Raw genomic sequence first — 71068 nt, 5'->3', positions numbered from 1 at the left:
GGAATAAACTTCCAGGGGTGGGTGGAGCCGGGACATATTAAAATCACAAAAGAAGGGCATCTTTAAAACTATCTGCAAGGGAGGTTTTGTAAACTCGTGGTTATCGGGCTTCCATCAGCATGCATAATCAGCCCTTTTATCTGGTTTTACGGCTGTACCTGGGCCTGCAGAACCGTGCCCCACCTCCACACCCCCAAATCCCCAGCCCAGAACTCCTCTGAGGATTTCAAACAAACTTTCTCCTCCCAAAGCGGAGGGAGGGGGAAGAGCAGGGTGGGGCGAGAGAAAAACACTGCCTGGGCCAGGGATTTACCCTAAAAAACAGCCAAGGATAGGGTAGGCACAGAGCTGAAACCACAAGGAACAGAAAGATTCAGACAACCCAACGGCCATCCGTAGAGGTTCAATGAACAATTGTTTAAAATATGAAGTTTAAAATATGAAGTGTGATGCAGTCATCACGCATGATGTCGAGGATTGTCTTTTTTTTTTTTTTTTTTTTGAGGATTGTCTTTTAACGTCACCGTGTGTTGTTAGGTTAGCAAGCAGCAGGACAAGTACGGTTCATTTCTGTAAAACAAGTGTGCAAATAGAAATAGATTTAGACCGTTGAGCTAATAATAGCTTAATTTTGGTTACACCCTATTACGATAAGTAATCCGCACAGGCACACACGTTATATATTGTTTTTTAAAATCTCACTACAATCAGGCTTTGTGATAGCAAATATCTTGCCCCAGGTCACCAAAAAAGGGTTAGAGCTTCTATTGATGTGTGTTATCTAAAAAAGTAAAAAACAAATTTGCACTTCCTAATATTTTAATGTTAAAAATTGCCAGGGGGTCGAGCCACGGGAAACTGTAGAGATTGGTCTGTCATGACCTACAAAAATGGCAGTTTCACATGGTTCATCCTAATACATGTATATGATTTATGAATAATTTATAACGTAACAAAATAATACAAATTATAAATGAAAATATGCATTGCTAAATTGTGCACATATATTGCGGTAAGCTGTCAAAAATACTGTCCCAATGGAGTGCACAATAAAAGCAACTTTAGACATACCGTGTTGGCTCTTGGGAAGGATCTGGAACACAGCCATCGGTAGGGAGGGGTGGAAGTTCCTCTTGCTGGCTCTATTTCTGAACCATTAAGATCCAGAATATTCAGGCAGACAGAATGGCTTGAGGGGTTCACATGGCATTTGGCAGACTTCAGCTTTGTAAATCCAGTTTTCTGTGGCTATCCTAACATGATGACCATCCTCATCATCGTGTCATAACAGCTGCAACCTTTGAGGGCCAACCGCAAACAAGGAGCTATCCTAAATATACATATTCTTTGAATCTTCCCAGTGACCCTATGGAGAGGGTAGTCTTGTTACACCCCCATCCCATAAATGAGGAACAAAGGATCACTGGATGGTCAATGGTGGAACCAAGACTAGAACCAAGTTCAAGCTTAATCATTGCACATATGGCCTGCACACTGCCTCCTCCTTCCAGAATCGGCCTTACAAAGGAGCTTGGCCTGATAACGAGTGAATGCCATCGTCGTCAACTCTGAACACACCACACAATTCAGCCCTAGACTCTCTGAAGCTAGGACCATGCAATGCTCATCCAGCTCAGGCACCTGCCATTTGGAGGCAGCTCAGGAACCATTTTGGCTCAGCCAAAAATGTTCAACAGTGTAGACAATAAATCCCTCCCTCCATCAATGAGCCATGCCCCAAATAAAATAAATCCACATCAAGCTTACAAACGAACTCAAACTCCAAAAGTCATGTAAAAAAAGCCTTGCATTATTACACAGGTAGGACGTTATCCAACACATCCGTAGACAGCTGTGCCGGAATGTTGATCGTAGAACTTTTGCTGGTACTAAGTAGATGGAAACAACCAAAACACTGTTGAATAAATTATGATGCATCCATGCAACTTTTTAAAAGAACGAGGTAGAACTTTCTGTTCATATCTGGCCCCTTCGACAAGATATACGATAAAGTGTGTGTGTTGGGTGAGGCCTGAGGACCAGAAGAGCAGAAGTGCACATAGTCTAGGATCGAGGGAGTGGCCTTGGAGCCAGAAGGCCTCAGTTTGAATTCCAGCTTGGCTGTTCACTATGTGACCTTGAGCAAATTAACCTCTTTATGCTTCAATAGCCTTAATCGTGGGACACCTGGGTAGCTCAGTGGTTGAGTGTCTGCCTTCGACTCAGGTGGTGATCCTGGGGTCCTGGGATCAAGTCCCACATTGGGCTCCCCGCGGGGAGCCTGCTTCTCCCTCTGCCTGTGTCTCTGCCTCTCTCTGTGTCTCTCATGAATAAATAAATACAATTGGGTGGGCGTCCTTGTGCCAATCAGCCTCTGCTTGGAGCTGTGGCGTCCTCATTCATAAAGTGTTGATAATCATGGTGCCAATAACTCCCAAACCCCATTAACCCCACAAGCTCTTAGCACAGTGCTGGGTCTGCTTCTGGTCTAAAAAATTGCCTGTTGTCATCACCACATCTCACATTCTCAACAACTTTGCAAGCTATGTCAGTTAACCTCTCACAGGCTCCTTTCCCTCATCCAGAAAATCATCTTTCCTTGAGATTTTGGGAACTCTGGCTCTGCCACTAAAAAGTTAGGTGACCTTGGATAGGTTCCTAAACCCCCCCTGAGACTCCATTTGCTTATCTATAAAATGGAGATGATGGTGCAACCTCTTCCTCACATGGTTGGGGGGCTAAGTGATGTAATGGTAGTAAAATGCTGAGCACAATACCAGGAATATAATACATGCCCAATAAATGGTGAGCATTATTACTATCTCTACTCTTCATGAACACCACAGAGGCGAATCCATTATAATGGGCCACATTACACAACCTGAGAAAGCTGAGATCAGAGAGGTTAATTGTGTGCCTTAGATCACACAGGCAACAAGCAGGAAATGTCTTGTTAACCTCTAATTATTTCCTGTGTTTTTGCCAGGTTTTCCCATCTATTATGTGGTTCCAAGATGTCTTGTGAACTCTGATGTTGGTAGCTGGTGGGTATGAATTAGTGAGATTCACTCTGGTTGTGCCAAACTGAAAATTCCCACCAGACTGTAAGTTCCAAACAGGCCTGGACCTTGTCTGTCTTCTTCCCGAATGGCTCCCCAGGAATCACCCAGTCTGGATTCGAAATCCGTGCATGTAAAAAGAATTGGGTGGGGTCAGAATTACTCTTAAAAATCCCATCAATCGTGCGCCAAATGCTGTAAACAGGATTTGTGTATACAAGCCCATGTGGGAAAAGGTAATGGGTGGGAAGGACATGGATTCCCCTTCATTAGGGATGAGCGGCTACCCTGAAGAGTATACATACATATGCAAAATATGCACCGAGGGATTTTTCTCCTCTTCAGAGCAGATATAGTTAAATCTGCTGAAGCAAATGCACACTTGACTGAATTTTCCAATAGCATTACAGTGTTGGTACAGACATGAAGCTAAGGGAGCAGAGGCAGTGACACAAGCACCATAATAGGGGTCATTTTATATGTGCATGTTTCTAAAATTGCCCAAGGATGATATGTCCTATGACACTGTGAACCTAGCAGTTCTCTCCTGAGATTCGCGCATTTTCTCCAGCCTTCGAGAAACCTTCCACAAGGTTTGTGCTGGGTCCGGGCATCAGGCCCGGTGCTGACAGGAAAGCCCCCAAGGCTCTTCTCTTGGGTGGACAGAACGGTTCTGAGCCAGAACAGCCAGGAGCAGCAGCCCAAGGAGAGTAGCAGACTGTGGCCACGGCCAGGCCCACGCCAGGCAGACCTCCTGAACGACTCAATTGGATGACAGCAGGGTCCGGGACTCTGTGGTGACTGGCATGCCCCGTCACCGACAACAGTCCAGCCCATCGTCATGCAGGAAGGCTGGCCACACAGCTCCGTCTCCTAATACCTATAGAAAAGATGGAAATCCAGATAAAGCTCTTTATCTCAAATGTTGGTAACTAACTTGGATTTATTTCATTTATTTTACCTTTTTTTCAGCTGCATGAGTCACACAGAATGCTTTTGGGCCAAATTTGCCCTGCAGCCCCCTAGCCTGCAATGTCTGGGCTAATATTTGGAAAGTGATTTGCTATACCAACCTGTTGGGGCCCTCCATTGTATGGTACCAAACAGCCAAATTTCCTGGTCATTTTTTTGTTTTTGTTTTTTTAATAGTCTCCATGCCCAGTGCCCAGCGTGGAACCCAAAGCAGGGCTTGAACTCATGACCCTGAGATCAAGACCTGAGCTGAGATCAAGAGTCCGAGGCTTCACCCACCGAGCCACCCAGGCACCCCTTCCTGGTTGTTTTCTTCTTTTTTTTTTTTTTAATTTTTTTTTTTTAATTTTTATTTATTTATGATAGTCACAGAGAGAGAGAGAGAGAGGCAGAGACAGGCAGAGGGAGAAGCAGGCTCCATGCACCGGGAGCCTGATGTGGGATTCGATCCGGGGTCTCCAGGATCGCGCCCTGGGCCAAAGGCAGGCGCCAAACCGCTGCGCCACCCAGGGATCCCTCCTGGTTGTTTTCAATGGTCTTTTTTGAGAACCCTAATCACCTCTCAAGATTCACCAAAATTGCATGGTGATGAATGTTAACTAGTTATTGTGGTGACCATTTAGCAATATACAAAATTGAATCATTATGTCGTACATCTGAAATTAATAGTATATGTCAATTATATCTCAGTTAAAAAATTTTAATTCACCAAAACCACCAAAACTGGAAAGCAAAGGCTAAAAAAAATTTTTTTTAAGAACTGTTCACCAAATTCCATGTCAATATAGCTGGCTAGCAAGGATATTCTAAGTCCTTTTGAAAGAAGCTCATGGATTTAGAGATTAGCTAAGAACCCAAAGGTCAGTCCAGCCAGAGAAGGAAGAGGGGAAGGCGATCCTGGAAGGAAAATCCACAGCCGGTTAACAGGCTGTAGGAGGCGGAACTATGGGAAGGGCTGCCTGGAATCTGTTATGCGTGGAACAGGATATTTCACTTTTCCCTCCAGGAAACAAACAGAAAACACCAGACACGGAATCAACTGGAACTTTCTAACCATCTGCTCATTACGGAGCTAATGGTGGGCCTTAACTGCTTTGTCTGCCCACCAGAGCTCTCCTTCTGTACACCCGGCCCCCTGCTCTGTCCCACCCCGCTGGGCCACGTGGTTCCGATGGGAGACGGTGGTTACCACATGGCCCAATTGCTTGGTCCAGGCGCAGTCACTTGGCCTGAGCTGAGCCAATGGGAGCCTTCCCCGGGCTTCACCAGTCATGGACCAGGCTGAGTGCTTTGGGGCTCTCCTTTCTCCAGCTGGGAAAGGGCCATCTTGCACCAGTTGTTGTCTATTATTTCCTGACTTGATAAGGTTGCGGACCCAACCATGGTTGCATGGCATTTCAGAGGCTCCGAGGCATCGCAGCCCTCAGTGATCTAGCCCTCTCCTTGCATTTGGGCAACCGATGAATGATCATTGAACTGGGCTGTTGATATTTGTCCTGTTTGTGTTTCACCAGAAGAGTTCTGACATGGGGATAACATGTGGAATATCATCATGTGAAGCTGTGATGTGGACAAGTGCATTGTGTCCACACCGCAGCCCGTAGCACATGCTAAGTTACCCAGGAACTGCCTAGATACCCAGAGAAGCTCATTAGCAAGGCACCAAATTCCTAGCAAAACCCACCCTTCCAGGCTTATCCAGCTACCCAGCAATGCACAATATTTCCCTTTCATAAACACACCCTTCAAAACACTGTTATCCTTCATCTACTTCTCCCCTTCCTTGTACCTCAAAGTGCCTTTTTAAGGCAAGGAATATCTGGCAGCTTTAGCAAAACAAAGAAAAAAAAGGCTGGCTGCCATAAATGAAGAATGTAAATTTTTTTATTTAGCTTCAAAATTGCTTGAAAAAAAAAAAAGGAAACAATGGTCAGGTTGTTAGGGGCACAGAGAGAGAAGGATATGGGGATGTTTGTTTAAAATGAAAGTTCCATTTATATTGTAGGAAGGCCTCAAGACCAGTTTCTGTGGGCAATAATTTCTTTTTTTTTTTTTTAAGATTTTATTTATTTATTCATGAGAGACACACACAGAGAGAAGCAGAGACACAGGTAGAGGGAGAAGCAAGCTCCCTGTGGGGAGCTCAATCCAAGACTCGATCCCAGGCTCACAACCTGAGCCAAAGGCAGATGTTCAGCCATTGAGCTACCCAGGTGCCCCAATAATTTATTTCTAAAGCATGCTTCATGTGTCCACAAAGAACTCAGGAGTCCCTCACCATCTGGATCAGGTACAGATAAGGTTATGAAGATGATCCAATAGGGTGGTGTTCTAGAGAGAAGTTAGAGGTGTCTGAGTATGCATTAGAGCCTGGTGTTGTTGCTGTAACGGGCTGTTCAGAAGGTCGGAATGATGAGAAGCTAGCCACTTACAGATCTAGGGAAGGAGCCATAGGTGCAAAGACCTCAAGACAGGAAAGAACCCAATCTGGGTGAGGGACAGACAGAGGTCCAGTGTGCCTGGAGAGTAGTGAACAAGTCAGTAAACTGGAAGGAAGTGAGTGCAAAGGGGCTCCATGAGCTGAACATGGAAGTCTTTGGGAGCCAAGGTAAGATGCTCAGATTCTGTTCTAAGTGAAACAGGAAGCCTTGGAGGCTCTTAAACAAGGGGAATGATTGGATCTGACTTAATGGACTGGAAAAGTTGGAGTGCGCAATGGAAAGGGCCAAGGCTACAAGACTAGTTCGGGCTGGCTGATAGACAGTCCAAGCAGCGGGTGATGGTGGCCAAAGCCAGAGGTTTAGGGATAGGAGTGGAGAGAAGTGGATGGATTTGGAAGTAATGCTGATAAGACTTACTGGGCAAATGTCCAGGAGATAGCAAGGGAATAAATCAAGGGCTAAATCTTTGACTTGAACTGGATGGATGGTGGCACAGTTGGCTGCCATGGGGCAGTTAAGTTGGAGGCAGGGTAGAAAAGAAGCCCCCCCCCACCACTGTGATTTAACTGTGCTAGATCTGATGCATCTTTAGATGTCCAAGTGGAAATGTCACATGGATCATTGGAGACACAAGTTCACAGTTCAGGGAAGAGATCCAGGCAAAAGATCTGCTGAGAAGCCATCCGAACTAGGTGAGACCCCCTAACTGGTGAATATGGCAAGAGCAGAGGGCTTAAGTCAGAGCTCTAAGGGTAGAGAAAGCACCAACAAAGGAGACTAAGAGGGAAAGGCCAGGAAGCTAGAAGGAAGGCAAGATGTGTGTAGGGACATAGGAATCTAGAAGATGTTTCAAGGAGGGGCTGTCAGTCATATTGTCTGCTCTGAGAGGCCAGGTACAATGAGGATGGAGAATTGACTAGTGGCTTTAATGAGGTGTGCCATCAATGACTTAGGGCTGTTCCAGCATAATGATGGGCACAAAATCCAAGGAGAAAAGGGTCGCCATTGAGAATCAGCCCCTCTAGAGATGCTTTGCTGTGAAAAGGAACAGAAAAGCCATTCGTATAGAAGTGGCCCCGGAGTCAAGGGTGGGGACTCCCTTAAAGGGTGATGTCAAGGCAAGTTTGAAGGTCTATGCCAGTGGTCCTCCACCAGGGACAATTTGGGTTGCCACACGTGAGTACTACAGGCGTCTATTGGGTAGGGACCTGGTACTGCTAAACACCCTACAATGCACTGGACAGCCTTTTCCCCCAAAAAAGAGAATTATCCAGTCCTACGTGTCAGTAGCACCCAGGCTGAGAAACCACAGTGTACAGGAATGTCACCCAGGGTGGGTGTGGAGGCACAAGGGTGCAAAACTGAAGATACAGAAAAAGAAGAGGGAAGTTGCAGGAGTGAAGTCCTTCAAAAAATGAGACACAAGCCAAACCCAGACACCAATTCAGGGGTTTATCTGAGAAAGGGACAAGCTGCCACCGCTCCCACTGCAGTAGGAAAATAGCCTTGCACCTTCTTCCAGAGAATTGGCTTCCATTGTTCCTATCAGGAGGAAAGACCTAGAGGGTGTAGGGCAGGCCACGTGTCCACCTCCTAGACACAGCTGATTGGACTTAGGGTAGACCCTCACCGGAGCCAGCCCAATCAGATTCTCTCTCCTGGAAACTGGAGGTAGAACATGGGTTTCCCATGACCTCTGAGAGACTGTGGGATCTGCCTGCAGTGGCCACGTCCTGCAGTGAGCAGAGCAAAAGCAAGCTATCAGACACAGCGAGAAGGGAAAGTGAAGGGCAATGCTCAAAGAGATCCAGAGATCATGGACAGAGAGGAATGTGGTGTTGCTTCTTAGTGGATCCCTAATTTCCTCTTCCTGCTCTCACTGTCTGCCCTTGGTTCTTCAAGCAATCCTTGTATCTTTTGAGATGATCTTTATGCTAAGCTAGTCTGAGTGGCGACTTGTTATTTACAACTAAATAACCCTAACTAGGGACGCCTGGGTGACTCCACAGTTCAGAGCCTGCCTTTGGCCCAGGGTATGCTTGGTCTTGGAGTCCCAGGATCGAATCCCACATCGGGCTCCCTGCAGGGAGCCTGCGTCTCCCTCTGCCTGTGTCTCTGCCTCTCTGTGTAGCTCTCATGAATAAATAAATAAAATCTTTAAAAATAATAATAATAACCCTAAGTAAACCCATGTTCTCGGTATAAAGTTTGGGAAGAACTGGAAAACATAAAGAGGAAACAGTTTTTTCAATGCAAGCGGTTGCGTGGACCTCTCTCAGCTGGGTAGTATCATGTTTTCTGTCCAAATGCTTAGTTTCTACCGCTTAGAAAGCAACGTTGATGGTGGGTGTTTCAGCCCCTGGAGGAAACCATCTGCCTCAGAATGGAGTCCAGCAAGGAAAAAAAAATTGGGAAAAAGGGAATGATTGCTGATGGCATTTTTTAAGCTCCTAGATCCAGCTGTGCCTGAAGCCACCAGCCTTTTCAACAATATGAGCCAAAAAATTCCCTTCTTTACTGGGGACGGTTCTCATTGGGTTTCTGTTCACCTGCAATTAGATAAGCTTCCAGAGCTTCTTGGTCAGGACCCTACAACGATGAATCATAAACCAGTGTTCCTTTTCAACCTCAAGGCAGGAAGAAGTGCTGGCTGGAAGGAAACCTTTGGCACCTGCCCCCCTTTTCTCCATTTATCTGGGGAGAAAAACACTCTCAGAGTTTTGTTCGGTCTCAGAGGATTAAGAGGAGGCCAAGTGGAGAGGTGAGGGGGAAAACAGAACCTTCCCTCTGAATAAGAACAGGGACATTGTTAGCACCGAAGGGCTGGGCCAAAAAGGGGGGGCCTCAGTGACAGCAGCTTAACCAGCACCGGGTCAAGAGCTGGAGAGGATGAGGGGCAGGCTGACAGGCAGCCCGCAGGTGGGCGTGGGGTTCAGTCTGGACTCGAACCCACCAGCTCTGAACTCACTTTCTCTTGGTCTCCTGCAGCTTCCTGTTTGCAAAGGGAAGGAGGCGTCGTAGAAAAGCCTCTCCTGGCTTCCTGGTCAGCAAATATTTCTCCCAACACTCTGTTTTTGCTGCATTCAGTATAGATGAATCACACACCAACGGATCCAATTTATTTTATACAAAACAGAGTTCTGTGATGATGAGAAGATCCTCACAAGGCCGGTGGGTTTTATTGAGAGCGGAAGAATAAATGAATCATTCCAAGATGTGAGACAAAACCCAAACACACCCAGCTTCCCCCGAGCACATGGGGCCAGGGCTTCATCTCTTGGCTTCATCCCCAGCCCAGCCCCACCCCGCCCACCTCTCCTCCAAGAGTGATTCCTTGTGACAAGGTCTTAGAAACACTGTCTCTTTATCCTCAAGGCCCTTTTGGGGGCTGGAAATGCCACTCCCCCAGAAGTTGTGCTTCCTGTTTTTCCCACCTAACTCATCTCAATCCAGGAGTGATGGCACTCTTACAAGTCAGCATATTCTTATTTCTAAAATTTCCAACCTGCTTTCCCGTTGGCCAGTTTTGAGCCAGGTCGGTGGAAAACAGCCAGCCTTCAAGCGATGGCCCCGTTTCAGTCTCACCGTGAGAACAACTAGGAGAAGCCATGGGAATGCCTTCTGGAGGTCCCCACTCGTCCAGGGGGCGCGCGGAGTGTTTCTGGCAGACTGGCAAGGCCACCTGAAGAGGGGGGCTCTGGGAGGGTGCAGCCTGGCTGTGCAAAATTTAAGAAACACAGCCTGGACAGAGACAAACAGGTGTGAAAGGCAAGAGGGATGCTCAGAGCTTTGGGAGGCAGTGTTCAAGTGAGATGAGCCCTCTCACCCTGTGGTTCTCAACAGGGAGTGATTCTGTCCACCGGGGACAGTTTTTGGTTATCACAACTTAAAGGGGGGACACTCCTGGCATCTCACAAGGAAAAGCCAGGGATGCTCTAAATATCCTACATTGCACAGGACGGCGCCCACAGCCAGGAATTACCCTGCCCAAGACGTCAGCATTGCCAAGGCTAAGAAACCCTGCTGTGGCTACGCGGTTGGATCTTCCGGAGAAGGCGCTTCTGGAATAAAATCCAAAGGGCTATTTCTCTCTGCCCTGCAGTATAACGAGAGCTAAGCAGCACTGCTCCTGCACCCAGCAAGAAACTGTAACACAAGGACTAGTGTTCTCACCTCTGGCTCGTGGCCTTGCACACTCAAAGACTTCAGTGAGAATATTTAGGGGACACTGGAGTATTAATTACGAGTACCCCCGGCTGCAGTTAAGAGAATATATACCAAGGAGCAGCCTGAATGATAAAGGTTTATTCTTCTCCCATAAAGGGAACTTCAGAGATAAGTGGCAGGTAGGGAAGTTGAAAAATCCAAGATGCCAGGCCTGCTTTGGGATTCTCTCCCGAACACGAGACGGCTGCCTTGTTTCTCTGAGTCCCTCAGTTTCTCAAGCAGGAAAGGACGGGGGAGCTCTTCTCATGTGCCGGAAGCAATGATGTGCCAAGCTGTTTCTCAAGAGGGTTTGTGCTCTTGTACTCCTTCTCTTGGGCCTCAGACGTCCATGAGGGCTGGCGGGTTGTTGGGTGGTTTGCAAGAGTTACCAGATGAACGAACGGAGTGACTCTTCCCATCTCTCAGCCTGTGCGTGATATCCAGGTGGGACCCGACCTTCAGGCCCCAGCATGTGATCATGGTTGGCCAATAGGAACAAAAGACAGGATATGAGCTGCAACTATCAAGAAAGAGATGCTAAAAAAAAAAAAAGAGAGAGAGAGAGAGAGAGAGAGAGATGCTAGTGTTTCAGAAGTCGTAGAATGCAAGCCCAGATCCCGAAAGACTAATGAAGGATGATTGGAAGAAAGGCAGGCAGGGACCAAGCCACCCCCCACCTCCCCACCCCACCCTAAGAGGAAACCACCCTTAAAAGGATTTTACACCACCCTGGAAGGAGCCCTCCACCCTTTTCCATGTGTAGGTAGATGACAAAAGCCCGATTGGGTGAGGGTTAATTGGATTAAAGCCCATAAAAATCCCTAGATCTAAACACCAAATTGACAACCCTCTCGGGGCCTCTCCCTCCTTGGGAGCTTTGTACTGTCACTCCATGTTCTTTGCTGTAACTTTACTATTGCTCAATAAACTTTGCCTTGCTGCCCACCACTCTTCATCTGGTCCTACCTCTCCATTCATCGAAGCGGTGTGACCGAGAACCGAGGGCACCAAAGGAAAAGAAGTCCTGGAACAAGACTACAGAAGCATATGGAAGAGCCTGTCTGAAAATGAAGCCACCACAGAGGAAAACAGCACTATGAAACAAAGCTAAGATTTCTGGTTTCATTTGAGGTCCCCAAACCAGCCGTCCATGAAGCCCGACCACCCTGGTCTTGTTGAAGACATTCTGTTGGGTTTCTGTCACGTGCAGTGGAAGTTTGCTGACACACACGGGCAAGGGATTCCAACCACCTGAGCCTAGTTTCTTCCTCTGTAAAGTAGGAATATAATAGAACCTACACCTCATAGGGTGGTCAGGACTGTTAAATGAGATGCAACATGGGCAACGCCTAGTGTGGCGTAAGCGCTCAATAAACTATTATCATTACAAACCAATATTATTATTTGGGTTGTTTTTTTTTTAAAGATTTTTATTTATTCAAGAGAGAGAGCAGGGCGAGGGAACAGAAGGAGAGAAACGAGCAGACTTGGAGCAGAGCACAGAGCTTGACTCGGGCTTTGATCTTGGGACCCTGACATCATGACCTGAGCCAAAACCAAGAGTCAGACACTCAACCGACTGAGCTACCCAGACGCCCCACAAACCATCATACTATTTATGGCCATCTGAATGTGGAAACACCAGAATCAAAAAGCATTGCTTCAATTTCAATGGAAGGACTTCACTCTGGAGTATTTTTGGGGCCATTCCTTGACAAACGACCCTCAGAGCAGAGATGGGACTGGTAGGTTGGACAGCCTCTCACCATCGAGCCCGACGCTCTGATATCTTAAGAGTTTAGGTTGTTAAAATGATTGTTGTAGGGGTGGGGTGAAAGAAAAAGAAATGATACCTGCAGCTAAGGTACCTGAGCCCTGAGTGGTAAAGGGTATGTTCTCTCCAGCCATACAGTCGCCCAACGACACCCTGATCCATGAGCACTCAAACGTTAAGACCTCAACAAAATCCATGACCTAGTGCCCGTGAACTAAAGGCTTTAACAAGCCACGTTTCCCTTATTGTGACAGACGTACTCTGACATTGATATTTTCTATCCTATTCCTTTTTTTTCAATTGCTTATCGCCACCAACTAAGTAGATATCATGAGTCATGATGAGTCATTATCTTCAGTTTGAAAACACTGCTCTCATCTCCAGGGATTCCATCTGTCTCAACGCACTGGATACAGAACCCACAGGAAGAAAAAAAATAAAAAATAAAAAAAAAAAAAAGAACCCACAGGAAGGACTGTCTTGAACTCTATAATGAAAAATGAGGTCCTTTGCTTATGAAACATGCTTCTGGTGGCAAAGAAGGCGATATATTGGGTAGAAAATATCAAGAATCAGCAGGAATACTTTTCTCTGTCAACGCAAGGTATTGCTTCTGATGTCAAAGAAAAACTTCTATTTATTAGGGCATGGAGAATTGGCTGGGGCAAAAAAGACTAATGTACTCTATGCACAAGAGCTTTCTAGACCCCAATTAGTGAGTCAAGACCCACAGTCTTTTGCCTGTAGATGGTGGGTATGCAGCAGATGCCAGTTCATTAAGGGAACCAGTGGAGAGGACTGGGTGAAAGCATGGGCTACATGGACAAGCGGATCATGGGCTTTAATGCCTTTGTGCCTGGTGCTACCTGTGTGGTAGCCTAACACAGGGGTAATAATTGTGCCTACCTCTAGAGCTGGTGAGAGCATTAATAATGGAGAGCTTAAGCTCCAGGCCTGGCATATAACAAGTATTCAGTAATTTAAAATACATACACACACTCGGGATGGTTTCCTCTCTGTAATTTCTCTATCTAGAGGTTTCATCACTTTGGAACAAGGCAAAGTATAAATAAATAAATGAGTGTGTGTCTTCCTTGAGATGGTGTCTATGAGCTAGCAGCGATAATCAGGAGATGGAAGCTTTGGCCGTGTTACTCCGATCCACCCCTCCGTGTGTCGGATGCACTCACAGCGGGGCTTTGTTTTACTTACCAGCAGGGAAACCCACTGAAGTCAGGGTTCTGTTGCCTTCTAGCGATGCTAACACGAGAGAAACTTGGTTTGCTGGAAAGAGGTGGTTACAGGCAGGGAAGAGCTGCCCAGCTGGGGCATCTCTCTTCAGGCACACTGTCCCCACCCGTGGAGCCCAAATGACTGATTCCCACCAACCTCTGGGCTCCCATTTTTGTCTTCCTATAAGCCATTTCAACACAGCAGCCCGAGAGGTCTTCTAAACCCTAAATCAGATCATGGCACTGCCTGTGCCTTTTAAACAGAATCTAATTCATTCCTGCAGATGACCCTGCCCAGCAAGTGGGGACTGGTCCTTGCGTCCCTCCCCAGGCTCATGTCCTCGGTCTCCCCCTGGATCACAGCCTTTGTGCAGTTCCCCTAAGGGGGCCAAGCTGTCCCTTCCTTGGGAACTCTGCTTCTGCTGTTCTGGCAGCCTGGAAGGCTCAGCCCAGGGATCTGAGCTCAGATGTCACCTCCTCAGAGAAGCCTCCCCTGATGACCCCACCTACACTGCCTCCCCACCCTCATGCCTGCCACACATTGCCCACTTTATTGTCCTGCGGCACTGATCAGGGTCTGTGCTTATTGTCTCTCTCTGCTATTAGAAAGTCCACAAAAACAGGGACCTGGAATCCCAGAGCCCAGAAGAGTTCTGGGCACATAGTAGGTGCTCAGCAATGAAAGATCTGAACTTGAACCTGACTTTTACCGAGTCTTAACGCCGGAATGGGCTGCAGTTTCAGTGGGTATCCCAGAATGTCACAAACCTGCATGTGACCTTTTGAAAAATGCGACAGAGATGCAATTTAATCTCTCCTAGAAGCTTAAAGTCTTGCTATAAGATTTTTTAATAAACTAAATTTGGGTGTTTGGACTAAAAAAATAATAATAATAGAATAAGAACCTCTTCTCTGTCCCCAAAGGGATTAGCTTACTTGCCTCTCCTTGAAAATTAACAAGTCGCTGAAGTAAGATGTCAAGGAGTCAGACAGGAACCTGAGAGAGAGAGAGAGAGAGAGAGAACAGTCAGATTGCTCCATTCATCTGCTCAGCCCGGAAGCCCACCCTCCAGCATCCATCGGCTGCCTGGGCCAGCTGAGCTCGCATTTCCAGCCAGGGTTCCAGAAGCGATCACGGAAAGCAAGTCTCATGGGCCCGTCGCCATGGTCGCAGCTAAGGAAGGACCCGTCACACACAGAAGGTTAAACCTTGACAGAAGTAGCTACAGCCGCCTGCCCAGTTCTTATCCAAACCCCACAACGTAAGCCCCTTAGTGGAAGTGAAAACACACACACAATGTCAAATACAGGCTAAAATCTGTTTCAACAACACCAGACTTTTACATTTAAGAAGAAAAAAAGAAGGGATGCCCGGGTGGCTCAGGAGTTGAGCGTCTGCCTCTGGTTCAGGTCATGACCCTGGGATCTGGGATCGAGTCCCACATCGGGCTCCCTGCAGGGAGCCTGCTTCTCCCTCTGCCTGTGTCTCTGCCTCTCTCTCTGCGTCTCTCATGAATAAATAAATAAAATCTTTGAAAAAACAACAAACAAACAAAAAAAACTCTGTCTTTCCAGAAACCATGAGGTGATCCACCAGCTATCCTGATCAGAAGCTTGGGTGTATCCTGGCCCCCGCGGTGGGGTAGGGGGTTTGCAGGAGCGAGGGTGTACCCCAACGTCACCTGGAGCTCACATTTGTTTGAATTTCATTCTTTCCAGAAGATGTGAGCCCCTCCGTTCACACTCAGATCATTCACCACGTCACTCGGGTGCCTGGAGCCCTATCTGTTCCACAGGTGTTTTCTGAGGCATGAGTGCGAGAGGCCGGGGCCCCGGCAGGTGAACAGCCCCGCGCGGGCAGCGGACAGAGGAAGGATTCTGGGCGGAAGGCCTGGGCTTGCAAGCAGTGGCTGGAGAGTGTCCAACCCAGCCCTGACCCCCCTTTACCTGCTGGATGACCTTGGGCAGAGCACAGGACAAAACCAGCCTCAGTTTCCTTATCTCCGTCTTAGTTTCCTTCTGTGCCCTCCGCAGGTTTGGGGATGAAATGACGAAATGAGATGATGTATGGCAAACACAATGCCGACCCCAGAACATGGTTTCACTCACAGGCCGCCGACGGAGGCGCGTTAGCGCTGGCCCTTCTCCAACTGTACACGCCTGCAGGTGCCTGGGACGTGGCGGGAAGGGAATCCTGTGAAAGGACAGACTGTGACTCAGTGGGTCTTGGGCGTTTCTCAGATTCTGCATTTGTATCGAGCTGCAGGTGACCCAGAAGCTGCCCGTCTGTCCTAGTGAAGAACACTGGCCGGGCGGAGTTAGCTGAGCAGAAACAGGCCCCGTCTGTCTGGAGAGTGGCTGTGGTCCTAGAACGACACGCCCCAGTGGGGTCTCGGTGTGGTTTCAGGACTTCCTCAGAGGCCCCCAGCCAGGGTCCCGGTAGGTTTTTTTTTTTTTGTGGTTACAAGCAACCCTGGGTGAGGGGATGTGCCTGACTCAGTTCAGAACCATCCAGGGGCACCTGGGTGGCTCAGTCGGTTAAGCATCTGCCTTGGGTTCTGGTCATGATCCCAGGGTCCTGGGATCGAGCCCCGCATCGGGCTCCCTGCTCAGGGGGGTCTGCTTCTCCCTCTCCCTCTGCCCCGCCCCCCAAACATGCTCTCTCTCTCTCTCTCTCTCTCCCAAATAAATAAATAAAATCTTAAAAAAAAAAAAGAAAAGCAACCATCCAAATGGTAAAACAAGTTAAGTCTTTCCAGCTTCTAAGCCGCATCATCCAACAGGAAGAATAACTCATTGTCCCTAAAAGCTCTCTGCAAAAGCATCCACCAGGTCTCCCGCCCACCTCCCCCTGGTTCCCCACGCCACCCCCTCTACTTCCAGGAGAGGCGGGGAGGAAGGGATGGTGACTCAGCAGGGTGGCAGCTCGCCCCGCAAGCGTGGCATCCTGGTGGGCAGGCTGGAACGGCATGCAAGGCCGCGGTAACGGGGCCTGCCCTCCGTCTCCCACACTGTCTTTGTGTCTCCGCTGAGTCTCCCCTGCCCGTTCCCTTCTGCACAGGGTGAGCTGCTTCGATTGTTTCCCTGCTAAGTCCGGTCCAAACCACAGTGCTTGGCACCACCTTCGAGCCTCCCATTTGCCAACCTCTGTTTATCAGGTCCAAGCGTGCTCTTAGGGGCCGATCGGCTGACAGGAGCCCTGTCTCCAGCCCAGAGGCAAGTCCAACTGTTACATAAGGCCACTCGGAGCCCCAGTCATTCCTCCAGCAGTAAAGTGCTTTTGGAAACGGCAAGGTGATTGGCAAGACGACGGTCACCGTGCGGGTCGCTGGCTCAAGTGAAGGACAGTCAGTTGCTGTGGTGGCCCGTCCCAGACTCCTTGCTTCGTGGGTCCAGGCCGTGGGTCCCAATGGGCAGGAGAAGAGGGGAGGGGGTCGGTGGGAATCTTTAGATGAATTCTGATCGGATCACAGGGCAGCCCGTGATCCCTTCAGGATGTAAATCTGATCAAGTCAGCTAAGCCTGTTACAGCCCATCGTGGCTAGCTGTACGGCACCCAGGACACGTTTCCCAGGCTAGTCCCCTGTCAGCTCATCTCCTGCCACCACCACCCCTTGGCTCACTATGCACCCGTCACATTGGCCTTTGCCTGTGCTTTTGCATACGCAGGGCCTTCTGCCTGGAACACCGGACCCTCTCTTTGCACCTGGTCTAAGGCCCCTGTGCTACGGAGCTCCACTCAGCGGAACTATCCCCAGACTCCCTCATTAGGTCAAAACTCTGTTTTAAAAGCAGCCAGACCACCTATCACCCCCTTTCCCGACAGCAATTAAGCTGTGTCTGCACATTTGTTCCTCGGATCTCAGCACCTGGCACAGATGAAGCACTCGATTGTTGAGTTCCACTAAAAGTTTCCTGCCCTGCAGAAAAGTGCCCTACAAAAATCCATTTTCGGGGCTCCTGGGTGGCTCAGCAGTTGAGCCCAAGGCAGGTCATGATCCTGGGATCCTGGGATCGAGTCCCACATCAGGCTCCCTGGAGGGAGCCTGCTTCTCCCTCTGCCCGTGTCTCTGCTTCTCTCCCTGTGTCTCTTCATGAATAAATAAATTAAATCTTAAACAAAACACAAAAATCCATTTTCAGGCAAATAATCCCAAACAAAGGTGTTTCTAGGCTAAGTCCCCAGCCTCACCCCAGCTTCTCGGGCCTTCCTTTCCAGCACGCATCCTCTCACTGCCCAGGTGCTAGTTTTATGCAGGCGGCAGATGGGGAAGGCTCCGAGATACAGACCTTGAGGCAAGGACTTGAACGCAGACGATTTCCTTGGAGGGGGTGAGCCCATGTGACATCTGGTGCCGGGGGAGTGAGAGAGGCGGGCACAGGGCGTGTCACCAGCTACCACCCAAGTGCCTTAGCAAGTGACGGATCTTAATGCTGCCGGGGAAACTGGCATTTGTCCCAGCGGAAGGGTTGGTGCTCGAGCCCTCTGTCATTGGCTGAGGGCTGCCCCCAGGGGCACTAACTCTCAGCACTCGACAAATCCGACACTATTACCACAGAAAGCCCTTGGGCAAAGAAACGCCAGCCAGGTGGCAGCCAGTCGGCTGGTGTGGGCTGGCATGAGAAGGGCGAGGGCATGTGCTGGGGCACCCCAGGCAGCCCTTCACCCCGTTTCATTTCCGAGGGAGAAAAAGGTCATTGTCCCCGAGTCATCACTGATGATAATTTCCTTCCTTGACCATTCTTGGTACACACCTCTGGTCCCCATCCCGCACTTCCCAGGAGTGACCTGCCTTCCCCATCGTGGGGCAGTGGGAGCTGACAGGATGGTGTCCCTGGGCCACACCAGGCCTCTGGCCAGCCAGGGTCCTTGTTGCTCAGTTGTACGGTAAGGGCCCCATCACATACCCCCTGGGGACAGTGTGGCTTCCAATTTGCCCTGTTCTTGCTTATGGCATAATGCCTCCTCCTAGGACACCACCTTCGGCAGGTGAGAACTCTACCTCTGAACCACCCGTGCACGGACAGGCTACATCACGTTTGGAAATGCACTCAGACTTAGCTCATTACGGTGATAGAACCATAAGGGATTTCCTTGTTTTCAGGTACCTTTAGAATCCTCCCACTTAGCTACAAGAAACATCACCAATGAATCGAAGAAAGGAAGGAAGGAAGGAAGGAAGGAAGGAAGGAAGGAAGGAAGGAAGGAAGGAAGGAAGGAAGGAGGAGGGAGGGAGGGAGGGAGGGAGGGAGGGAGGGAGGGAGGGAGGGAGTCATCACTGATGATAATTTCCTTCCTTGACCATTCTTGGATACACAAGGAGGGAGGGAGGGAGGGAGGGAGGGAGGGAGGGAGGGAAGGAGGGAAGGAGGGAAGGCAAGCAGGCATCTGCCATCATTAGTCTCTGACTCCAAGCACAGTGGTTTTGCCGATGTTTGGAGAAACGTGCTGGTAGAGATTGTTCTTGGGGGGGGGGTGGCTTCCTGCTGAGCCCCTCAGGCCTCCCAACCACACCCAGAAGAAGGCAGAAGGAAGGCGGATCTTCTTCCTTGTTGGAAAAGACCAGAACCCACCCACAAGCTCACCCTAGGACAATCTGTGCTTTACCCAAGTCACACCTCCTCGTCCTGGCTCCCGGTGTGACTCTGGGTCCCCACATGTCCTTCCGAAGGCAGGCATATTCTCTCTACGCCTCCCAGCCGGCTCTGTGTACCGCTGCTCCGGCCTAAGAATTTTTGCAGGAAAGAACCAGAACTGCCTACAAATGACTCTGTCTTTTCTTCTCCAATCCTGGAATCGTGGGGGGATTTGCCCTGGGTTATATACTATAAGTGAAAGATCAATTAATAAGAGAAATCTCCAGAATTAACACCAAGTCACCCCATGCTGCCTTTGCTTATTAGCACGTTTCTTTAGAAAGTAAAGCAAACATAAAGATGAGGGTGAAAACATTCCTTCTTTCTTTCTGTCCCAACCCAACTGGGTTTCCTCCGAAAACACACGCGACTCCTGGAGACACCCTTGGCCTTCCTTGTAAGTAAATCGATGCCCATACACCTACCGAGACCGGTGTCTTTCCATTTATTGCGGGTCCCCTGCGGGCCTTGCTCTACTCCCCTTCGTTGCCTCGTCACGTTTAACCTACAATCATCTTGCAAAAAAGGGATGATCGTGATGTGCATTTTCCCAGTGAGGACGCAGACCCCCAGCACTTCGGCACAGACTTGCCCCCGGTGTCAAGAGGGCTCAATGCCACGTGTGCATGCGTGCCCTCGAGCGTGAACACACAGCTGCCACTGCTGCGTGCCCACGGCTGAGCACCCGAGTTCTAGAAAACACAGAATGAGCACGGTCTGCCCCGAGCGCTCAACATCCACCGTGTCCCGTTGGTCCAAACTCAGATGCAAGACTGCACTGCAGCTGCTCCCCCGAGAGAGCTGCTGGGGTGTGGCGAGATCCACGCGCCCTGCCTCCAGCACGACAAGGAGCTCCCAGGGACACTCAGAACCATCCAGGTACCGGAACAAGCCGATCCTGCAGCGTCGTTCAGAAAATAACAGCAAGAAGCAAGTGTCCGGATTCACAACAAGCAGCAAAGCAGGAAAGAACCCGAGACTGGCACCTGTGCAAACACACGCGTGGGTCCGGCCTCGCTCGCCCTCCTGTTGGCCTCCGGGCCCTGCTCCCTCGCCCGCTCCCTCCCTCATCCTGTGGACGGTTCCTGAGGAGCTTCCAGGCACCCAGAGCTAAGCACCTGCCAAAGAGGAATCAAAGCAAAGACAGCACAGGCTGCCTGGGCGCCCCTCACGGTAGGCACCGTCCCTCTGGTAAGTGTCTTCATTCATTCATTCATTCATTCATTCATTCATTCATTCTTCACTTGTTCATTCATTCACTGCACAAATAGGTACTGAACATCTACTCCAAGCCAGACACAGGGGGGTTGGTTAGGGGCGTGCTGAGCAAACAGGCTGGTCCCTGCCCTCACTTCCCCGAAGAGCAACACAGCGCTGAGGGTAAGCATGTAGGACTGGGGGTGCCTGGGGGGCTCAGTCAGTTAGGTGTCTGCCTTCTGCTCAGGTCATGATCTCAGGGTCCTGGGATCGAGCCCTGCATCGGGCCCCCTGCTTAGCAGGGAGCCTGCTTCTCTCTCTCCCTCTGACTCTGCCTGCCGCTCCCCCTGCTTATGCTCTCTCTCTCTCTCTTTCTCCCAAATAAATAAATAAAATCTTAAAAAAAAAAAAATAGAGTGCCCGGCATATAGAAGCACCCAGTAAGGATTAGCTTGACCATTTCAAGCAAGTGGAGAAGACAGATGTTAGTGGGTAAATGCTTGTTTCCGAAAGTCTGTGAACGTGTGTCAGTGGGGCAAGCTTCCGCTGGTGCTGCACGATGTCTAACTGATTGGCAGTTGCTCCTTTCCCTCCGCTGTGCTGGAAAAGAAGAACAGCTACGGCTCCCACCCCACAGCCACTCGAAAGGCAAGTTCCCTCACCTGGAGCTGCCTTCGCCCGCTGAGCACATCCCCTCTCCGACATCTGGGAAAGGGACCCCAGGTTTGGGTGCCAATGACTTGGGCGCAGGGGCATAGCAAGGTCTCTGGCCAGAGAAGAGAGGAGACCACACGTCTGTGGCCACAGAGAGGCCAGGCTGGAGCCCGAGCAGGAGCAAGGCCAAGGCAGGTGGTCAGTGCCCAGGGCGCGGGGGTCCTGTAACCCCCAGCTTGCACCCACACTCACCTGCTTCCCCGTTCTCCGTCTGGCCACTCAATGAAGGAGCTGGAGCACTGACCCCTCACCTCTCGCTCATGCTGCGCCCGCAGCACCCAGGGGTTTCCTGTGCTGGGAAATCAGGCAGCAAGTAGAGGACTGGCAGGTGGCTGCCAGCACCAGGGGGCTGTGCCCAAGCCAAATGCATGGGAGATGCTGGGATACATGGCACGGTGGGGAGGGGGTGCCCCACGACACGTCCTTGAGCACTTTAGACCCCCCCTTCCCATGCTGGGCCCTGGCTCTTGCGATGCTGCAGGAGGACAACCATGCAGACGGGACCCTTTCCACGGGCAGGACCACTTTTCAATCCCAAGGCCCCCTCTCACTGCCCAGGGTGATTGGCTTGTTTTACTTCCAGAAGCTTCTTCTCCCCTCTCTTCCTAATCCCCCTCCCAATTGCCCAGAAGCCTCTTTAGCACCTTTCTTGAGTTTCAAACATCTGTGCATCTGATTACACGCAGCATCCGCGCTGATGAGCTCCTGCCGCCTAGCTAAATCACAACCTCCCCCCCCCCCCCCCCGCAGCCGAGGAGCTCAGTCTAGGCCTAACAAAGGTGGGACCCCCTCGTGTGGCCCCCAGAGACCAACTGTGGGGGGAGTCAGAAGCCCTTCCCTGAGAAAGGGCTCCACATGGGGTCTGCACTCAGGACATGGTGGGGAAGGGCTTCACCCTAAATGCTTGACCTCTCCCCTGCCTGTCCCCAGTCCTGTCTGCCCAGCCCTCTGCGCTGGTGGCTGGGCAAGTTCCTGGTCCCAGGGACTCAGCCAGAGCTCGGTGCTCCGCTCTCGGGGATGGCGACTAACTGTTGTAAGCCTTTATGGGGCTTGCAAACTGGTGGCCCTGGGAGCACCCAGCTCATAAAAGTGTCACTTTGGCCCCAGCAGTGGGTTTGTTGCTGTTAATGACGTTGTAAATGCGTGGCAACCATTTCAGTTGGGAGGGATTATGTATTAGGTTGGAATTACATGGAATTGCCACTTCCGTGGGCCAAAAAAATGGCCCAATATCAGCAACTCTACTTGGTTATGGTCATGTATATTGAGAGTTTTCCCCCAATCCTGAAAAACTAAAAGCAGCAATGGGCTGAGTGAGACACCGGGTGCCTCCCCACCCGCTTATGCAGCAACACGTCAACTTACCCCAGACCCCACCGGTCCCTTTTGCTCACCAGTCCAGAAATGCGCCAGCTGCCAGATGCCAGGCCGCAGCATGACATGCCTTATATGGGAGTAAGTGACTTTTTCTCTTTCTTCTTTTCACTCATCCTTTTTGTTTTGTCTTCCACTCATTCACTCATTCATTCAACAAGACGTTTTGAGTGCTTACCAAGAGTCAGGCAGGGCGCCTGGGTGGCTCAGTCGGTTAAGCACCTGCCTTGGGCTCAGGTCATGATCCCAGGGTCCTGGGATGGAGCCCTGCATCAAACTCCCTGCTCAGTGAGGAGTCCGCTTCTCCCTCTCCTTCGGCCCCTATCCCACCCCAGACGTACTCACATTCTCTCTCTCTCTCTCTAAAATAAATAAATAAAATCTTATAAAACAACAACAACCATGAGTCAAGCAGTGTCTCAGCAGCAAGGATACAGCATGGAACAAGACAGCAGAAATGTGGAGAAAAACAGACAAAACATATGTAAGTCCATAACATGTGGAGTACGTGGGTGGTGATAAATGCTAATGGAAAGTCAAGCAGAGAAAGCTGGCCGGGATTCCGGGGGTGGCAGGAGGGAGAGGGGAGGCTCATGCATGTCTCCCTGAGAAGGTGACACGGGGAGTCCTGCGGGAGGTGAGGAGTGAACCCGGAATTTCGGGGGCAAGAGCATGTCAGGTGGAGGCAGCAAAGGCCCCAAGTCCAGAGCATGTCTGGTTGGTGCCAAATAAAAGATAAAGGGGGTATTTCCTGTATACTTAGGTCTGTTAAAGCGTCGGGAGGGAGGAAGATCCCTAAAGCATAGAGTCGATGGTGTTGGGGAAAAAGGAGAGAGGTTGTTTTCCTTGCATCACCGTTTCTCTAACCCACATGGCCCCTCAAGAGCCCGTGTCTGCGAGCCCTGCATGCTGCTGATTGTCTTCAGATGTAAAACCAGCAGCAAGACGCTGGGTGGGCTCAAGGACTAGAAGGGTCCCCCCTTCCCGTGTCCTTTCAGTAGAGTGGACACAGAATGTATCAAACTGGGACACAGAGCCCGAGCCCCATCCCCTCTCCCTTTGACCACAGGCCCCTTGCTCATACTCCGGCTGTTTCTCTGCGCTCGTTTGTCCTCTCCTGTTCACACCTACAACCCCAGGCCTTGGATGAGCTGAAAGGAACAGGAGCTTTCTCCTTCAGGGAGCCAGGGCGTAGGGACCCGAACAGTCTTCTACATCAGGTGGAGGGGTAAAAATTGGGACATGGCTGCTGGGCAATTAAGCAAGATGCTTCTTAAAACATGCATTGCTCGACAGGTCCAATGCAAGTACCTGTCTTCAGAAATAAATCTTTAGAGCAGTACATACTCGGCTTCAAGGCTACTGGCCATAGCGTAGCTCTAAATAATTTTTAAGTAGAAATCAGCTAAGTAGCAGGAGAGGGCTTATTGAATACTTATGATGTGTCCATCAATTTGTATAACATCCTCATGTCATAGGATGCAAAATGGCATGGAGAATATTCAAGGGCATTCTACTGAGCGGAAAAAAAAAACTCTTAAAAGTGATATACCACGTTATTCCATTTATTTTTTTTAAAAAAGATTTTATTAATTTATTCATGAGAATACACAGAGAGGAGAGAGAGGGGCAGAGACCCAGGCAGAGGGAGAAGCAGGCTCCATGCAGGGAGCCCGACGTGGGACTCGATCCCGGGTCTCCAGGATCAAGCCCTGGGCTAAGGTGGCACTAAACCACTGAGCCACCCGGGCTGCCCCTATAATTCCATTTATATGACAAATCTTGAAATGACAGAGTCATAGAAATGGAGAACAGACTAGCAGCTTCTGGTGTGGGGCTGTCACAATAAAATGGTAGCATGAGGGGTCCTTGAGTAGAACCTGTTATGGGCTGGTAGAACCCAAAATTCATGTTCAAATCCTATCCATCAATGTGACAGCTTAGCAGGTGGGGTCATGGGGAGGCGCTTAGGTCACAAAGGTGGAGCCCTTGTGGATGGAATTAGAGCCCTTATAAAAGATGCCCCAAAGGGCTCCCTCTTCCCTCCCACCACGTGAGGACACAGCGAGCAGGTGCCTGGCATTGGGAAGGGCTCGTAAGGGTGAGCCACGGATGCTAATAAACTGCCAGCGTTGAACGCTGAGGTGGAGAGGTAGGTTCTGTGGTTTTCCATATATTCTAGATTTTGTCTCAATAAATTAATGCTGTGTTGGTATTTAAACTCATTTCTTGGAGGAGAAAGAAAGAAACATAGATCTCTGATTGAAAGGAAGAAAGTTTATTTTGCCCCAGACTTATAACCCTCCCCCGTGCCCAGGACAAACCCTCCACTTCCTGATTCCCCAACACACCCAACTCCCACTACCCTAAGGCTCACCCATGGTCTCTGTCGGTACACACCCAGCCTCTTCATGACTCAGTTCGCATCTGACCTTCTCCAAGGAACCATTGCAGGGGCTGACCCCACGCGGCCCCTGTGCTAGCATACCCTCCACATTAGGAGTTCCTCGGACTGGGACTGACCCTTTTAATCGTAGCCTCCCTTAGAGTTATTAACCCAGGGCCAGTCCCCTGTTGGGGCTCCATAAACCACCACAGAAGAGCAGAAGGGCGGGTTGACTCCTGACTCTGTCCCCAGGAGTGGTGGAACTGTGAGGCTTCTTCGCCCATAGCACCGGGGACAGCAGGTAGGACTTTCACAAAGATAACATGATCTTTTCCATAATGATAATTTCCCAAAATAATTGCTATAAAATTGCTGTAAATTTGGAAACAGGGTACGTCAGGTGCCCAGCGCGGTGGCTTGCTTACTCACTCATGATTTTTATTAATAATTGAGAATGACTAAAAAAAAAAAAACAAGCTGTGGGCGTATATGGACATGCCACTCAAAGATCTCAGCACTCAGAACTCCGTGACCGAGGACACCTGTGAGTTCAGGAACCTCAGGACCAAAATAGCATCAGCAGGACAAGGAGGAGGACAAGGCTGGGGAGGGGCTGAGGAGGAGGAAGAAATATCCTCGGAGCAGCTTTCTACGCCAGGCCCTCTTGTCGACGTTCCTCAGTCTTCCTAAGGGCCTCCAAGATAGTGGCCTCCACTCCCAAATTCACCTCGTGGTCCAAGACGGCTATCCCAGGCCTCCAGCCATCACATCCAACTTCCAATGGCCAAAAAAGAAAAGAGGAGGAGGAAGACACTGCCCAGAAACTATACACACCACTGGCTGATATCCCACTGGCTAGGACTCAGGCTCACAGTCTCAGCGAGCTGCAGAAGAGCCTAGGAAATTAAGTCTGTATCCTAATGACCTTGTGGCCAGCTAAAGGTCAGAAGTTCTTCTATGAAAAGTAAAGTCTCAGCTATTTACATATAAGGAAACCGAGACACAGACAGGGAAGTGACTTATCCACGCCAACTGTAGGTGAAGGAGTCTGTGCTTGGTGAATAGTAGCCCCTCCAAAGGTATCAGGTCCTAATCCCGGGAACCCGTAAGGTGAGCAGATAAGGGAAAAGGGTCTTTGCAGACGTGATCAAGTTAGAGCTCTTGGGATGGGGAGATTATCCTGGGTTACTCAGTGGGACCTAAATGCAATCCATGTATCGTAGCCCCGTTAGCGGGAGGCAGAGGGAATATTGAACGCCCCGTCCTTGAACTCTGGAGGCGTGGACAGTCAAGGAACACTCGCAGCCCCAGAGGCTGGAGGAAGCGAGGAAGGGTCCTCCCCCAGAGCCTCGGGAGGGAGCACGGCCCTGCGGACGCCTTGATTCCAGCCCAGTGACACTGACTTCAGACCTCTGGCTTCCAGAGAAAATAAGTATCTCCCACTTGAGGCTACCCCCACGGTGTTCATTTGTTTTTTGTTTTTCTTTTTTTTCTTTTTTTTTTTTTTAATGTTATGTTCAGTGTTCATTTGTTACAGCAGCTTCGGAAACTGATACAGACTCTACGGCCAAACCTAAAGCCTGGTTCCAGAGACAATGGGGGGGAAATGCAAGGGACCCTTCCCAGCACTGCTGGTCGGAGATCCAGACTCAACTCCTCCCCTGCCCGCGTGCCAGGCCGTGTGCCCCAGACAGTGGGGAAAGGGGGAGGCGAGCTCACCGCCCAGGGCTCCTGGCCCGCCCCGGGGCCACAGGATGCTGCATTAGGTTAGGTGGCGTCACCAGCAATTTTCCCTCCCAGGGCCCCGCGTGAGCAAGGGGGAGGGACCTAATTGAAGAATGAGCTCACTGGGAGGGTTATTTATTCTACTTATTTTATTTATTCTGGGCCACCGGCCGCTTCCAGGTGGTGCCCACGCGCTGAGCCAGGCTTTGCTGCCCCTGGAGAACCCCTGCAGCTTGTGCGCAGATCTTGTGGGCATGTGTGCCCGAGCCTCCTTCTCTTTCTCATAAATGTTTTTTCGGGTTTCCCTTCTGCGTGTCCATTTTAATCCTACCCTAAGCCTCACCATGTTGGGCTGACGGATGACTCGGCTGACAAGCCCCCAAAGCTTGGGGATGTTCTTAATACCCCCCTTCCTCCAGCACCCGGGTGGCTCAGTCGGTGAAGCATCTGCCTTCAGCTCAGGTCATGATCCCAGGGTCCTGGGATCAAGTCCTGCATCAGGCTTCCTGCTCAATGGGGAGCCTGCTGGACCCTCTCCCTCTGCCTGCTGTTCGCCCTGCTTGTTCTCTCTCTGTGTGTGTCAAATAAATAAGTAAAATCTTTTTAAAAAACAAAAAAAGGGATCCCTGGGTGGCTCAGCGGTTTAGCGCCTTCCTTCCACCCAGGGCATGATCCTGGAGTCCCGGGATCGAGTCCCACATCGGGCTCCCTGCATGGAGCCTGCTTCTCCCTCTGCTTGTGTCTCTGCCTCTCTCTCTTTCTATGACTCTCATGAATAAATAAATAAAATCTTTAAAAAAATAAAAATAAAAATAAATTAAAAAAAAAAAACTTTCTCTCTGCCCCACATGGTGTCCATCACCCGGTCCTGCTGCTGCTGCTTCGGAGCTTCTAGAGCGCCATCCCCACCCTCCATCCCCACCATCCCCACCCTCAGGCGTGTCTGCTCCCTCTCTCTCCCGACCCCAGCCGCCCCCCTCACAATCCACTCCTCGCACTGCCGGGGTCCTCCGCGCCAAGGTCAGATCACACCAGGCCACCGTGGGGAATGATTAGTGTCCCCCCAAATCCAGGTCTGCTCAGAACCCCTAACATGACCTTTCTTGCAAATAGGGTCTTTGCTGCTGTAAGTTAGCTAAGATGAGCTCTCACTGGAGCAGCAAGGGGACCATAAACCCGGTGGCTGGTGCTGACGAGAAGATAGAGCACGGAGAAGGCCCTGTGAAGGCGAGGGCAGAGGCCCGAGTGATGCAGCAGCAGCCAAGGAATGTCAAGCTGGAAGGCGCAGGGAAGCATCCTTCCATAGAGCATCAGAGGGACCCCGGCCCTGAGGACACCCTGATCCCAGACTCCTGTCCCCAGGAACGCGGGAGAAAACGTCTCTTGCCCGTCTCCTTGGTCCCCCATCTCCTTCCGGGTCTGACCCAGCTCATACCCCGTCTGCAGCTCTCACCCTATCTCGCTCTGCTCCAGCCTTCCGCTACTTCATGCTACTCCCCCAGCATGTCCGTGTCCTCTCCTTCCATGTCTTGTCACCTGCTGTTCTGTCTGCCTGGAACCCTCCACTGAAAGCGCTCTGGAGGTCCAAGCAGAGGAAGGAGGCCTGGGGTCCAATTCCTGGAGCCTCAGTCTCTCCCCCCTGCCCACCACCCACCACCCACCACCCACCGTTGATCCCACAGCACATCTAGCCCAAGCGAGGATGAAACCTGGAGGAGAACGTGGCTCCCTTTGTTACTGACTTTTCCAGAACCTTCTATGGGTTTTCAGTTTCTGAGAATCCAGCTCAGTGTCCTTCACTCCAAAAGGTATACCTGAAATGCTAGCCATATATGGATTTTTTTTTTTTTTAAGAGCATGCCTATTTTAGCTCCAAACTCTGAACATGACCTGTTGGGTATTTTCCATCTGGCACCTCAACAACTAAATTCTGTGACTTCCAGGTCATCTCGCATGTACTTGCTTCGTTTTCTCGCTGTGAAAAGCCCTTTGTTGCTCCCAGGAAGTGTCACAATAACGAGGGACAGTTAATTTCACTCTTCTCCCTGGGCTGGACTCAGGCCAGGAGGGAGGGCAGGCAAAGGGCCATGGGGACAGAGTCAGACCTCCCGCTAGAAGGTAAGCTCTGTGAGGGCGAGGCCTGCGATCTCCTGCACCCCAGAGCCAGCCCCAGGGTGTCGAGTGAATTAGCCACGGCAGACATCTCTTGCTGCACGCCCAGAGTCGGCTCAGCTCTCTCTGCAGCCCTCGCTCCCTTGATTTACTTTGTTTCTTACATTTTTCTCGCTCAGCGCTCGGATACCGGGGGAGCACCCAGGCCCATCAGACCTTTCTGTTCTATGGGTTCAGAGATGAGCACACGACCCAGTAGAACCAACGACTCACAAGGAGATTGTCACTGGGCTTTGGTCGAGTTCTCCATGGTCCTCTCATTCCGGAATCAAGGAGTTCATGTCGTCCTGGGGGAACCAATGAAAGGGAGAGAGAAGTCGTTCCTCTTTCTATTCTTAGAGCCCCGGATCTAGCTTTCCCTAAAGACAGGCTTGATTTGCTGCCACCTGGCAAAATCACACATAAATCATTTATCCTTTTTTCTCTTTTCCTTAAATTAGTTTGGATTGAGTTTTTGGATGCATGTAACCGAAAAAGGCCTGCCCAATATGTGAATGAATGATTGAATGAGAGGAATGAATGAACTAACCTCCAGTTCTGGCCAATGGCTTTTTTCGGCACCGTGCTCACGTACCCAGAACACAGGGCTTTGCACAGAGACAAGGGAGGTTAGGACCCTGTCCTGAGACTTCAGAGTACAATGTGACCCAGGTGTCCCCTGAGGCCACTGAGCCCTTGAAATGAACCCCCCTCCTTCCACTCTTGTGATCGCCCTCCCCAAAGATCCTGCCATCCCAAAGCTCTCCCCAAGATTTCCGTGAATTTCAATGCATCTGACCCTCCGACTCAGCTCTTCTTCACTGAATTAACATGGTGGCCACCTCTGTGGCCCTTCTCTCTTGCACACCACATGAGCCAGATTTGAGAAGTGGCCCTCCCTCAACTTCCACATACCACCCTCTTCTCCAGTCTCCTGAGACATTCCTGGGGAACAGAGGGAAGGAGAAGACATGTGCTCAGGACGTGGGCCTACAGCTCAGCATGCAAAGAGCTTCTCATCCATCTTTACACATCCTTGGTCTGGAAAGACCTTCAGTCACACCAGCCACTGGGGTCGTCACCGATCGGTGCACCACACGCGGTTCCCAGCTTGGTGCTCATTCTCAGCCTCCCCCCTGCTACCACACACAGGTCCCTACTCCGTCCCATGCAGACCCAGCAAACTCTCCCTGCAGAGCTTCCCTCTACAGCAACCTAGTGCTTTGTTTGCACACGGTTTCCTTCCTCATAGGAGTTCTGGGGCTACTGTGAAGGTTTTTAAATATTTTCCACTATCTTGCAAAGTCAAAATTATTATAGTTGCCATTTAGAGGGAATACCTACAGCATGCCAAGCACTATTCTGGGCCTGTTTTGCTGATGGTGAAATCGAGACTCAGAGAAATAAACTTGCCCCAAATGGCACAGCTTATGAATGGAAGAGCCCAAATCCTAAAGCCCAGACTATTTTTCCAGTTGAAAAATCAGTCCTCACATGGCGACTTCTGCCCTTAGGCCAGTGGTGCCCGGGGACCTCTGCGGTGACGGAGATGTTCTACGTCTGCACTGCCCTCTACATCCGCCGCATGACGCTCTCAAGCACGCTATGGCTGCTGCGACCAAGGATCTGAACAGTTAAAATTTTATTTTAATTCGCTTAAACTGAAATCTAAATTGCCACATGTGGGTACTGGCTACCAAATCGGACACCACCACCTTAGAAGAATCTGCTCATTGTTCTGAATTTAGACTGAGGTTTGTACAAGGACGAAGGGAACCTTTGGTGTCTTATAAAAGGAGGGACACTGCCCTGTCTCACACCTCCCCATTGTGGGGGCTGATAGCCCGTGGGCAGCTGTCGCTTCCCAGGCCGCCCATCTCTCATGTGTCTCCCCCGGGGACCTCATTCCTTTCCTGGAGGGAACCGTGCTCTGGCCTGGCGTGTCCCTCTGCCCAGAGCCTCTCCATCCTCTCCCCACAAGCCCACTGACCTGGTTAACCCCCCGCTTCCCTGAACTGTCAAGGTCTCAGGGGACATGTTGCTCCTCCCAGGGAAACGGCCTTGACCCCTGAGCGGGGTCCACAGAGCACACTGCCCTTTCCTTTAGACACTCAGCATCGTCCCAACTGTGTCACAGTGCTGGCACAGGGGCGGTCTCCCTGCTTCCCTGGAGGTTGGGCAGCGGGTGGGCCTTAACCTGTTCTGTAGCCTTGGCAGCCAGGCCGGAGCTCGGTGCATAGGACATGCTCAGGAGCTACTTGTCAAACAAATGAATCGGTCAGTTGAGTTAGAGACTGAAAGACGGCCAGCATTATGTCCCCTAGAGCTCCCTTTGGACCCAGACCACGAGTGGGCAGTTTTTCTTTAAAGGACCAGGCAGTAAAAACGTTAGGCTTTGTAGAACAAGTCCCTTGCACAGCCATAAACAACATGTGGAGGCCGGGCATGGCTGTGTGCCAATAAAACTTTATGTGGAAGAGCAGCTGGTGGGCCAGATTCGGCCCCCAGGGGGAAGTGCCCGTCTGTGCCCTGGGCTGGAGGGGGAACAGCCAGCGGGAAGCAGGGAGGGATGAGCAGCGCCGGGGACTCCAGGCTCCGAGCCCCGAAGGAGGCAGCCAGGGCACTTGGTCCAGGTCTCCGTCCCTCCGCCCATGGGGACAAGAGGAAACCCTGGGCCGAGCACCTGGGCCCAGGACATGGGGAGGCTTCCGGACGCTGGGGAAGCGGATAGGGGAGCCCAGGTCCAGGGCACAAAACCAAGTCCTGGAGCCGGGGAATTCGCGCCCACAATGGGACCCATTGACGGGGAACAAGAGTGGCGTTGAAAAGCCGGTGCGCGGCTTGTCCTCGCGCGCCAAGGGGATGTGGTGAGCCGGGCTTCCTCCACATCCTGCTCTTGCTGCAAACCTGGCGCGGAGGGGCCTTCCCATCTGCAGGGGAGCCCCCCAGGCCCGCCCCCAGGTGGGGAGCTCTGCTCAGGGGCCTGAGCAGCTCCTCCGCCCTGGCCACCCCCTCCACGCTGGGCCCCGATTGCCGGGATTGCGGCCTCCGGCCTCTCCCTCTGCCCCAGCCTCCCTGCCCACGCGAGAGATGGAGGGCTTTTGCCCTCCGCTACCTTGGAATGGGTGTGTTTTGAGCTGTTTGTTTAACTGGTGCGCTTGGTTTGCTGTGGAGCAAAGGGACTTTCTCTTTGGTGAAGGCCCGTCTTTGTTTGAGGGGTATCCCTGAGAGTAGCTTCCATTGTGGGCTCCCCGCATCTGCCCGGGGGGTGGGCGGAGGGGGAAGGGAAGCATCCGAGCCCTTGGCACCCGGTCCTCTGCTCGCTCCACCTCAGCCAGGCGTGCGCCCACCCTTGCCCACCGTGATGGCCTGCACGCCCTCTGCTCCCGAAGGCATGGAGCTCCCCAAGAGGGAAGCAGGCACGCAACCCACGGGCAACCCACGGGCCAGTGCAGAGGCCTCAGGCTTGGGGGGCCGAGCCCACTGTGTCAGACCCTTGGCTTCACTATTTGGAAATCTTAGGCAAGCGCCTGAACCTCGGAGGGGCTCGTCATCCCCAGTTACTTGTCCTGTCCTGATGCTGGTGGATGATGCTCTAGGAAAACTGTGTGCAGGGGGCCCGGCATATACGAGGTATCCAGTAAATGGGGTCACTGCTATTCTAAAGGCCTTCGATTCTATCATCTTTGCTTCTCTGGCGGGAGAGCTTTATTCTCGCAGACTGGCCGCCCCTGGAGGCTGGAATCGTGGCCACGCTGGGTCCAGCCTCACGATCATCTGACATCACTAGCAGAGATGCCAGAAATCCCAGGGAAGGGCTCCCATTGGCTTAGCGTGGTCATGTGCCGGACCAACCCTCCAGCCCAGGTGACAGGTGCAGCTCAGTCACCTGACCACAACTAGGCTCCCGGACAGCCTGACCTAAGTGCCAACTCCTCCAGAATCACCTAGCTCAGTTTCCCAGAAGGATAGCAGAGAGGTTCATGGAAGGCCTAGTAAAATGTAGCCACCTCAGCCCCTACTTCATGTGACAGCGCTGCCCAGGAGCCCAGGAGGGACACGGCCTCCCCTGGAGAAATGCTAGGAAGAGCTCAGAAGCATGCCCAGAGCTCCGGCTGCTAGGAAGCTCCTAGCGCCTTGCCTTCACCAGGCAGGTGGCACCACCTCCAACTGAGCAGAAGCCCCTGCAGCTGCTAGAACTAGAAGCGTGGCCTCCTCAAGGGAGTCATCACCTGTGGAATATTCGCAGAGGGGGAAGACAATGGAACACCACCGCAGTATGTTCTAGAACACCTTAGAATAAGACTGACTCAGGTCTTCTCACTTGGATCTGAAGACACTGCCAGACGCGTCATGGTTAGCAGCCTGAGCCCCTGAACCCCTGGATCAAGGAAGTGAGGATTCGAATTCAAGCTCTGTGAGTCATTCATTTGTTCATTCATTCATTTATCCAAAAAAATATGTATTGATCACTCACTGTGTCCAGCACTGAAGAGACTCTGTGGTAAGATAGACATGGCCCTGCCATCAAGCGGTGACACAGAGTCAAGAAGGCAGTTGTTAAACAAATACAGGCCCAGTTAATATATAATCACCAAGTGAAGGGACGCCCGGGTGGCTCAGCAGTTGAGTGTCTGCCTTTGGCTCAGGGCTCAGGGCCTGATCCTGGAGTCCCGGGATCGAGTCCCACGTCGGGCTCCCGGTGGAGCCTGCTTCTCCCTCTGCCTATGTCTCTGCCTCTCTCTCTCTCTCTCTCTCTCTCTGTGTCTCTCATGAATAAATAAATAAAATCTTTTAAAAACAACAACAGCAAAGTGAAATAGATTCTGCGGGATCGGGTGGGAATTTGAAGGAAGATACTTAGGCAGTGGTCTCTTCAGAGGTGTGTCTGTGAGGCCAAGAATCACATGGTAGGAAGAACATTCCAGCAGAGAGAACAGGATGTGCACCGGCTCTTCTAATCACTCTAAGGAAGGGAAACGATGGGCGTTCTGATAAGGGACGCGAGAGGTAAGTCTGCCGTGAGACACTCAGACATGTCACTGGCAGCGTGGACTCAGCCCAGTGAGAGGCCCAGAGATAACGTGAGTGCCCACCCCACCTGAGGTGTTCTGTGCTTGGACCAGGACTCCCCTGGAGCTAGGAACGCCAAGTGAAGGATTGTCTAGCCGCAGCCGGTTTATAATTGATACGGTGGGCATCGGCTGCTTGAGTCTGCCCCACACTGCTCTTGAGGGGTCATCGTTCCCCTGGATCAAGGCAGGGCTGTGAGAGTGACTCAAACTAAGCCAATTCTGGGGCCCCATCCCCTCCACTGCCTGAGGCAGGAATGGGAATGGAGCCCAAGCTCCAAATAAAGCAGAGATACTCAGAGCCAGCTAATGAGAGGAAATAAATAGCCATCATCTGAACCCCTGGATCCAGCCGTACCTGAAGACAGCATATCCCTAGCTTTTCTTCCTTCCTTCCTTCCTTCCTTCCTTCCTTCCTTCCTTCCTTCCTTCCTTCCTTCCTTCCTTCCCTCCCTCCCTCCCTCCCTCCTTCCTTCCTTCTTTCCTTTCTTTCTTTTTTTAAGGTCCATGAGATGATACTTTTTTTTTCAAGCAAATCTGAATTTTGTTTCTGACAGTTGAAACCCAGATGGACATCAGAATTCAGGATGTTAAAAAAAAAAAAAAGAATTCAGGATGTTCCAGATCATAAAAAGATAATACATTGCATATGTCGTATAGTAAATGACACCTCTTTGGAGCCTGGGGAGACACCTCAGTGTAAATATGTTAATTCTAGAGCAATACGTACAAATGCTCACCCGGGCTGGGATCAATAAAGAAAGACTATAGAATAGCCTCATGTCAGGTTTTGCTGCCAAATGAATTGCACCAAACATAAGAAAAGCATTTCCTGTTTTCACAATGTTTTGTGTTTTGTGTTTGTGGTTAAGGGATTGTGGATCTAAAGATATCATAGAAATTCATTCAACAAACACTGATGGGAGCCCTACTGTGGGCTGGGCACCGTGTGGGGTGTTTCCAGAAACTGGGCCCTAGAAAGATGGTGACTCTGCCAAAGTCACACAACCCTGAGTACCAGGTTTGGGACACAAACCCAAGCTGGGCACCAAAGTGTGTACCTCTCTGTCACCCAGGCAGTTTGCAAAATCAGTCTGCCCTGAATTTCACACTATTCCTGAATCACTACTAGATTCACTATTAGTGATTATTAGTGAATCACTAATAGATTCACTATTCCTGAATCTTCACACTATTCCTCAGCAAGATGAGAAAAATAAGGGCAAGATGTTGACTTTTTTTATAGGTAACATGTTTTAAAACCTGATGATTCACTTTTATTCTGCTCATCTACCTACTTTCTAACATTCAAATGTCCTCTCTTCAAGAAGTGGCGAGGAAGGGCACCTGGTGGCTCAGTGGTTGGGCATCTGCCTTTGGCTCAGGGCGTGATCCCGGGGTCCTGGGATCGAGTCCCGCATAGGGCTTCCCGCGGGGAGCCTGCTTCTCCCTCTGCGGGTGTCTCTGCCTCTCTCTCTGTGCCTCTCATGAATAAATAAATAAAAATCTTTTTTTAAAAAACAGTGAGAATGATTTTAGACTCCTTTAAAAATGCAAAATAACCTTCACCTCTACAGCCTTGACCAAAAATTGGTGAGAAAATGTTCCGGGTCTGTGAAACCCAGCCATCCGAGAGGCCCAGCGTCCACGGGCTGATGCGCATCCATCTGCTGAGAGGCAGGTCCTTGAGGCCAACTGCAGGCAAAGCCCCTGCTGCCCACTCCTGCAACCCATGGTCCTGGCGCAGAGACTCTCGGGAAATGACACGTGTGTACCCGAGGCCCAGCTGATTCGTGAGTGGCTCCCATCAAAAGCAGCTCTCTCTCTGCAGGAACATCTGTCACATTCACACCGTGCCTGTCACAGAAGCAATTGCTGAATCAGTTCCCCAGGGAGTGAGAACCTGACGTCTCATTTGCATGGTTGGGTCTTTGGGGATTGGAAGTGTCGCCTGTCCCTATCCTATTCCCAGGGTTGTGCGTGTCTTCAAGAGATGTCTTGAGAGGACAGGACATGGAATCTGTAAAACCCCCAGCACAGTGCCTGACAGACTAGATGCAGAGTAAATACTAGGGTCCTTCTCTCTCTCTCTGAAAATTGATGCACAGGATTGTCTTCATAAAGGAAACTGCTCCAGCTGTGGGGGAGTCTGGTTAGAGTCTAACAGAATATTTTTAAATAGAGGCTCAATGAAAACCACAAGATACCAAACCACACCTATCAGAATGGCTGAAATCAAAAGGATTGACAACGTCCGTGCAGGGGAGGGTAAGGAGCCAGAGCACCTGTACGCCGCTGCTGGGAACGGACCTGGATATGGCCAGGATGGAAACCTGGTGGTCGGTATCCACCCAGTGCACGTGCGTGCCATGTAACCCAGCAATTCCACAGTTCCAAAAATGAGCATTACTTCCTCCAAGCAATATATACAGAAGCATTCACGGCAGTGTTATAGATAACAGCCCCAGACTGGAAATAACCAAATGTCCATCAGCAATTAAATAATTTTTTAAAAGTATTACACTAATATTATAGAATATTATACAACAGAGAAAAAGAATTGACTATAGTTACTGGACCACATGGATGAATCTCACAGACATTTGTTGAGCAAAAGAAGCCAGACGCAAAAGAGGACGTATTCTGTGATTCCATCTCTATGACATCTGTGATGGTCAACTCTATGCGTCAACTTGGCTGAGCCAAGCCGCCCAGATATAGGATCAAACATTCTTCTGGATGTTTCTCTGACAGTGTGTTTGGATTATATGAACACTTAATTAAATCACTGGATTTGAGTAAAGCAGCCTGCCTTTTATAATGTGGGTGGCCCTTGTCTAATCAGTTGAAGGCCTCAACAGAATAACGACTGACCTCCCAGAGCAAGAAAATCCTGCCAGCCGACAACCTTCAGACCTGAACTACCACATCAGCTCTGCCCTGGGTCTCCAGCCTACCAGCCCACTCTCCAGAGGTTTGGACACGCCAGCCTCCCTCACCGTAACTCCTTAAAATAATCTTCAATATCCTATCGGTTCTGTTTCTCTGGAGAACTCTAATACGACATTCATAACCTGCAAAGTTCGTCTTTGATGACAGAGATACGATCAGCTCTCACCTTCGGTTGGGATATTGAATAGGAGGGAGATGGAGGAGGCTTCTGGGGTGCTGGCAGTGTTCTGTATCTTGATCTGGGTGTTAGCTACACAAAGGCTTTTCTTTGTAAAAATTCATCAAGCTGTATCCTTAAGGTCAGCACATCTCATTTTATGTAAATTATACCCCAATAAAAACCATAGAAAGTAAACAAGACAGGGGCAGCTGGGTGGTCTTCCGCTCAGGGAGTGATTCCGGGGTCCTGGGATCGAGTCCTGCATCAGCTCTCTGCATGGAGCCTGCTTCTCCCTCTGCCTCTGACTCTGCCTCTCTATGTCTCTCATGCATAAATAAATAAAATCTTAAAAAAAAAAAAAAAAAGACAAAAGCATGGCCATTCTGCAGGTGCCATCCAGCCCAGGGTCCTTCTCGGCAGCGGGGTCCAGGGCACGGGCCAGCCGCTAGCCTACGGGACGAAGCTGCAGAGCTCAGAACTGACTCATTCTGCAGCAAATATTCAGCAGGACCACCCGGCACAGGTGGCTGGGACCCAGAAGGTTCCTTCTGCTCTTGGGGAGTTTACACTCCACTGTGGGGGCAGGGAGTCGACTTTTTGAAAGAACCACACGCATGAATGTAAGATGGATCACAACCCAGGCAAGGGCTGCAGGAGGGGCCGCTTCAGTGACAGCTGAGACCCTGGGGGATTCAGCCCATTTGCACACATCAGGAGGACACCCCGAGAAAGCCAGAAGGGAGCTGAGGTCTGAAGGCTGAGCTGGGGGTGAAGGGGCGGGGGAGGCCAGGACTCACCATCATAATACTTCTTAGGTTAAACAAATCATGATGTAAAATTTCGTACTTAAAAGTTTTTAATTGTCTCAAAGGCCAAGTGTTACATTTGTAAACAGTCCTGGTCAGTAGTTATGTGATGTCTCAATAAAAGTGCTGCAAAATAAAATAAATAAAATAAATAAAAAAATAAAAGAGGGGTATGTGGAGGAGGCAACCCTTCCAGGGGCCCATCGGCACCGTCTGCAAACATTTGAGGTTGTCCCAACTTGGCGGGGGCGGGCGGGGTGGTCCTGGCATCAGCAGGCACGGGCCAGCTTGACAAGCGTCCTGCGGTGCACAGGATGCCCCGCGACAGAGAACTATCAGGCCCCCAGCGTCAATCGTGGTGAGGCTGAGAAACCCAGCTCTGAGGAAATAGGGCCTTTGTGGTTATAAGCAGGGAGGACAGGTATTTTGAAAATTTCCTCTGACGACAGTGCAGAGAATAGAATGACCTAATAATAATAATAACAACAACAACAACAACAGCCAATAGCAGCTGCTGCCTCTTTTTTTTTTTTTTTTAAAGATTTTTATTTATTTATTCATGAGCAAGACACAGAGAAAAGCAGAGACACAGGCAGAGGGAGAAGCAGGCTCCATGCAGGGAGCTGATGTGGGACTCGTTCCCAGGACCCTGGGATCACAACCTGGGCCAAAGGCAGATGCTCAACCACTGGGCCACCAGCCATCCCGGCTGCTGCCTCTTTACCGAGCACCTACCACGTGCTAGAGACCATGCCACGCACTTTGTGCACATCAGCTCACAGGATCCCACAACAGCTCCATTTTACAGATGAATAAAGTGAGTGCCAGGGAGGGTGATTCATGCACCTAAGATCACCCAGCTGTAAGGCAATGATGGACTTGGGCTCTGCGGCCCCACATGCCTCTGAAGCCAGCAGCGGCTTTGGCCTGGCATGAGCAGGGCAGCCCTCCGCCTGGGGGAGCCGCAGCTCAGAGACACTTGTCCTATCCTGCTGTGGACTGAAGGGGCTGTGCCTGTTAAGCCTCATGCCTCCTGGCCACAAACTGTGTGGACGTCATACTTCTCCCCCACAGATGACACCAGAATGATGTGACTAATCACGCCTGCCGCATGGAATTATTCTGGAGAGTAAACAGGTGCAAACCCACCCCTCGGTCAATTAGGGCTGTCCTTTAATCCTGCCCACGTTGTCAAACATGCTGCATTAAGACCACATTTTTTTCTCTCTCTTTCTCTCTCTGTGACTATCATAAATAAATAAAAATTTAAAAAAAAAAAAAAAAAAAAAAAAAAAAGGATCCCTGGGTGGCGCAGCGGTTTGGCGCCTGCCTTTGGCCCAGGGCGCGATCCTGGAGACCCGGGATCGAATCCCACGTCGGGCTCCCGGTGCATGGGGCCTGCTTCTCCCTCTGCCTATGTCTCTGCCTCTCTCTCTTTCTCTCTCTGTGACTATCATAAATAAATAAAAATTTAAAAAAAAAAAAAAAAAAAAAAAAAAAAAAAAAAAAAAAGACCACATTTTTTTGCAGGCCCAAAGGAGGGAAATCACATCGTGATTTCACATCATGAAAGCGCTCCTGCTCCTTGTGGCAGGGAGGCTTCCAGCCCCTCAAGGGACAGCCCTCCCCAGCGTCCTTTGTTTCGTTTCTGCACAAGGAAAGATGCGCCCCAGCACCTACCAATTGCTGGGAGGCCTCTGCACGGCAGCCCCATGGGAAGAGCTTCTCTGGGGAGAGGTGGGACCCCGAGGACCAAGTCGCTGGGCCCAGGGATCCTTCCCTGGGATGATGCTAACCCAGAGATACAGGTAGAATTATGGGGGACAACTACTAGGTACTCAACCTCCACCATTCTGGTAACACCCCGATTTTCCTTTGGGGAGCCACCTCTCCATCACGTTCAGCCCACATCAGCCTCTGCAGTTGATGCCCCACCCAATCCAGGTCACATGACCCCACGTGGCCAATGGGCATGTTCCAGGCCAGTCCAGGGACTCCCCACAGGCACCTGCCTAGTGAGCCTACTGAAGCTCAATCCTCCATACTCAGAATTTTGGGGGTAAAGAAAATCTCTTTCTTAACTTGGAAGGTCTGCGTCTGACTAGGAGTCACCTCACAGGACACCCAGTGTGACAGGAAAGCCAACATAGAAGAAGGTAGTGGGGCACCTGGCTGGCTCAGTTGGAAGAGCAACCCACTCTTGATCTTGGGGTGGTGAGCTCCAGGCCCACGATGGGTGTAGAGATGAATGAATGAATGAATGAATGAATGGGAGTAGAGCTCAGAAAGGTTGAGACAAAGTCCTGAGAACGTCATATAAGCCCCTAAATCCATCTGTGCCTGAAGTTTGCGTATACTTGGACTTTCCACGTACACAAGTCAATACATTCTACTTTTTTCCAAAGCTGCTTTGAACCAGATTTCTGACACTTGCAACCAAGGAGCTTCAACAGTGACCTCAATTCAATTCCACAAGTGTCTGTTGTGCCAGATCAGGCTCAGTCTACACCAGCCACTCTAGGTTCTTAAAGTGAAGCAAATTACAGGTCTTTAGCCATGAACAGATCACAAAAAAGAAAAACCTTTTCTGTTACCTGTGTCTAGCCAATAAATAGAATCCAAAGCACAAGGGCCATCCACTCTCTTTCCATTGAGAATATCAGAAATCTGATTGGTGTGTGGTTAGAAAACAAAATATTGGCTCTTATATCAATGAAGTCAAATTCAGGAATGGCTGGATCCAGGTGCTCAAAGATGCTTCAGGAATCCTCCTACCTCTTAGACACACACCTGCTCTCACGTAGACTCTCGCTCTGGCTCACACACACCTTCTTGCTGTGTCTGTCTCTCTATCCATCCACCCATCCTTCCATCCACATACCATTTCACAGATTCTCGGGTATATATTCACATACTAATATCCCTGAAATCAGAATGTGACTTACATCCAGAAGTATGTCGCAGCTTAACTGACAGGCTTTTTTTTCCCTTTTTAGTTTTACATAAAATAATGAACCGAATGTCTTGCGATCAAAAGGATTTCTTTTCTGTGGCCAGCTGCTCTAGGTATCAGCTCTCCCACTGGAGACATTTCTTCCATGTAGTGGGGAGTGGGGGCAGGGAGCATGACCAGAGAGAGCTCTAACTCCCCAGAGGAAGGGGGAGCTGAGCTCCCTGTGCCTGTGTACGGAATGACAAGGAAGGATTCTGACCGGGCTGGGGCAGGTCATGTGACAATCACTGTGGACCTGGACACGGTGGGGGTGGGGGGTGTCTGTGGTCCACCAGGCCCGCCCCACACCACCCTTTTACCCCCGGCCGGGCTTCCACAGCCGTCAGCTCCACCACGGCCATGAGCAGCAGGGGACAAACGGGGCCGGGCTGAGGAAGGGCCGCTGGACATACATCACGACAAACCCCATCTCTGATCCTGAGCATTACTCACAGCTGAGGCATGTGGACCGTGATGCCCCCGATCGGCACTAAACACCCTTAACTCTTGGGCACATCTCAGCTTCCTGCGACAAGTCACTACGTGGGAAGCCAAGGGGGGTCTGCCGGCTCCCTGACCAGCGCTGTCTCCGAAGGAGCCCGCTGACTTGGACCCCTCGGCCCAGGGGGATCCTGCAGACAGATGTCACACGCGTGGTCCCCACCCTGCGCTGCTCCTTTGCAACCCTGCTCCTCAGGCCTCAACAGGGTCACCGGCTGGGCACGAGCGGGGCCCCGAGTGACTCTGCTCCTGGTCTCTACTTCTCTGATGTGAGCGTGTGAGTGGGTGTGAGCACAGGGAGACCCGTGCTTGTGTGAGGGGGTGTGTGTCAAAGTGTGTGCCTTGCCTGAGCGTATTTGCACACGTCTGCAGGTACCCAGATGTGTGACCAGGCGGGGGGGCGGGGTACATGCAAATGTCTGTGAAAGGAAACACGTGCGTGCACGTATGTGCATGTCTACATGTGGTCACACGCCGGTACAGGGCTGCCTGCAGGGGTTCCTCCCCCTCGGCCACCTGCTGCCACTCCCACTCCCCAGGGGAGGCTTTCCTCGTTTTAATTTTTACTTATTTATTCATGAGACACAGAGACAGAGACATAGGCAGAGGGAGAAGCAGGCTCCCCGCAAGGAGCCAATGCAGGACTCGATCCCTGATCCCAGATCACGCCCTGAACCAAAGGCAGACGCTCAACCACTGAGCCACCCAGGCGTGCTCCCACCAGTCCCCCCACTCTCCCCCACCCCATGGAGGCTTCTTGACTTCTTTTCCCCTTGAAAGCTTTCACCCTTCCACCTCCTGACCTCATTTGCTCCCCAACACCCCAAGGAGGCTTTTATCCCTACTTTCAAGATAAGAAAGAGACCTAATGGAGCAGCTGCCTGTGGTCACCCACCCGTTAGCAGTAGGACAGACCATTGTCTCCGACTTACACCCCTGGGATCTTTCCACCAGAAAGGGAGGTTTCAGACTCATTCAGGTAACAAAGCAACACGTTTGCCCATCCTTTCAATTCAACAAGCATTGCCTGGGCGCCTCCCCGGGCCCAGGAGGAGGCCAGGTGCTTTGGATACAATATCTCCATCCTCCCAGCAGCCCACTGACTCCGTTTTGTAGGAGGAAGTTCAGAGAGGTTACACGGCGTGCTCAAGGTCACACAGGGGCTCAAGGTCACACAGCTGCTGTAGATGCTCCAAGACCAAAGCTGGGGTGGGAACATAGCAGCTCACGGCCGAGCATCTCCCGGTAATTGCCCTTGGCCTCAGAGATACAGTCTTTCCCTTGCTTGGGGACATCTCTGGAGGGTGCTCAGACCCCCTGGGCCCAGTCCAGCTGCCCGCCCACCCTCACAGTGTGGCTTCTGAGAACACACCCCGTTAACCGTCCTGCACACTAATTGGATTCAAAGTGTGTTTCCCAAGGCACAGCTGAAGACGGGTAGTAAGCGCTGGGCGAGGACCTGGTCCCCAGGCCGGTGGGCTCTGAGACGTCCAACTGTTCCCCACCTGCCCCTCTGGCATCCGCCCCAGAGGCCCGCCTGGGCCTGACCTCTCCCTGCAGCACCCAGCAAGGGGTGGGCTCCCTCCTCCCCGCCAGGGATGGGAAGAGCTGGCCCTTAGGGGAAGCAGGGGGTTGCCTTGGAAGGTGGAGCTGCCGAAGCCTCTGCAGGAGAGCCATTTGTTTTCCTGGAGCCTCCCCGAGCTCTCCATGCTCAGGCAGCCCTGTGCGGCCTGCTGTTCCAGAAGCCTGGGATTTCCTTCCTCTGCTGCAGACAGGCTGCACCTCCCTCGAGGCTCAGCTCGGGCCTCCGCTCGTCCCCGGTGCGGCCTGCACAGCGGACTCCCGGGAGGCACCTGTAATACTCCGGGGCTCAGGCTCCGGCCCCCGGGGACTACATCACAATCTCCTGGGAAAGGGACAGTCAGATTTAAGGTCCCCGTGTCAGGGGTCAGCCAAGGGCCAGGCACTAAATGCTTGAGGCGTAAAGCCACGGTCTCCCCTGCAGTCAGACGCCAGCCCTGCCCAGGCAGCACGGAAGCAGCCCCAGACCACACGGGTGTGCTGCGTCCCGATAAAACTTTATTTGCAAAAACAGGCAGCAGCTGGATTTTTGTCGTTTACCAACCTCTACCCTAGAGGGGCCAAGATCGAGAACTACCACCGCAGAGCAAGCGAAAGACGACAAACAAAACAAGCCTGTCACTCAGGGTGCGAATCCGATTTCCTCCCTTGTTCTCACCTCTAAAATAATTCAGAAAGCAATGAGCACGTCATCTATCAGTAGGGACAGTCCCTGTTTACACCTCCTGTCCCAGCGTAATTAGTGCAAGTGTTCGGTTTCACTCTCAGAAACGCCCCGGTGTTAATGACAAGCGCCAACATGTTGACGATTAGCCGGCCACCCCATCTTCAAATCCTCATTTCAGATGTTTGTGGGACCAAAATGACCTCGTGCTTTTCTGACCAGGTAATGAAATCATCGATTTTAGCAACGGAAACCTACAACATACGTTCATGCTAATTACAAAAAGCAAAGAACTAAACCCGGCAGGCAGAGGAGAAAGGATTCATGAATCTGGGGCAACCGGATTGCATGAACGTTCACGACTGTTTTTCAGATATCTAAAGACCGTCCTATTAATTCGAAGATGGTCGTGTTAATCAAGACCGTCGCCACTCCCAGAGCTTCCCACTCACGTGGGAGGAGCGGCGAGGGAGCGGGACCCCGGCCCGGTTCAGCCAAGTGAAGGAGGGCATCGCTAAAGGGGCTCACGGCTCCCACTGCAGAGCACAGCCAACTGGCTCCGGCCCCTGCCTGCCGAGAGGACAGTTGGGACCCAGGCCAGCCTCAGATGGAGACTTCTGGACATGGCCCTGGCTCCCGGGGGCACGGGGAGGCTGCAGCTGCCAGGGGCACTTGGCAGAGACCCGGGGTCAACTGCCAGCCCAGACGAGGCTCTTCCTCGGCGCTGCCCCGGGGTCAGCAGGATGAGGGCCCAGGATCGGGGTATCCTGGCCAGGAGTTCTCTTCTCTTGGGACAGAAAAATCCTTTGGTCGGAAGGGAAGGAGACACATTCACAGCAGCTAAGCACCCCGGGGATCTTCGGGGGAGAGAGGACTATATCACAGAAACCAGGGACGGGAGGGTCAGGGGCTCCCTAAGAACCGAAGACCAGGAGGCCAGCAAGGGTCACCCTTGGGGACTGCCTCCCTGTCTCTGCTGCCCCTGAAGCTCTCCTCTGCTCTCTGCAGAGTTCTGCTTTCTATTGGTTTTATCACCGTCTTTCATTTGAGAACATTCCCTCGAATGTCAAGGGATCTGGGCTATTTATTCACACTTACAAGTGACACTTGACTTCCTCCCAGGTCTCATTCACTGAGGGTCTCCCAGTAGGGGTCCAAGGTCCCAAGTCACTTCACTGGGAATGGCACCCCTACGACTTGGCCTCCTAGCTTCTCCTAAAGAGCGTTGCCAAATCTCACCGATACCAGATGTGCAATATTTGGGGGGCATATTTGTATTAGACAGACATCTGTTGCTTCTCTGAAACTCAAATGGAACCAGGAATCCTGCATTTTACCTGGCAACCCTGCCTGAGAAGAATCCTCCAGACTTGGCTCCTGGCTGCTGGCATTCTGGAAGCTGGGTTGAGAAGACGCAGAGCATTTCGCTTCTCAGTCAGCAAACCTTCCTGCAAACCCCCTGTGTTCAGCACAGGATCTGCAGCCCTGCCAGGGTGGGCTCTCCAGATCCGGGTTCCTGCGGCTCCAGCCTTCAGAGGGGAGCTCTGGTCTTTTCCTGGGAAGGGAAGAGGTAGGTATCGAGCTTCACTAAGCGGTGGAAAGATGCTCCTTGTGAAGTCTTTCAACCAACCCGCCTGTTTACCTTCTCACCCCAGGGAATCCCTGAGATCTCCCGTTTCTGGAATGAATGGGCTCACTCTCCCCACCCCCACGGACTAGAACTTCACAGAATTCTCCGGAATGATAAGCGAGTTGCCATTCCTCCACTGGCTTTCCTCCTAGCAATCGCTTGGACATCTCTCCTCACTTGCTCCCTGTGCTGTGGCTGCTGCTTCTTCACTCCTCTGCTGCCTCCTCGCAAGCTCTGGGCAGGGAGAGTGAAAACCATGCGGGTTTGATCTGCCTTGCTGAGCTGGTGGTCCCTGCTTCCCTCTCCCTAAAGGAAGAACTTCATCTTACCCTCTCTGAGGGGCTGTGTCCCCTGCTATGGTCATACACGCACAGACATGGCCCCGGGGAGTCCATTGGACAAGTCAGGGGAGCCCTAGTTCAAATGCCAAATTCCAGGGAAAGAGGCTCTGATTGGTGTCCTCTGGGTCAGGTGTCCATACCAGATCCAGGTAACCATGCAGGGGTCACCTGGCAGTAAGAGCTCACATCTGTCGAGAGGAAGGCAGGTCTCAAAGAAGGGGGTGTGGGCTGGACAGACACCCCAAATAATGTCTAATCCAGGGTCAGGAATCTTTTTGGGGAAGAGGGGGCAGAGAGAGAGAGAGAATCCCAGACAGGCTCCACGCTCAGTGCAGAGCCGGACGCAGGGCTCCATCTCACGACCCTGAGATCATGACCTGAGCCGAAATCAAGAGTCGGACACCCAGCTAACTGAACCACCCAGGTGCCCGGTGGGGTCAGGAATCTTTGGAATATCCACTGGCTGTGGATAGAACCTGAGAATAGCCTCTGCCCACCTGTCCACACCTGAGCCCTACTCTCACCTCTTCACATCCTGCTGACGTCACCTCTTCCGAACTCCCACTGTGAGGAGAGAAATACTTAGTCACCAGCTCTGCCCATCCTATCTCCCAGACAGGGATTTTCCAGAGTGTCCACATCTCCCCGTACAGGTTATTACCCCAGCCTGGGCCACTGTCACCTCTTCCCGATTCTGCAATAGTGTCCTAACTGCTTCTCCTTCTCTGAACTTGTTCTCCTACCATAATCCGGGCTACAGAGAAGCCAGAGTGGTGTCCTTAAAACACGAATCTGATCATCTGGTCATTTGCTGAAAGCCCTTTCTTTTTTTTTTTTTTTTAACTTGTATTTATTTATGATAGTCACAGAGAGAGAGAGAGAGAGAGAGAGAGAGAGAGAGAGAGAGGCAGAGACACAGGCAGACGGAGAAGCAGGCTCCATGCACCGGGAGCCCGACGTGGGATTCGATCCCGGGTCTCCAGGATCGCGCCCTGGGCCAAAGGCAGGCGCCAAACCGCTGTGCCACCCAGGGATCCCCTGAAAGCCCTTTCTATGTCTCCCTGCTGCCTACAGGAAAGCGTGCCAACACCACGATTGGCCCTCTTTGGCGTCATCTGCCACCAACACACACACAGGCTCCCTCCACAACACCCTGCTTACGTAAACCACTCTCCTGAAATATCCTCTTCCTTCATCTCCCCATGGAGACTCATCCCCATACCACTCCCCCCCGCCAAAATGCCTCTCCTGACTGATGCAAACTCACAAAGCACCACCAGAGGACTCTTGGCTCTGCTCCCCTATTATTCTGGACTCCCCTCTACCCCTGAAACAGACTTTGTACAACCCGAAGTGGTTTCACAGACAAAGCATTAAGCTCTTTAATATATAAAAGGCTCTTACGAATCAATCTTAAGAAGACAGCTGAACAGAAAAAAGAGCAAAGACCATGAACAGGCAACTTATATAAAAATAAAAACAAATATGCAGGGGGAAACGTCTCAACCTCATAACTAAAGAAATGTCAGTATAAATAAGGAGATGTCATTTTTATCTATTACATATATAAATATCAAAATGCACAGTGTTATAAGGATTGGGAGAGAGAATCATGAGATTCATGGCAGTAAACACAGATACAAACTCTTAGGAGGCTACTTTGGCAACAATTATTATAGCTTTAGGGATCCCTGGGTGGCGCAGCGGTTTGGCGCCTGCCTTTGGCCCAGGGCGTGATCCTGGAGACCCGGGATCGAATCCCACGTCGGGCTCCCGGTGCATGGAGCCTGCTTCTCCCTCTGCCTGTGTCTCTGGCTCTCTCTCTTTCTCTCTGTATGACTATCATAAATAAATAAAAAATTTAAAAAAATTATTATACCTTTAAAAAGACCATGCCCTTTCTTCCAGAAATTCCACTTCTATATAAAATGTAGGAATATACAATGTACATATTTTCTTCCACATGTTCAGAAAGATGAGTATTCAGGCAGGTTCTTTGTTCTGTAGTTTCTATTGGCAAAGACAACCAAAGACCAGTGCTAAACATTCAGGAGGGCAGCCCAGGTGGCTCAGCCGTTTAGCGCCACCTTCAGCCCAGGGCATGATCCTAGAGATCCGGGATCGAGTCCCACGTCGGGCTCCCTGTGTGGAGCCTGCTTCTCCCTCTGCCTGTGTCTCTGCCTCTCTATCTCTCTGTCTCTCTGTGTCTCTCATGAATAAATAAATAAAATCTTAAAAAAAAAAACATTCAGGAACTTGTGATGCATGCATACATAGCAGAACCGTAAGTGGTCATGAAAACGGACCCCAGAGATCTCTAAATGTTATTATTTAAAGTAAAGAAAAAAGACAAGGTGCAAAGACATGTGTAAAGTGTAAAGGCATAACAGATGTAGAAGGCACAAAGGGTCTATACCACATGCTTACATTTGCACAGACTTTCTGGAAGGAAAGCGTTAACAGGTCAACAGTCGTAGCCTCCAAAGAGAGGGGTGGGAGTCGGTGAGGAAAGCCAACTTTTCAGAAAATATATCCCTTTTGTCCTGTTGGATTTTTTTTTTTTTTACCATGCTCATTTTCTTAACCTAGAAATTTTTAAAATTAAAAATAACTCCAGTGTGGTATCCTTCCTCCCTCCAGTTAGTAAATCCCTTGCAGTCTGACTCATCCCTGGGCCTGGGAGCCTCGCCATGCATGCAGTTCCACAAGGAGCTAGACTTTCCAAACAAATGACCCCTGCCCCAGCCAAGGTCCTCTCCTGCCACCCACGCCTCCTCCCAGCCCAGGTCTCTGCGTGTCCAGGGAACTGTAGGCAGTGACTAAATGTCAACGCTCCTAACCCTGGAAGCTGGCACCCACTGCGCCCACTGCCCCCACCATCAGGGGCCACACAGGAGCCTCCGCCAGGCTCCCCTCCCTCTTGCCCGGGCTCACAGGGGCAACCAGCTCCACGGTGTCTGACGGACCCAGATGCAGCATTCACCTTCCTGGCCGTGTGTGCCTGCAGGGAGAAGAATCACGGCTTGATTTGACAAATACTGAGTATAACTCATTCTTCCAAATATGTGCCGGGCACCCAGGACATGCCAGGTTCTGTTCTAGGCATAGCAGTGGATTGTCCAGGAAATACCTCTGTGCTCAGGAGCTAGTGCGGGTGGTGGTGAGAGTTCTGTCTCTTAGGTTTGAGGATGGGGGGTAGGTATTAAATGAAACGTGTGCAAAGGGCGTAGCTCTGTGGCTGGCACACACTGAGGCCAAAGCAAACCAGCATGATTACCAGCATCCTCCTCCTCCTGTGGCCCAATGACTCAGAGGCAGGAGATCTAACATATATATACATATCCATCCATCATAGCAATATATGACTCTCTATATATGTCTTTTGTAGATGATAGATAGATGATAGATAGATGATAGATAGATAGATAGATAGATAGATAGATAGATAGATAGATGATAAGCATACTTAAGCCACAAGCCAGCATCTTATGGACATTACTAATATGAGCAGGACAACCATGTACGACCTTTAGCACCCCTCTCACACGGAGGAAACATCACTTCTGGTGGGAACTGAATATCATTTAAATGCTTAAGGGTAGGAAGGCCTGGGTGACTCAGTCGGTGAAGCATCTGCCTTCAGCTCAGGTCAGGATCCCGGGGTCCTGGGATCAAGTCCCACATCAGGCTCCCCACTCAATGGGGAAAGGTCTCTCCCTCTCCTTCTCCCCCTCCCTCTGCTCATTCTCTCTCTCTCTCTCTCTCTCTCTCTCTCTCTCTTTCTCTCTCTCTCTAAAATAAAGAAATAAAATATATTTTAAAAAAAACAAGTAAAATAAATGCTTAAGCGGAGATGGGAGTGATTGAAATCTCACCAACACTGGCATAACGTATACAAGCTGCTTAGCAGAGTTCCTGGCAGAAAATGAACATCCAAACAAAATTTAAAAGAAAAAAAGAAAATGAACATCCAGTGAAGAAGATCCCTTTCTTTCTTTTTTTTTAAAGATTTAATTTATTCATGAGAGACAGAGAGAGAGAGAGAGAGAGAGAGAGAGAGGCAGAGACACAGGCAGAAGGAGAAGCAAGCTCCATGCAGGGAGCCTGATGTGGGACTCGATCCTGGGACTTCAGGATCAGGCCCTGGGCTGAAGGCAGATGCTCAACCAGTGAGCCACCCAGGCATCCCGAAGAAGATTCCTTTCTATTATTACTGTATTTTCTTTTTTTTTTTAATATTTTATTTATTTATTCATGAGAGACACACAGAGAGAGGGGCAGAGAGAGACTTGATCCCGGGTCTCCAGGATCATGCCCTGTACTGACAGTGGCACTAAACCGCTGAGTCATCTGGGCTGCCCTGTATTCTCATTTTTAATTATGATTCTTTTTCATTAAGTCATCCGACTATCGGGTCCCTCCCCTGCAATCCCATCTCTAACTCCCAGGGGAAGAGGCCCCCAGGATCCAGTCCCAGCTGCAGGTAATGCCAGCCTGTCCCACTGGTCTGAATGCAGCTGCAGGAAGAAAAGCTGAGAATCCCTCCTTCCAGAAGGCCCAGTGTCTGCTTGTTGGAACAGCACAGGTTTTAGCCAGATCCAGACCTGGGGAGGTGCCTAGATCTGCCTTTCCCTGGCCCTGTGACACTGGGACCGGCCATCCTTCTCTGGCCCACGTAGGTCTCCTCTGGCCCACTGGCAGGGCTGCCAGGAAGTGCCATTGGAGCACATACACCAAGTGTCCCAGGCATCGATCACAAGCTTCAAGGCAACTCCTCTGTGTGCCCCATTGTCAACAATGAAGTCCGGGTGTCCGAGCTGCACCTGGTGGCCTTGACCTGGAGGCCTGGCCTGTGGCCCCAGATATCGGCAGGTGGCCCGAGCCACCAATTCCCACCAACTCCTCAGAGGGAGTAGTTGTGGCTGAGATGTGGCTATGCCACCCCCCTCCTCCAGCCAGTTGCCTTAGGCCTCTCCCTCCTACCCTACCCCATCGGGAGGTGTGTGCCATCCATCAGGCCAACTGTGGTCACGGTCAAGGTGGTGTCGGCTGGTGTCGCCACTGTGAAGCTACTTCCCCCTTGTGAGAAGGTACTTTGAGGCACTGTACCTGCTCTTCTATTACTCCTACAAACTTCCCACTCAACTAGCTTCTGGCTCTGCCCAAATAAATTCTCATTGGAAGACCGCACTGGAAGCCAGAAGTCTGAAACCAGGGTGTGGGCAGGGCCATGCTCGCCCTGATGGCGCCAAGGAAGGCTATTCCTGCCTCTTCCAGCTCTGGGGCTCCAGGTGCTCTTGGCTTGGGGCTACATTACCCTGATCTCCATCTCCATGGCCACATGGCCTCCTGCTCTTCATGTGTTTGCATCTTCTCTTCTGTCTCTTATAAAGACACTTGTGCTTGGATTTAGAGCCCATCTGGTTATCCCGGGTGAGCTCAGCTACAGATCCCCAACTTAATTACATCTACAAAGACTCTTTTCCCAAGTAAGGTCACAATCATGAGATCCAGGTCTTAGGACATGGACATTTCTTCTGGAGGCCACCATTCAACTTAGCGACCCCACCACCACCACCACCACCACCCCCATCCTTGCTCCTCTCACTGAACCACCAGACGGGCTCCTCACTGGTCTCCCAATCCTCTTCCTATCCATCTTCTACCCACAGTGATCTGAAAACACAACCCTAAAACCCTCCAGAAGTTTCCCGGTGCTCCCAGAATTAAGCCCAATCCTACATTGCCTGATCAAGCTCTGCCTGCTGTCCAGTGTGGTCCCCACCACTGGCTTTCCTGGGTAGCCAGGCAAGCCACACTTAGCCTTCTATCAACTTCTCCCACAGGCCAGGTTTGCTCCCATCTCAGCACCTGCCATTCCCCCTGCCGGAATGCTCTTCCCACACCCTTCCCATAGCAGATCTTTGTCATCCTTCAATTGTCAGCTCGAATGGCACCTCTTGCAGACAATACAGACCACCTGGTCTACACTCCCCAACCCCTGCCCCAACCATTATGGAACTCAGATGGGCTGTGCTTTTACTGTACTTGACCACTTTCTTGTTTATTGTTTGTTGGTTCCTAGATCATAGGGCTTTGCCTAGTATAACGCCTGATTCATGACAGAAACCAAAAATCTACCGAGTGAACGAATGAAGTGCTAAGCATCTAACAGCCCCTGGCACTCAGTAGCTGCTTTGCACATATGGCAGGCCTAGTGGGACCAAGACGAGCAGAAGCTTTTCTACCCATCCGATGGCCCATTCTCAACCTATCTTCCCCTACTCCGTGGGCGAGGGTACGCTAATCATCGGGCATTGCTTGCAGCAGTGCAGTGAAGGCTCGGCCCCTGGGAGCCCGGCGCCCTCCCCAAGAGCCAAATGCAGCCTTCAGCGCAGACTTCCCGGCCGCACCTGGGTGGATGCAGGCTCCCCAATCACGTCCTCCATCCTCCTGTGGCAGCCCTAAGTGGTGGATGCTTGCGGCTCCCACCCCATGAGCTTTCTCTGCTGTCCCTGCGGGGGCGGGTGTGGGGGAAGCACCTTCATTAAGTCATTTGGGGAGAACATTCCTTTCGTTCCCCACTCACTCACCTGCTCTGTGCCATTTGGTTGAGACACAGGTATGGCCAGCCCAGATTCATTTCCTCACTGTCATGCCCTGAACAAATGTTTATTAGATGTTATTTTCCATCAAAACAGCAAGCTCTTGCTCAGCTCTCCTCGCCTGGCCCCTCTTGCCCTTTTTGTTTTCCTCCGTAGCATTTATTCTTGTCTAACATGCTATCTGCTTCCCTTGCTTGTTGCCTTGTATGCCGCCCCGCTGGAATAGAAGACCCGAGAGGGCAGGGATCTGGAGCATAGATGGCGTGGACTGAGCGTGCTCTGAATGAATCCATGGTGGAAATGGGTGTCTACTGTGTGCCAGGCACAGTGAAAGGTGCTTGACATATATGATCTTTACAACTCCTCGTTACTACCACCCCCATTGAGGAAATGGAAGCAGAGAGGTTAAGCAACTAGCCCAGGGACACACAGCTGGCCTAAGTGGTAGAGTCGGGACTCAAACTCAAGGCAATTTGACCTTGAACACTACTATTCAGTCACTCTGAAACAGCCCACTGGCTACTGGGCTGGATCAGAGGAGCACAGACATGGATAAAATGTGACCTCTGACCCCTTGGATCTCCCATCACCAAAATGAGCCGTAATCAATCATGACAGTGTCCTGCTAGTATGACTACTTCAGCCAGGGCAAAGGAATGACAGGTCAAGTGCACCTGGCAAGGTCCAAGAAGTCTTCTCCAGGGAGGATCGCAGAGCTGGACACCCCCCGCCCCCACCCATGAGGCTACACATTCACCACTGGCCTCAAATCCTAATCTGGACCTATCCAGGTGAAGGCACCTTCACTGTCACCAAGGGGCACACACAGCTGGACCCTCGGTCCCACGAGGGGCCCCCTGCCAGTGGCTTTAAAATAAAACCCATATACAGAACCCAAACAGCAGGCAAGCCCCGCTCATGGCAGTGGGTGCGCATGGCCTCAGGAACCCTCAGCAGCTAACTCTCCATGGGACCAGCCGGGAAACCGAGGCTGGCAAAGTTTCATTTACCCACCCAAAGCCACCCAGCCACACGTGGGAATTGAACCCAAGCTGACCCTGGCTTCAGACCCTTTCTTGGTTTTTAAAAAGGAAAAAAGCCCAGGGGGGGGGGGGCACCTGGGTGGCACAGGCTCAGGTCCTGGTCTCAGGGTGGTGGGATGGAGCCCCAGCGCAGAATCTACCTGAGATTGTCTCTCCCTCCCCTTCTGCTCCTCCCCCTCTTGCTACTCCCTCCTGTTCTCTCTCTCTCTCTCATTAAAATAAATAAAGCTTTAAAAAAAAAAAAAAAAAGCCCGTTTGTTCAATGTAAACTTTTAGAAGTTACCCTAATTTTTCTTGCCTTTTTTTGGTAACATTGCTGCTTTTTGAAGCTTTTAAAGACTGGAAAATCCTTAGAAATAAAGGGAAACTGGGTGGGGGTATGGGTGTTACTAGAAAGCAGGAGTACCCAGCTTGAGAATTGAAAATCACTGGGTGGGGCAGGGGCTCAGATCGGATTTTCATTTCTTATGCAAATGTGTCTGTCCCAAACCTGAAACGCAGGTCACTCCCCTGATTTTTCCAGCTTTTTCCAAGTGGGGGCTGAAGGGCGGGTCCGCACAGTTCAGAGGTTCCACCGGATGCCACTCGCAGGGACTTCAGGGACAACATTCCAGTGGAAGGTGGGGCTGACTCACCCATGGTTTGGTGATCCCATCTGTAAAATGGGAAGAAGATGATGCCTAATGCAGAGTGGAGTCATTGTGAGAGTCCTGTGGGGTAAGAGGCATCAGCTCAGGGGACCTGCAGTGACTGGTGACAGTCCTCATTGCTAGACCATCACCTCTATGGCAGACACTAGGCCTGTGTGATTCCTCACCAGCTGCTGTAAATGAGCTGGCACATAGTAGGTACTCAGTGAATACCTTACAAACGAGGGGCCCAGGGGCACCTGGCAGTCTCAGTTGGTGGAGCATGTGACTCCTGATCTTGGGGTCATGAGCTCAAGCCCCACACTGGGCATAGAGCTTCCTTAAAAAAAAAAAAAAAAAAAAAAAAAAAAAGGAAGCTCAATTGGCTGTCTTAACATCAAATAATGAGAGATGATCCATAGAGACTTACTAAAAGGATTTCAAAATTCCAGGGTCAGGGGCCGCCTGAGTGGCTCAGTCACTTGGGTGTCTGACTGTTAGTTTCAGCTCAGGTCACAGTCTTAGGGTCCTGAGATCAAGCCCTAAGCTGGGCTCTGCACTCAGTGTGGAGTCTGCTCAAGATCCTCTCTCTCCCTCTACCCCTCTCACTCATGCACTCTTTCTCTCGCTCGCTCTCTCATGAATAAATAAAATATTTTTTGAAAATTAAAATAAAAATAACTGCCATGAAAAGCAACAAGTACCTGCCTTGGGAGTACGTATTGCTGTAAGTAGTTTTATTCAACTGATCATTTGAAAACATGCTCAATTCTGGATAAACGAATGGTCCATCCACACACTGGAATACTATACAGCTACAAAAAGTAAGGTGTTTATGTATTGACATGGAAAGATCTTCAAGAAATATCCTTAAACAAAAACCCCCCAAAACAACAGACCAAAATAAAGGGTGTGTGTGTGCGTGTGCGTGGGGGAGGGGTTGGCCCCCACTTGGGTGTATGGGACCCATCTGATGTTTGGTGTACCCCAAGAGGGACCTGGTATCTTCTTTCCTCAACTGGCCCCTCCCACAGCCCTCCTGCCTCCCTGTCATCCTTCCAGTTACAAAGAACAAAGACCTTGGCCCAGCCTGGACTCGTGCTCTGTGCTACATCACATCCCAGAAATCAGCAAATCCCCTCAGTTCTGTCTTCAAACTATATCCCATCTCTGACGGATCTTCCAGCATACCTGCCTTTCAGTTCCTGGGTCGCTCTAACAAATTGCCGCAGACTTGGCTAAAAACCACAGACACTTGTCCTTTTAGGGTTCTGAAGACTAGAAGTGTGACATTGAAATGTCACCAAGGACCGGGTTCCTGCTGAAGGTTCTAGGGGCCAATCCTTAATTTGCTTCACCTGGATTCTGGTGGCTTTGGAGCCCCTTGGCCTGTGTCAGCATCGCTTCAAAGTCTCCTCTCCATGTTCACATCATCTTCCGTGTGTGTATCTTCCTGAGTCTTCTCTTTTTCATAAGGATATCAGCCATTGGATTTAGGGCCCACCCCAAAGATGAAAGTACCTCTACAAGGACTCTATGTCCAAACAAAGTCACATTTTGAGCTTCCAGGTGGACATGAGTTTCAGAGAACACTATCCAACCTGTTATACTAAGTCACCACCTCTTGTTCGATGACGGCTGTAGCCTCCAAATGGTGTAAGTTTCTGACCTTGACCCCTACAGTCTATTTAGAACAGAGCAGCCAAAGCAGTCCTCTGGGTAAACCATCAATGGCTCCAACTTGTCTGGAGCAAAAGGCACAGTCCTTACAGAAGGCACGAGATCCTCCGGCCTCAGTCTATCCCACTGTTCCTTCAATAGGCCAAGCATGATCCCCTCTCTGGGCCTTGGCACTTGCTGTGTCCTCAACCTAGACCATGATTTCCCTCCACAGCCTCCTCCCTCACCTTCTCCATGCAATGCTTCTCCAGCCACAGAAATGGCTGTCCCTTTTTAATTTTTCTCCAAAACACTTTTCACCATTGAACGTTCCATGTATTTTATGTATCTACTGCATTCAGGGTCTGAGTCCCCACCCCAGAATATACCACGTGAGGGCAGATTTCTTTCTGGTGTGTCCCTAGCACCCAGAACAGTGTCTGGCACATAATGGAAACTCCATCAAGTTCAAAGACATGTGGAAGGAATAAGTGAGTGAATCTGTTCTAAAAATAAAATAGAGAGAATCCAGAACCTAAAGCCCCAACATTACAGATTACTGGGGAGGAGGGGAGTGTAGCTCACCAATATTTGGTATTTCTTTAAAATGTATTTATTGCAATAATGGGATGCTTTTCTATCAGACCAGCAAAAATTGAGAACATAATACTTCAATTTAGACACACAACAGGAGATCCAGCCCTTATATTGCACTGGTAACAATGTTTCTTGGGTCATTTCCTCTCATGGCCAATATGGCCAGTAGACCCATCAAAGCCAAAGAGACATACATGCACACCCTCCCGGACCAAGAATTTTACTTCTAATATCTTCAACTTTCTCTTCACTCATCTCCTGACCACACAATAACTCTTCCTCGTTGGGTCTTGCTTTTGTCAGCTGTAAACAGAAGGTTGGGGAAAAAAGTGCCCTTGGAAGTTCCAATTCCATCTCCAGGAGTCAGAGGGAGGCAGCTGGGACCCCATCTCAGCCAGGGGACTTCGGGCCAGCACCCTCAGCCTGACTTACTCCACAGACAATGATAGTATCTTCCCAGATGGTTATTTGGAAAATTGAAATAAAATAATGCACGTGAACTACTATAACATTATGTGTCAACTATACTCAATTTTTTTTTTCAATTGGAAGAAAAAAAGAAATCATGAATGTAAAACATCTGGCCTAGACCTTGGCACAAAAGCTGGGCTCAATAAAACAATATTGTTGTGATTTTAATTCTTTTAAGTAACCATTGAAAGGGGATAAAAGTAATTTACCATTCAAACAATTTTTTTCCCCCAATCAGTGGTTTAGCCAATGACCTCTACAGTTCCATCCAGTGTTGACAGTCAATAAAGTTCTAATGAGCCCTGCCCTTGGACTCACCCTACCCCTCCTCTGCTGGTCACATAAACCTGAGTAATTTTTAATTCCAAGCTAGACAACACCAGCCCCACCCGGCGGGTGGGCTGATTCCTCAGATTCCTTGTTCCACTGTGTCAGGAAATCTGGAGGTGTCAGGCTTCAGAACCAATATGGAGCCCATCCTGGTGGTGCCATGGTGGCCGGGACATCCGCTTCGGAGCACCGACGCTGGCCGTTCCCATGGAAGGGCTAGCCACAGGCCCCCTGCTTTAACCACTTGGATCCCTGCTAAGAAGCTGAGCAGTTTCCATGGTGTTTTCCTTCCCCGTGATTGGACTTAAGGGTCTCATGGGCACGAAGCTGGTATATGCTGAGTCTTCCCCATCTTAGCCAATTCCGCTGAGGCCCAACCCCAGAAGTTCCACATGGTCCCTCCCAATTCTCCGCGCCTACCCCCTCCCCCAACTCCCCCAGGTCCAAGCTCCTCCAACTCATCAGCAAGTTATCAGCATTACTTTCAGAACGTCTGTCCCGGCTCCTACCAGCTGGCAAGCCACCACTGACTCTTGCCTCTGTGCTTGTGCGGTCTCCTAGCTGGGCCCCTGGCTCCACTCCTACCCACCGTGCTTCATTCTGCAAATAGTGATCTTTTTTATTTTATTTATTTATTTATTTATTATTTATTTATTTATTTAATTTATTTGAGAGACAGAGAGAGACCAAGGGGAGCAGGAGGCAGAGGGAGAGGGAAAAGCAGACTCTCCCAGGACCCCAGGATCATGACCTGAGTCAAAGGCAGATGCTTAATCACTTAACCAACCGATCCACCTAGGCACCCTACAGTGATTTTGTTTGTTTTTAGCGTAAATCCCGTCATATCTCTTCCTGTTTGTAAACCTCCAATGGCTTCCCAAGTAGAATCTCAGTTCCTTCCTAAGCCTGTAAGACCCACAGATCCGGCTCTCTCTCTCTCTCTTCCTCTGGCCTCACATCCTGTAGCCACGCTGGTCCCTTTGGCCAGGAGAGCTCTGGTTCTGCCTCTGCACAGCTGGCTTTTTCTCACCATCAGCCCAAATGTCGCCTCCTCAGTTCAGGACTCCTGACCATCCCAAGTAAAGTTTTGCCCCACTGCCTCCCAACAGACCTGTTCCCATGGCATAGATGGGAACGCCTTAAGGAGGGCAACATGGAGGGATCTACAAGAACTGAAGAGGCAATCCCACGGCCACGAGTCCACACATAAGTAGCTGTATGAAATGACTTGTGAGCAAGCATGCTCACTGCAGCCTTGTTTATGCCAGCAGGAGACTGGAAACATCCTAAGCCCCACCAGGAAAGGACGGATAATAGGTCCATCACAGACAAAAGGACACCTTGCAAAAAAAGAAAAAAGAAGGCAGCTCTATACCAGTAGAACTGTTAAGGAGCCATCAACATGATAAATTAAGTGAAAAGACTGAGGTGCCAGACTGTGTGTACAAAATTTGGGCTTAAAAAGAAATACATGTAATTGTGTGTTCATGCTTAAAATATCTCTTTATGCACACCTAATTGGTAATGAGATTTGTCTCCAGCCAGGGAACTGGGTGGCTGGGAGACAGGAGTGGGAAGACTCTCATCTCTATATACCACTTGAGCCATGTGCATTTCTTCCCCTGGGCCCTAGTTTACACAAAATAATAATAGATGCCCACCACCCTGACATGATCTTGTTTATTTGCAGGTCTTCACCTTCCACTGCCTTCTGAGAGCAGGGAGCTTGTCACTGAAGCCTATAACTTTAAGCTGAGTAGTCACAGTTTCATGGGTGCCAGAAACACTGCCCCAGGCCAAAAATGAACTGTTTCCCAGCTGCTGCAGAATGCAGGGAATTTCACCCTTTAAACCTTTTCTATTGCAAAAATTACTGGGGCAGCAACATTTTACTGGCTCCCCATTCTTGTCCTATGTGCGCCAAGAGCACACCAAGTTGGTATATACACGTGCATGTGATGGACTGATGTTTCGTTCCCCTAACAGATTATGGGCTCCCCAGGACAGGGTCAGGGTGGTTGTAGCTTAGCAAGGGACTAGCATAGTAGATGAATGGACGCATAGATGGATGGATAGGTGGCTGGTTGGGTGGATAGATGGGCATATACATGGATGGATGGATGGATGGATGGATGGATGGATGGATGGATGGATGAATGGATAGATGGATGGATGGATGGATGGATGGATAGGTGGGTGGATGGATGATGAGAGAATGCCTTGTCATGATAGAGGTTCACTTCAGCAAACCCTGATCTTTTGGTATAAATGAATGTTCGTTCAGCCTACGGATATTTACTGAACATCTACCAAAAGCCAGATTTCCAGCTGCATACTGGGGTTCAGCTATGAACAGACCACAGTGACTTCTTCAATGGCAAGATCTGGGAGGAGGTGCTGCAACACCACTATACAAGCTAGTTACCACCCCATGTGACGAGAAGCATGATGGGAGCTGAGGGGGCACCTAAGTCAGTCTAAGGTTGGGAAGGCTCCAGAAGGAGGTGCTCCCCAAGATGAAACTGGAGCTAAGAGGTGAGCAAGTGAGGCTGCAGAAGGTAGAGGGAGAGCTGAAGCCTCAGGAAGGGCAGCAGTGATGGCAAAGGGAGCCCTGAAGACAGAGGCAGCCCCATGCTTGATAGAGGGTTAGGGAACCCCTGAGCTTGCCTACCAGGTCCCCACACTGCTTTGCTCTGCAAAAGGGGAAGGGGCTACTGGCCTTTCCTCTCCCCTGTCCGCCTCTTGGTGCTTCCTTTCCTGCTCACCTCCTCTCCTCTGTCCTTGTGTTCTCTTTGAATAGAGGTGGTTCTGTTCCACCTAGTTCAAAAAAGGACACCCAACTTTTGTGGAACACTTATGTGTGCCAGGCACTGAGCCATGCATTTTGCATGATGTAGAACATTTCACACTAGAGTATTTCTATCCTGGATCTAGCCCCTCCCTTAAAGACAAGGCCCAGGGAGTCCCTCCCAGGAATAGGTCCCTCAGCCTGCCCGCCTCCAGGACAGGCCACTGCTTTCCAAGAATGGCGCTCTGGGGCCACAGCTCCGGTTGGGGCTATCACATCACCAGCTGTGAGACCTTGAGTAGGGAGCCCACAGCTCTGTGCCTCCATTTCCCCATCTGTAGAATGGGTGCTAGATCTACCTCCTACAGTTGTTGGGAAGAGTAAACTTAACATGAAAAGTGTCTAAAACAGCAGCTCGCACATAACAAGCGCTCAATAATGGAAGTTCTTAGCATTTGGGGCACGATGGCTCTAGGTCTTCGCCCCCCACCCCACCCCACCCCCACCCCCGAGGCGGCCAGCCTGGCTCTTCCTTGCTGGGTGAGTTTCTCAACAGCTGCTTACCTGTGTCTGAGCCTCTGTAAAATGGGCTACAATCTGGTCACCAGGGAATTAAATACCATAACGCAGATGTGTTTTCTCTTCCTCTGTGGGTTCTTTGTTTCACAGAAGCATTTTTTTTGGCTTTCTAGTGTTTTTATTAAACCTAGTGTTTTCTAGATTTGAGAGCCGGTTTCGCTTGTTAACAAACACTCCAACTGGACAAAACGACAGAGTGGAAGATCTGTGTCCCTGCCACCCCGGCCCCCACCCAGAGGCACCCCTCATTGGCTCAGTCTTGTCCTCCCAAAGACATTCCAAGTGTGTGTGAGCGGTAGCAGCGATGCACATTACTTTTGTCGCATCACTTTTGTCGACAACACCATCACTTGTGGCACTTCAATCTGTTCCGTTGTCAGCTTGAACTACTTAGCAACAATGGACAGAGAAAACAATGAAAAGGAAGCAGTTGAGAAAATTCTTTCTCAAGATTTTCTTAAATGGTTGGTGCCTCCCACCACCGAGTTTTTTTCCTGTCTCGTGGGCAAAGAATATTAACGGATGTCAGAGGTGAAACACCCCCGAAAATCAGAATTTCCTGCCATAGAGAAAAATAAGAGGAAAGGGGGAGCCCATCTCTGGGGGTGGGGAAAGAGGGAGCGGCGGCCTCCTCCCTTCTCTCACCTGCCCCAACAAAGTGGCTTTAAACATTCATTTAACACGTATTCGTTTCTGTAAACACTAGGTCAGCTTTTTTATGAAAGTAATGCCTATTTTCTTGTTTTTTTTTTTTTTTTTTTTTTTTTTTTTGTTTAATTTTGTTTAGAACAGTTATTTCTCAAGCTTTGGACTCCAGACATCTTGGACCAGATCATTCTGCGTTGTGGGAAGCGGTCTTGTGCCTCGCTGGGTGTTTAGCATCGACCGACTCTCTAAGCACGAGTAACAACTTCCCTCCCTCAGTTGTGACAACCAAGAATGCCTTATAGACATTGCAAACGTCATCTGGGGGAAAGTCACCTCCTTCCCAGACCCTCAGGCCCAAGCAGGATTCCTGCTCTTGGTTCATGAAACCAATGAGGCAAGTGCTGATGAATCCGAGCCCCAAGTCTGGGCCATCAGCCCCACATCTCCTAAGGAAGAGGAGAAAAGGGTGGGTCTTGGGGACCAGAAGAATGACCCAGTAGCTTGAGGCTCTTGTCTTCTCTATCTTCACCCGTCTCCACCCTGTCCTGGCCAGGGAGACTGGCTGGCTGTTCAACAGACCTAAATCCTCAGACCCTCCCTCTGTCGTCCCCAGGATCCAAGAGGACTGCCAAAGCTACTCTGTTTGGTGTCTTGAAGAGGCCCCAGAAGATGACTGTTTGCAGGGACCACCCCAGACACCCCACTTTTGCCCAGCTTGGTCCCCTGGATTCAACACAGATGCTTTTTGAGCAAATGCCCTGTCCTGGGCATTGAGCTAGTTAGTTATGTGGTTGAGATGGACACGGACACAGTCCCTGCCCTTGTAGACGCAGCCAACTGCAGAAGCCAGACAATGTTACCATACAGTGACCCCAGTGCTTTGTGATCACCAGGTGCAGCAGAAGCCCAAGAGCAGGTACCCAGACCCTGAAGAGGACCCTGGGGACACAGGGCAAGTCATGTCCCCTCCCCTCCCTTCCAGAAGGGATAGGACTCAATTTTAGAGCTACAAGATACTAGATGGCAGTGGTTCCTCAACTCGGCTCACACCAAGGTCACCAAGAAAAGCTGGTTTCTGATAAAACGTAGGTTCTTGGCGGTACCTCTTTAAGCGGCCAGTTCTTGGTTTCAGCTCAGGTCATGATCTCAGGGTCCTGGGATGGAGCCCTGCATTGGGCTCTCTGCTCAGAGTGAAGTCTGTTTTGGGATTCTCTTCCCTCCCCCAGCTTGCTTGTGCTCTCTGGCTCTAAAAATTTAAAAAAAAAAAAAAAAAAATTCCAAGTTCTTAGATCCTAGCCCCAGTTTGATTCAGTGTGTCAGAGGCAGCAGCAGGGTACTGGGAATCCTCGCACTATCTCTGGTGACCTGCCAGGTTTAACAGCCACTACTTCCCAGGCATCAATGTGGGGATACCCAGAGGCACCCAGTTCACCGAAACAGCGGCTCGGACACCCACGTGTAGAATGATCAGTTGGGGGAGACTAACAGAGGAAGAACTCCTTCACCGCCGTGTTCGCCTCCTCGGCAATTTATCCTCTCACAGTTCTGGAAGGCAGGAAGTCCAAAAATCGAGGTGTCAGCCGGACCGTCCTCCTCTGAAATCTGCAGGGGAGAGTATTTGCCTCTTCTGGCTGCTGGTGGTGGCCGGCCATCCTTGGCCTTCCTTGGCTTGCAGCCAGATCTCTGCAATCTCTGCCTCGGTGGGCACTGGGCACTCCCCTTCACGTGACTGTGGTCTGCCTTTTTAGGAGGATACGAGCAATACTGGGATTAAGGTCCAGGGCACTCCAGTAGGCTCTCACCTTGATTCAACAATCTTATGTCCAAATGAGGCCACATTCTGAAGTAAGAGGGTGAAGACATGGATATACCTTTTGGGGAGGCACCGTTTCAACCTAGATCACCCATGGAGTCCCAAATGCCTTCCAGTCTCAGCAAGTGCCGGAGGCTAGATGCCTCCGATTCATCTAACTCTGACACCCACCTGGGAGAGTCCTTCCTCAAGATCGGGATCCTTCCTTGGAAAACGTTGAGAAACAACAAGGAACATTTTGTGCGTCATAAGTAAAAAAAAAAAAAAAAAAAACGGAGACTTGACATTGGAACTCTCTTCACCAAGCTGTTCCTTGAACAGGTCCCTGGGATTAGGCCTTTCGACTCTAATTTCCACGCTCTCCTTCCACCCATCTCCCACATCAAGATGTTATCCCAAAGAGGCAGGGAAATCACAGCGTTTACGACGGTGCCAAAAATAACTGAGCATTCCATGAAACTATCAGCTCCAACGCAATGGTGATTTTTAAAAATCACGAGGTCAAGTTTCTCAGAAGATTATGCTCCATGTTACCAGCAGACAAAGACTTTCAAGGGGCGGTTAACGCCCTGCATCAGTGGGCCTTGGGCATGGTGGCAGCCTGGGTTAGCAGAACCAGGAGGGGGCAGATCTCGATGGCTGTGAGCGTCACCAAGCCTCCCTACGTGGTGGCCTGTGGGTTTCAGAGAAGCAAATGAAGACTGTCGATCAGAAGAGAAATCCAGGGTAATCGGGATCTTGGAAGGCAAGTCGGCAGTTATCACGTCAAGGAGCAACAGCTACGCCTGGGAAGAGCACACCTGTGCATTGCAGCATCGAAATTTCAAAAGCTAAACCTTATCTCCCAGTGAAGGAAAAAACCCTCACCGCCCACTGAGCTCAGGTGGCTAGAGGAGACATTTGCTAAGAATCACTACCGTGCCAGGGATAACAGAAAGCTCCCTCACCTGGAAAACACATTTAAAAGAGCCCTAGACTCTTCTTTCCTCCTGTGACCAAAAGTAGCTATACTTCCCAGGCTCTCCACCTGCTTGTAAAGGAACAAATGCAGCTGCCACCTTGCCCCCCATTCTGCCTCCCTGCCCCCCGGCGAGAGGAAGACTGGAGAAGTGTTCACAAGTCCTCAGAAGTCCGAGAACCTCTGCAGGAATTCACAACAGCTGGTAACGAACGTCTTCCCGCCGCCCCCCAGGAAACCAGGCAACGGGCCCCAGAATCCCCACCGCTGCCAAGCCTCAAGGAGTTTCTGCCTTTCACCCATCCATGACCCTATCTTGTTTTGTTTTTTAACATTCAAATACAGGAACTTAAAGGCCTCAGAATTTACCCCGGCGCTTAAGACCCCCCAAGAAGAAAAAACTGATGGCCATCGTTATGGAATCGTCTCAAATGAGAAACAGACTCATCCATCCCTTTGCTAACCCACAACTGAAAACTGCACACATGGAAGAGAAGACAACCATGAAGTGCTATTGAAAACACCCTCTCTCTGACCTTCCACAGAACTTCTATATGTGCCGTCTGCGAGGCTGGAGGGCACCAAGGTGCCAGGTACCTGGATGGGCAGGTGTCCAGTCAACAGGCTCCCACGGGGAGCACTGGACGGAACGTGCCTTCAGACAATGATGGCTTTCCTGCAGGGCGACCGGGGAAGAAAACAGAAGCGTCTTCATTTCTTCTTCCAGAGGGCAGACTTCGAGGCGTCCTGTACCTTCAGAAAGGGGAGCGCAATTTGTCAGCCAGTGTGCACACTACAGGGCGAAGGGGAAAGGAGAAGGGAGATCCTCACCATCGTGAGGCTGGCAACGCAACCACCCCGGGCCCATGAGAAGCAACCGTCTACCTACCATGGGAAGTACGGGGCTCCAAGGATGGGGAACCCTTCTCACAAACAGGGTCAGGAGGGAAAAGCCGAGGTAGCAATTTCTCTAAGGGATCTGCCAAGGTGACTTGGCTGTTTCGCCTATCAGCAACGCAGTGTTGGGAAGAAAAGCCTGTTAGTATTGTGCCCCCGACCCTGGGGACCCAGTGGCCATCCGTGGGCTTCAGTGGGAACGAGGATAAAGGACAATTGAGCACAAGCCCTGCTTATGACTCACTTCAATCCTTGGTTGACTTTGGGGCATTTCCAGAACATTGTCTGCTTTGCGATTGGGCACAGCTCCTAAAAGCCAGAATCTGGTCCAAAAGCAGGTTAAGATGCTGATAAGAAAACAGTCCTTTTTCCGTCAGCCCTTTGCCCCCATAACTTCCTTTTAGCACCCAGCATCTCACATCTTGATTGAGAAATAACTGCCAACCTAAGACCTCTTTTCACTCCTCTAAAGCGAAGCAATTGTGAACTTGACATATCAACCAGATAAATCCAACTTAATAGGAACGTTCAGTGGCCAAGGACAAGCTGCCAAGAGCAAAGTATTAGGTTGGCAGAGTTTAAATTACTTCACATCCAATGCCAGCACAAAGTCAGGAATTGCTGAGCTTTTGGTAGAGTTATAAATCAAGGATTATGAGGCTGGAGTTGAAGAAACGGCCCTCGTCCAACGTGGAAAATCCTTTCGCTCCCACTTCCCTTTGAAGCCTAGCCTCTCGTGCCAAACTATAAACATATCACTTCCTGGAGGATATGCCAGGCCACTTCATCTTGGAATCAAGGACCCGGGGAGTACATTTGAGATCCTCACAAACATCCAGCAAGTACACCGGCCCAGCCAGACTCTTCTGCTCCCCGAGTAGACTTGCAGAGACCCAAGGTCCGACACACCAGGCCGCAAAACGGTGAGGGTGCTTCGGACAGACGCACGCCTTGTCAGGTTCCAAAGATGGGAGGATTTCAGGGCACTGAAAACACTGAGAAGTTTGCAAAGCTTGCATCTGACTGAATGCAAAACTCCTCCTGACGAAATGTCTGCCCGAGGACTACCTACCATCACACCTCATTTCCATTCTCAAAATGCTGCGGTGGCAAGCTGGCCACGTAGTGTTTCTCAAGAGGGTAAAGTTTACGCAAGAGAGGTTACTCCCAAACCATGGACCCTCTCTCTTAGAAGAACCGGTCCTGACAGCCCCAGCGGCCAGAGTTGGGGGGACTGCAAGAAGCTGAGGGTCCCCCCGGGAGTGCAAGGCCCAGTGCAGGGGAGCGGTCTCACAAGGGACAAAATGAAACTTCTGGCTTCCCCCTGGCACCCACCTTGCCCGCTCAGTCCCACGATCTAAGCTGAAGCCAAACCTTAATTTAGTTCTCCCCACTGTCCCACCGTCCTAAGGACTTTAAAAAAAAAAAAAAAAACCAAGTTGTAACCCGACTTTCGCAGCTTCTATGAAGAATACTTTTTTATTATACAGGCATCGTAGACACAATTACTCGGGGACCGTTTACAGCCATTTCCAAGCCTCCATTTCACCCCCACACAGGTACAGCACACGCCACCCCACCCCCGTCTGCCGGTCCTGCATGATGGGGGGACGTGACACAACATTACTGCTTCATGACCAGAGGTTTGTCATTTAAATAGTCATCGGCGGCGTTAAGAACCAACTCAGGATCCTCTTATTTTTGTCATACCCTGTGTACAGAGGAATAAAACCTAAAGAAGTGTTTCAGATTACCCCATCACCTTTAAAAGTCAATATTAAAATTGAATCCCATTTGTCAAAAAAGTCATAAGAAGTGCACCCATATTTACAGACCCCATTAAATTATGCATAAATAAAACCTGTACACTCGACGCACTGTTTCTCAACACACAGAGCCTCCTACGGGATGGGCAGCAAAAACAAAAGAACAACGAACAAAAAAAAAAACCCTTTATGCCTCCCCTTTTCAAGTTTACTCGAAATACCAAGATGTGAAATAAATTATGCAAATAAAGCTTCAGTACCTTAAAGGAACAGGACATTTCAGTCTCTCCATCGATGAGTTAACTCTCAGAATTAAAAAAAAAAAAAGAGAGAGAAAACACGAAATCCTCAGCAGGCTTCATTTCTACAAGTTTCGTAAAACTCAAAAGCCCCCTTTCAACAAGGGGTTTAAAAGCGTGTCAAATACCTCCTATTAAACTAGTTGCTAAGTGGAGAGAATCTTTGCTTCCTACCATCTCTGTAGGATTTGGTGTCTGAAGAAGCCAGATAAATATTTTTAGATAAATATTTAGTGGAGACAAAAAGCCAGCCATCACCTTAACACTGCAAAGTTACTGTTGATCTGAATCGCATCAATGTGACATTTCAACAGCTACGTGTGTGGGTTTTCTCGTGAGCCCAGGGAATTTATTTAAAAGGTTCTAAAACTTGTAGCACCACTTTCAGAGAAAAGAATGGGGTTCAAAAGAATAAAATAAGCTTAATGAATAAAGAACCAGTACTTGTCACCTTCCGATAACTTGTCCAGACTTAAGGAGACACACACACTTCAGCGCTAGAGAAGTAACACTAAGGAATCCAGGAGGGCACGTAAAAGATCCAGAAACGAGTGGAGGCCTTTTTAATGGGAAGGCGGGTAACAAACTGTCCCCGGCAAAAGGGGTTCCCAGTCTGTCCGGGTGGAGAATGACTGTGGAGTCCATTTCCTTCGACACTCTTCAGCCCTCGGCCTCACGCCCGTACTTCATTTTCTGTGCTTCTCCATTTTCTCCAGGGTTTTGCTGGAATCAGCTGGACTCTGGTCTCCAGGATTCATATAGGATTTGTCTATGACTATCAGGGCTTCTTTTATGTAGTTCTGCACAGCAGACACAGCGGCACAGATGGCCTGGCTGCCAAACCCGTGGGTAATCAGGCTGAAATGAGACAAGCAGTTCTGTATGTTCGTCTCCAAGACCGGGGTGGGCCGGTTGTTCCCGTTGGGGGTTCGGTCTTGATTGAGAAGGTCTGTGAATTCTTTACACACCTGCCTGTGAGGACAGTCAACACACATATCTGTGAGCTCAGTCTAGCTCTTGACAGGTAAAGAGGACAAAGCCAAATCACCCCGAGGCTGCCACCCAGGAGCAATCAGAACCCCAGGCCTGCACACGCCAAAGCAACTGCTGCACTTAGCACCTATTATGTGCTAGGCCCTGAGCTAAACTCTTTGCAAGCACTATCTTCTTTAATCCTCAGAGCAATTAGAAAAGATAACAGGATTAACCCCAGTCAAAGGGCCAAGGTCACCAGGACTAGTGCTAGAGGTGGGTCCAGGCGGTTACAATGCACAGCCATTTATTTTGGGGACGGCCTGGGGACCCAGACACCAATTTCTTCAAGAACCCTGAGAAGCCCCAGCTCCCTGAAAGTCACTGTTTCTACCAGCCAGTTCACTCTGCATCCTTTTGCTACTTTTCCTAACTGGACTACCTCTGCCTCGTTGACCATAATTTTAAAACCAATTTACTGAGAAATCCTGCAGCTGCATTAAGTCCGGTTGGAGACAGTTTGCCCACAAATCCAACCGGATCGTTACATTTAAAAAAAACAACAATAAGAAGGTCTTGTTATTAGGAGGCAGAAGGCACCCAATCTTGACTGGATGTGACAAAACAAAATTGTTCAACACATTCCTGTAAGATCAGGAAACACGGTGACTGAAAGGGTAGTTTAACTATTTTTAGCCAAATAACTGAGCAGCTCCAAAAACACTCATTACTGAGCAATATATTCAAAGAAAGCCCCCCTTGCCAGTTCCTTTAGCTGAACACCTTTGCTTACTGAGCATTTCTTTCTTGAGAAGCAGGGGCTGCACAGGGCATCCCCCACCTCCACCATCAAGTTCAAGATCAGAGCACCCAGCCATCAAAGTCAAGTCTGGGGGCAGCCTGGGTGGCTCAGCGGTTTAGCGCCGCCTTCGGCCCAGGGTGTGATCCTGGGGACCCGGGTTCGAGTCCCGCTTTGGGCTCCCTGTATGGAGCCTGCTTCTCCCTCTCTGCCTCTTTCTGTGTCTCTCATAAATAAATAAATAAAATTAAAAAAAAAAAAAAAGCCAAGTCTGGATACTCACTGTGCAGCCAACAGCATGTTCTTCCTAGAGGTCATCTCATTCCGCCCTCCAAGATGAGGTCTCGTGAGATATTCAGCCACTGGTTTACTAGGAAATTCTGCTTCACAGACATATGCAAAATCCCGAGCCAAATGAACAGCCTCACCTAGGATAATCAGCAGTGGCAGCAGGTTTAGAGGAGGTCTGTGGCCACCCCACCCCGGTAAACCTCTCTTTCCTCCTTTTCTAACCCGGATGGTCCACTAGTGACTTGGCATTTTAAAATGAAATCACATACAGGACATGTGGGTGGCTCAGTAGGTTAGGAGCCTGCCTTCAAGCTCAGCTCATGATCTCGGAGGCCCGCCCAGAATGAGATCAAACCCACATCCGGCTCCCCGCTCAGCAAGGGGTCTGCTTCTCCCTCTCTCTGGCCCTGCTCCCTGGCTCCTTCTCTCAAATAAAATCTTTTTAAAAAGTAAATAAATAAAATGAAATCACACACAGGAAAAACAATCCAGTGGGCAAATAAAACTAACTTCCCAGGTATTTCAGTGGTTTTGGTCCTTTGGGGGGGTGGGGGGAGACCAAAAATTTTCAGTGCCCTGGAATAATGCTAACCAGCCTTGGACCCTCAAAATTAGATCCTTGAGACACACTCATGCTTCCTCTCAATAACACAAGCTATCATTGTGGAGAAGTAGGGAAAATTTTAAAGTCGAGCACACTGGACAAAAGCCACATGGTCACTTCTTTAAGAAACTGACAGGGGCACCTGGGTACCTCAGTGGTTGAGCGTCTGCCTTTGGCTCAGGTTGTGATCCGGGGGTCCTGGGATTGAGTCCCACATCGGGCTCTCTGCCCCACCCCTCCCAGCAGGGAGCCTGTTTCTCCCTCTGCCTGTCTCTCTGCCACTCTCTCTCTGTCTCATTAAAAAATAAATAAAAAAATTTTTGAAAGACGTGACAAAGTCTTTGATGGAGAACCTTCTTTTTAAAACCAGAGTGCCCCGTTGCTGAAGTAGGCAAGTCCCTGCGAGGTTTCTTTTCACAAAGAAAGGCAGGGCTGCGTTTCCACTAGAAATGTTCAAGAGTCCAACTCCCAAATCTGGACTACCCACCCTCTTTTGTCCAAATCACTGGGGGATGGATCACAGAGGGAGAGAAAAACCAACGGGACTCATCCCCGCCCGAGATGCCCGGTCCTGGCTCCACGGTGCCAAGGCTGGCAGGAGCTTTCCAGAAACCCAGATAGTGGCACCCCCGCCCCCCCCACCTCCCCTCCACTTGCCTCCCAGCCTTACAACTAAATCAGAATCTGAGAACCATTGTTCTGACACACACTTTCTTATTCAAGCACCTCAAGCCCCGGCCAGAAAGAAAGAAAACCTCGCGGAGCCACATTTATGCGCCACGCACGCAGAACCCACCATTCTCCATGCGGGGCAGCTGTGCTCCAACAGGCAGCTAACAGGCAGCTCCTTTCTCCTCGCCCTGACCCCCAAAGACACTCGTAAAAAGGTAGAGGAGGACTTTGCCAAGTCTCTTTCAGCACGCAGGAGCACCATTAGACCGGGGACAGAAAGTGTTCAAAAGATGGCCTGGCCACCAGGCGACCACCCCCCATTGGCTCCCCTGGGGGCCCGAAGAGAGCCCAGCGCCCCGCTGATTGGGCGAGGGGCTGCTCCAGGCTTCAGGGTAAGCCTCTCCGTGTCCCACTCCCATTTCCCCGGGCCCAGCAACAATGAACTGGTTTTTGAAAAAAAAAATTATTTCACTTTTCCCTGACACCCCCCTCCCCGCCCCCACTTATTTTTAAAGGCTGTAATTGCATTCTTGGCTCCCTTCCAGATTGGGGGTACAGGCCCATTCAGTAAACCAAAATGTTACATCCTACTATTTTAGGACGGGGGAGAGGGGCCCCACTAATTTTTTTTTCCTCCATGCGGGAAATGAACAAAGGGCTTGTGAATTGGCTTCTTCCCACCGTCCACAAGGGCTTTTCTCTTTACTGACCACAATCCTGATAGATCCCCCGGCGACCCAAGCTAGAAATGGTGCCTCTTCCCACCAAAGCAGAACCAGTTTTTTTAAAGGTGTAGGAGCTGATCCATGCATCTTTCAAAAATCCGTTTACTTCGAGGAAACGTCCCAACACCCTAACAGTAGGGGTTCTTAGGTTAGGGAAACCAGTTTCTTTTTTAACAATGATTTTTCTGGAGAACCCAGAACAGGATACTTAAGCAGTCGGATGTTTAAATGTTAACTCATTTGATAAAATTACTGTGATTCATGACAATGAGCTCAGGACAACTCAACCTCACGTCTATTTGTGACAGAGCCAGAGCCATTTTCTTTTAAGCTTTTCTTCGGGGAAAGCAGTAACG

The 71068-nt window shown here is 50.3% G+C and overlaps 1 protein-coding gene and 2 long non-coding RNA genes across 6 annotated transcripts in view; 1 reads left to right on the top strand and 2 right to left on the bottom strand.

Annotated features, from left to right (window-relative positions):
• Positions 1 to 28403: 28403 nt before the first annotated feature.
• LOC111092207 lies at positions 28404 to 33081 on the bottom strand. The gene is made up of 3 exons (XR_005378018.1): positions 32879 to 33081; positions 30363 to 30494; positions 28404 to 29176 (listed from the first exon to the last, which is right to left on the bottom strand). It is a non-coding gene; the product is annotated as an uncharacterized LOC111092207 (long non-coding RNA).
• Positions 33082 to 33167: 86 nt separating this feature from the next.
• LOC111092238 lies at positions 33168 to 40556 on the top strand. 2 transcript variants are annotated; one of them, XR_005378020.1, is made up of 4 exons: positions 33168 to 33285; positions 38933 to 38995; positions 39389 to 39666; positions 40264 to 40556. It is a non-coding gene; the product is annotated as an uncharacterized LOC111092238 (long non-coding RNA). The 2 variants fall into 2 exon arrangements; XR_005378019.1 differs by having other exon boundaries at positions 39389 to 40556.
• Positions 40557 to 66035: 25479 nt separating this feature from the next.
• The window catches only part of TFAP2C (transcription factor AP-2 gamma), a 10426-nt gene continuing 5393 nt past the window's right edge, over positions 66036 to 71068 (bottom strand). For all 3 annotated transcript variants that reach the window (XM_038572656.1, XM_038572654.1, XM_038572655.1), the window contains exons 6-7: positions 68704 to 68848; positions 66036 to 67621 (exon numbers count right to left, since the gene is read on the bottom strand). In XM_038572656.1, coding sequence (XP_038428584.1) covers positions 67336 to 67621; positions 68704 to 68848 — 431 coding nt within the window. In that variant the 3' untranslated portion in view covers positions 66036 to 67335. The remainder of the gene's footprint in view (positions 67622 to 68703; positions 68849 to 71068) is intronic.

The sequence above is a fragment of the Canis lupus genome, chromosome 24 (assembly GCF_011100685.1).
Source record: "Canis lupus familiaris isolate Mischka breed German Shepherd chromosome 24, alternate assembly UU_Cfam_GSD_1.0, whole genome shotgun sequence".
Lineage (NCBI taxonomy): Eukaryota > Metazoa > Chordata > Mammalia > Carnivora > Canidae > Canis > Canis lupus.
This window is presented reverse-complemented; position numbering and strand designations above follow the sequence as displayed.